Consider the following 57,748-nt stretch of genomic DNA (forward strand, 5'->3'; position numbering starts at 1 on the left):
ACACACACACACACACACACACACACACATATAATATACACATATATATATATACATATATTTTGCTTTTCTTTCCTCTGGTTCATATCATCATTTTTTAAGGCATGCTTTTCTTTCTTCTGGTTCTGATATTTTTTGGTTCTGATACACACACACACACACACACATATAATATACACATATATATATACATATATTTTGCTTTTCTTTCCTCTGGTTCTGATACATATACATATATTTTGTTGGTTTAGTTATCATTGGTACGAATTTCTTAAACTGGACTTTTGGTTGGAAATTTATATTTGATCATCAATGGATATTGGACATTCAAGTCATAATTTCACATACAATACAATAGTACTAGTTGTAGTGAAAGCGTACCATTAAAACATAGAAGAAGCAAGAAATTAAAAGGAAACGCTAAAGCTTCCCACTATCACCCTGGCCAGCTTTTATATACGTACCATACTATATGACTATTTTTCTTCTTATGCACACCTCCTCTTGATTTTGGTCTTCGCTGTATATATATATATATTTTTTTTTGTGATTACTAAAAGAGTGTGCCAAAAATAAAAAATAATGTGCATAAATCGTTTTCAAATTAATTTATTTATTATTGAGAAGGTGGGCATCAATATTGTTCGTCAGAAGGACCAAAAAGTCCATGTACTTATGAGGAACCGGAACACCCTCCGTCAGCTTCTCATACTCGACGGTCCATTTCACGGATGAGCTGCTGCATCCCCCACTAACCTTTGGTGTGACTTGAACCGTAGCCTTGAAACTCTTGTAGTATTTCGCCAACTCTCCTCCTACTGTTCGGAAAGTCACTGATTTGTTTTTCTCATCTATGGCTTCAACTGTCTCTCTTGAAACCTCAGAAACATTGTCTATCATGCAGGTATATAATTAATTAAGAAAATATCAAATCATTGGGTCCAGGTTAGGTTATATAGTCGATCGAGTCTAGTATATGTATAAAATATTTTAAGTTGGCATGCATAAATTTTTTTCCATGAATTGTTATTGTTACCTGCAGCAAAGTAAGTCCATTGCTTGACTGAGCCCACAGAGCCCCAATCACCTTGGATGACCTGAAGGTCCTTTATGACGTTAGGGCACATCTTGGGCAACAGGTACCCTTTGCTACGAAAGATTTCGTAGAACTTGTCGGCACTGGCTTTAATCTCAGCCTGGACCTCCATCTTTGCTATTTGAGCCATAGCGTTCGATCTTTTTGCCTTTGTAATTTGTATGAAATTAGCTAGCTAGAGTCTGGTGAAAAAATGACTCCCCCTTGTTCTTTATATAGAAGAAATAAAATAGCTAGATAAAGTATAATATGCCTTCACTTCGAGCCAATTGCAATTGCGGATCGGAATTGGGGTGGTTTTTCTGACAAATTTAATTTAGGTTTGGAGTTCTGTTTGGTCCCTCGCTAGCTAGGGCAACTGGGCAAGTAGATTTCTGTTTTAGCACTGTCTTGTTAATTTGATGCTCATGGCCACTATGTTATGGTGGATCAGATGCGGATTCTATTCCATCTTTTTCATAAAGAGATTATATACTTTCCTAAATTATACTGTTCTTTTCCTTTTTGTTGTTCCTGTGTTTCCATCAAAAAAGGAAAATACCGATAAGACACTTATTAGTACTATAGTTAAGTAATATTTCTCTTAAGTATCAATTTATTATTTTTATCCCTTAGTGTAAAATGTGTAAATATATCGTTGTATCAACAAAACAAAAAAATTTATTTGAAAAGGGCAAAAGCCGAAAGCATTTTGCCTTTGTTTTTTCTCCCACTAGCCTTTAATGCCGAAAATTTGAGTTTGTTTCTAATTTTATATAAATCAAACTCTTACAGTGAGCTGTAGACTTTGTGTTCTTTGAGAGTGGATCCAATTCTTGAGAGTTTAATATATGAAACTCATGAGTTAGAAAATTACAACAAAAATTCTCCACCACATCTGTCATTTTTCATGAATGAACGGTTGAGATGATATTTAGTTAAATATCAACCGTTCGCTTTTGACCTTTCATGAGCATTAGATCAAAGTTTGTATACAATAGGTGACCACTCATTTGGGAGTGAAAAAAGGGAATAACCCACCATAAAGTAGGAAAAATAAAAAATAGGTGAGTCCTTACAGCAGTAAACAGATAGAACTCAAGATAAACTCTGAAACTCACACAGTTGTAGTAATGGTATTCTAGGAATCAAACTGAAGATGTTTCTTATATAAGAAATTAAACAGATACAAATACAAATGTTGTTGCATACCAAATACATATTTGCACACGCTCTGTTAATGTACAAGATAATGATTAAGACGAAATCATCCCTTATACATGGAAGACACCCAACTGACTCAAGCTTTGTGTCTTTTTTTTTTTATGTACGTATAAATACAACGTTACTCAAATCCCACAATTAAAAAAAAAAAAAAGGCCTTAGTTATAATTCGAACCATTTATTACTAATAATAGCTGTGTCTCATTCAGTGAGAAGATGAGCTTCAAGGTCTTTGGTGACCTTCACTGCAAAGTCCTGATATGATTCTGGATCTGGGATTTCCTCCTTCACCTTCTCATAGTCAATTATCCATTTCACCAAACTGCCCCCTCCAGTAGTCTTTTCTGTTACTTTTAGTGTCACCCTAAAGCTCTTATAATGCTTCAAGATTTCTCCATCCAGAACGTTGAACTTCACTGTTTTGTTTTCCTCATCTATCGCTTCAACCGTCTCCTTTACACTTAACGAACTCCCATCTGTACATATCCATCGTCACTTTCACATTATAAAAGAGTAATTATATATGAGCAATAATTTCTTCACACTTAGATCCAGTTTTCTTTTTGCATACCCTTGTTAATTTTTCTTCTTCATATTCTTTTAATATATTTAACCTAAAGATCATAAATAAACATAGATGCGGACAAAAAGTTGTATGCATAAATCACTTCCTGATTATATATATGTGCACATAAATAAATTATAAATAAGGGAATCACCCTAGCTAATTAATAGTTAGGGCTTCAACTAAGTCAGTTCTATTGCCTCCGGTGTGACTTACCCAACGTATAATCCCAATGCTTGACAGAACCCGCAGTCTCCCAATCACCTTCGTGCAGCTCAACCCCTTGTATTTTGTCAGAGCAGATGTTAGGAAGCAGGTGCATTTGGCCCGAGAAAATTTTGTAGAACTTATCAGCAGCTGTACTTATCTCTACCTCCGTCTCAAGCTTACCAACTAAAGCCATATCTTAATTAATTAGAAGATCGATCGGTTAAGGATATAAACCAAGGATAATTTATGATCAACAATTGATGAACTAATAACAAAACAGGTTAGAGGTAGAATTGGGAGATAACACTTAATCCTAGGATTGACTTAAATAGGAGAAATTATCATTCATGAAAAGCTACAACTTGCCTATAATAAATATTAAAAGGGAACTTATTGGTGGTCCTGAACGTTTAAAATTGACACCAAAATTTACTTCCATCACCTTTGCTACTTTAATCGTTTTTACCTATATTTTGTTCAATTTTTTTTTACACCTATATATACATATGGGATGGATCCGTGATATCACTTTTTTTTATACAATTTTTTACACAAGTTTTGTGGGACCCACTCAGTAATGTATTTCAACAATCCAACTGTTTATTTTTTAGAACATCATTAATAAATCATCCTTACAAAAAATTAGACAAATTCAAAACCATGACATTCATTTATAGCGAAGAAAGTGGACAAATATGTTTCTATAAAGAAACCCTACATGATTTATGATGAAATATCTAAAAATAGATTGTTTGGATCGTTAAAATACATTACTTACAAGTTACAAGTGAGCCTACAAAAATTTGTGTAAAAGGAGTATATAAGTACACCGATGGTGAATATATAATAATTTTTGTGTTTGGTAGATTTGGAGTGGTTAAAGGAATTGGAAATAATAGGCACATTTCTTTCAGGTGGGACACGACTAGATAGTCATTCCTAATTAGGATTTACCAAATCTTAGTGACGTTCTTGTTTATTGTAAACAAAAGATAAAAGAATTCAAATGAATCAGACAGTTATGTCAATTGTTAATCACCAGTCACCACATCACATTAACATTATTTCGAATTCTATATCTATAATTGACGAGTTTACGACTTGGAGCGTCAAAAAAATATGGCAAAGCATTCAAGATACTTGGGAAATAAATTAGAAGTTTCAGTAGTCCACATAACTGTAACAAACACACAAACAAATGATAGATTCACTTTATTTTTCATTTTCCCCAAAATTACATCCAATGATTATCCTATATACGATTGCGTAAAGAAATTATTGGTCTTTTTGACAAGAGCTGCAAACTAAAGCTGAAGGTGTTAGTCTGGATCACCGCCACATAGCTTTTCCTTTTCCTGTTAAAGGACCGCATCACCACGCTGCCCTCATCATAATCTCATAATTTTGAAGAAACTTGAAGAATAATCTTGTAGCATCTGCAGCGATCTAGAGGGTTCCTTCAAGCACCCTTAAAGTACGGACTGATTTTCATCATCTATGGTTTCAGTTAACTCCTTACGAAATGTAGGTTTCTCATATGTTCAACATTCCACAAGCAAAAATTATATCATGTTCCGATGTATAAGATACTCTGAGCATGTTAACTGTTGAATCTTGATTTTTGTATATTTGACCAAATTTAAAAAAAAAGTATAAAATATCCGATACTTGGGAGCACCATAGAACTCTTCACTAGCTTACTTCATCCAACATACATATCAACATTCATGGTAAAAAGACACTTGGAGCCGAACTTACGTTCAAGATTATTCAACCCAATTTACCACCTTCTACTAATTTATAACTCTGAACTTTGTTGGGGGCGATGTTGTTAACTTTGTTGGGGGCGATGTTGATATCTCGTACGGTATTGTTCGTGTGACTGTTAGCAAGGAGGGGAAATTTGTTTGATTTCAGCGCTCGTCCTCGCCTTATTGTTACAATGATCTCAAATCACCATATTGGCTTCTGTCCACCACATGCATTAAGCGTCTATGACTAGATCTAGTCTTCCACAACAAGAAACCCTTTCAGCGACGAATTCTTCCTCTGAAAGTAGGAAAGTTGTCCCAGAAACAGTTGGCGACTATAATGTTTTCCTTTTTAGATCATCCCAGTACGTAGGGCCTTTAGTGAACTTATATGGCGAGAAATATGCTTGATCGTTGTTGATAAATTAGAATCATCAAAATATTTCCTCGCTGAAAGTTCGTCATTTTGTCGGTAAAAGTTGTTCCTCGCTGTTAGACAGGGGAAAATAGAAAAAATTCTGAAAACATTGCGAGAAAATTAGGATCTATTTATTGATTTGCAAAAACTCCCTCCAAACTTGTATAAAGCTAGCAATTTTTTTCTTTAAATTTAATATTAACCGATTAACTCTCTGAATTATTATAAAGGGTAAAAGACTGTTTACTACCCTCATGTTTCATGGTTTTCAACATTTAGTATATCAAGTTTTTTTCGTCCCAGAGTCATACCTAAAGTGTTAATTTTGGGACAGTCTCATACATCCGTTAGTCAAACTGTTAAGTATGCCGTTAACTGATGATGTGATGCCTATGTGGACAATGACTGGGTGCCACGTGTCATTAAGGGATCCACGTGGAAATTAAAAATTAATTATTAAAAAAATTCAAAAAAAAAAAAAAAAAACAAACAAACAAAATAAAACCCAGAAGCCCTTCGTCTTCCTCACCCCCACCCGACATCCCTCAATTCCCAGAACCCCATTGTCTTCCCCACCCGACACCCTTTATCCATGCTTCCTCAATTTCCTTGTTATGGCTGTCGTCTGCAAATCACCATCTACATCTTCCTCCAGCAGCTGAAGACCTCGCCTCCTTGTCGTTGCTCGAAGAGCAGGTGAAGCAGGATGAGCTTGACCGTGACATGGCACTGAATGACGACGCATCTTTAATAGAAGGGACGCATAAGGAGAGGAACGAGGCCATTTTCGATTACTACTTTGATTTGCAGGAATGCTACTCTGAGGTGGAAGAATCTGAAACAATGAAGCGGAGAAAATCGAGAAGCGCCGCCTGTGTGGCGATGTCGGCGGTAGCTGATGGAGTCGAAATAGGTAAGCCGGGAGTCGAATCGGGTCACCATCGGCGGCTATGGGTCAAGGACAGGTCGAAAGCATGGTGGGACGAGTGCAACCAGTCGGATTTTTTGAAATCAGAATTCAAACCGTCTTACCAGATCTAGTCGATGACGCATCCTGTCTGTCCGTCCCTCACTCCATCATTTCTTTTCCCTCCCTTCTCTCCTCTGCACGAACCAAACCGTCCTACCAGATCCGGTCGATGACGCAGTCTGTCTTGGGCTGCTGCTACGAGCTATCTCGTCCTCTACGTCCATATCCTGGACCCACCGCCTATTCTCTGCCTTTCCGTCTTTTCTTTTTCCCTTATTCTTCCTTTTTCCTTTTGATTTTCCTTTTCTATTTCCGTTTTATTTTCATCTCGAAAGAGACCCCAATTTTTCTGGGTTCACAAAAGAAACCCAATATTAGTTGATCTGAATATTTTTTTTCTTTTAACTTTATAGTTTTCTGGAAAATTGGGAGGATTTGAGTCTCCTCCACCCGTTTTGATTTTGCATTTTCTGGTCCAATTCGAAATGGCCTAGAGGAGGAAGAATTTGATTTAATGGTTTATGCCCCAGATCTCGTCAAGATTATTGAAACTTCAATCCACACTTTTCAGCTTTTCCTGAAGATGGAAGTCACTTGTTTCTTAATTTGCTTTAATTAAACTTCTTGTTTCGTTATTTAAGAATTGTGATAGATGTAGAGAAATTGAGTAGCGAGAGAGAGGTGGGTAAGACGGATTGAAGAACGATTCTAATTTAACTTCTTCTCTTTTCGTGGAATAGGGGTCACGAGAGAGGCTTTTTCTGGCTTTTTCTTCTGGGTTCACAAAGAGAAGATCCATACTTGAAAATACCAAATTCTTGTTGAAATAGAATTTCTTTGGGAGGGATTTTGTTGGGTTGGGTGTGCGGAGATGATGGGTACGGGTTGTAGAGGAGAGAAGGGAGGGTGGTGCAGGTGCAGAAAAGAGAATGGAGGGAAGGGGTACGGGTTGCAGAAGAGAGAAGGGAGGGAGAGGGTGCGAGGGATGAGGGAGGAGACAAATGTTTGTTTTTTTTTTTTTTTTTTTGTATTTTTAATTTTTTAATTTTTTTAATATTGAAGTGGGCCTAAATTGACATGTGGTGCCCAGTAATTGTCCACGTGGGCGCCACGTCATCAGTTAACAGAAGTTCTAACAGAAAACTTAACGGATGTATGAGACTCTCTCAAAATTAATACTTTAGGTATGACTCTGGGATGAAAAAAAATTGATGTACTAAATGTTGAAAACCATGAAACTTGAGGGTAGTAAACAGCCTTTTACCCTATTATAAATAACCAATTTCTCCACTGCGTTTAGATTTTGAATTTTTTTCATTCAAGTTTTCATCATCGTGGTCATGCGGACATACAAGGCAAATGTATAAGGGCAAAAAAGTGATTTTCGTTTTGGTAAATTGGGCACAAAGCCACTATTTTACAGCTGCTAATTGGACTTTCAGGACTAATTCAAACAAAAGTACGAAGTCAACTACACTACTACAAATTTTTACATACATAATGCAGTTTATGGGTCATGTTAAAAGTTTAATGACGCAAGGGTTTAGCGTCATCTTTGTGGTGTCATTAAATATATTTTTTATGACGTTGAAAAAGTGTCATGTATTACTTTTAAAGACGCCTAACAAGTGTCATTGAATTAAGAACTTGTGTTATCTACTACCATTTAAGACGCGGAATAAGTGTCATAAACAGAGGAATGAGTTTCATGGTATACTAATTATGACATACGCACAGTGTCATGTATAGCTTTTAGAGACACTTAACAAGTGTCATTGAAATAAAAAAGCGTGTCATCTATTTCAGTTCGAGACGCGGAATATGTGTCATAAACAGAGGAATGAGCGTCATGATATACTAAACATGACATCTGTATAGCGTCATGTCTATAGCACTACAACGTCATTGAATATTAGCAACGACACACAAAGCTTGTCATAAACCATTCAATGCATGTCCTGAAATATGTTTGATGACATATGTAATGTATTTTTAATTTGAAAACAAGACTTACATAATTCATCCAAGAAGTAAGATATTTACCTCAAATAAAATAATATTGTTTCATAAATTTGTAATTCACCCACCACCAAAGTATTACAAAAGACAATATAATGTGTAGAGCTTTCCTTCTAAAATAAAACTATACGTTCACTTAATTTAAAATTTCACAAACTAGCTAATCTAGAGTTTCATCTATTGGGCTGTATTCATCAACATACTCAGCCCACTTTATTCTTAATGCATCAATTTCCTGTTGAGTGTATGTAGCTTTTATCCTTCAAACTGCTCCTGCAAAAAATAAATAAATTGAATGAGAGGATCCTTACCATAAGACAACAGAAAAACAAATAGGAAAACTCTTTGTTGATCACCGTGGATCTTCCCGTCTCCCTTGTCCTCGTTCTTCTTTATTTGTGCACAACTAAATAGCAACCGTAAATTAGTGGTTCAATTTGCAGTTTAAATTAGAGGTTAAATAAAAATAGAATAAACACATATTTATCCAAGACTTGAAAGCAAAGCCTAAACCTGATGCAATTTTTATGAGGTCTGGGTGGAGGGCAAGTCTGTAGCATACTAGCTGAGATCGAACTTGTGGTGCTACAACTTATCATCTCAATAATTGAACTAAAAAAAAATAAACATAAAATTTATAAGATTATATACTGAATGAGCAGGATACGAAATTATTCCTATGACCAAAATGAAGATGAGTGATAGAAAAAAGCAACACGCATGCAGAGAAAGGGAGGGAGAGTGTACCTTTGGAGTGATGTTTGTCATCATCACTGAACAAAATTTTGATTCTGAAAGACCTGTCATGATTCATATAAAAAAAATCCAAGAACAATTTTCAAAAGCATATAAAAATCCTTTAGACAAACCAACTCTCTTAAATACCAATCCATAAGATTGCCTCTGCTTGCTTTACGAATCTTGCAAATATCAGTCTATTAAATATGAATGATGAAGACAAACCTACTCTCTTAAGCATAAACCAGATGCGTCACCACCGCCTGTCCAGAACCCAATTCTAGGAGCGGACACTCGAGAATGAAGACATCAGACCATAATTGAAACAACTACAAACTAAACTGACCAAACCACTTAAAACCACACAACTAAGATAAGAGTTTGTATCATAAAAGCATAAGTTTGAGTGAGTGAAAATTTGAGTACTGACAATGGTTCACTTTTTCTTAGCAGCAGACTTGGTGACCTTGGCATCGATGGGATCCTTCTTCTCAACACTCTTGATAACACCAAAAGCAACAATCTGGCGCATGCCACAAACAACAAAGCAACCTAATGGATGGTACTCAGAAAATGTCACCACAACCATGGGCTTGGTAGGAAGCATCTTCACCATAACTGCATCTCCGTTCTTCAAGAACTTTGTCTCCATCTCAATCTCCTTGCCAGACCTCCTGTCAATCTTGGTAAGGATCTCACCGAACTTCCCAACCTTGCGCAGTTGATAAACAACGTGCTTTTCAAGCGTAGTGGCGTTAAAAAGAAATAATCTATAACTGCTTGAGAGATTTAAGGGATAAATCTTCCACTTTTCCTTTTAAAATCTTCCGCATATTTTATTGAACAACACATTTTTTTTAGTTGCATCATAATATTACTTTAATAACATTTTTAATAAAAGAATGTCATTAAAAATTTTACCAAGTGTCATGAAAGCCCTATTTTGTAGTAGTGCTAGCAAAAAAGAAGACGAGAAAAAACAATCCGTTGTACACATTAGGAATAAAAAAAAAGGAGAGGTTTGGGTGGGTGGTTGGGTCTGTGAATCTCTTTCTCACTAATTTATGGCTTGTTACAAGCGTTTAGATGGTGGTTGGACCCATTGATAAAATGTGGTTAGAATAAGTCTGGATGGCAAGGGCGGAGGCTTGAAACATGCTCTCCAACCCAAAAACCCTCCTCCAGCAGGCTAAGAAGAAGAGGGCAGCCTGAGCAACTTATGCTCAGCCCTTACGCTAGCGGGCAAGGCTTTTTTGTTTTTTTTTGTGTCTGGCGATTGCAATGAACGCATGAACTCAGCAAGTGAGCTAACAACTTCCAACTTCGATTGTCGTGGGGCCCACTGCATAATCTAACAGCCACCATCAACATCTCTATGACGTGACAATTTGTGAGTCGTTAAATTTTCAATGGCCTAATGTTCTGGACTATCGGATTTCCAATTCCAACAGTAAAAAATTGAAAAACTTATCATTTTGACATGTGTCACATTCTAATGCATATGATTTTAGATATGTTTGGAAATGAATGGCCATGATTAATCCAACAGTTAAAAATTATAAAAAAGGGGATTTTTTATTATTTATTATTCTATAAATATTGAATCATCTTCTGCATTTCTCTCAACACAATATTTATTTTTACTACAATCTTCTAAATTTGTTTTCAACTTTTCAAATCCTTTTATTACTAAAAAAAATGAATGAGAAGGTACTTTGGTCGGTCGAGGAAGATGTTGCTTTGCTTTGTTTTTCACTTTCCAAATCCTTCTATCACAAAGAATAATATTGTTTAAATATCGTAGTTGGTTATCTTAGGCCTCATTTGGCTGCTCGGACTGTACTGACTATTTCAGTCGGATAGGATAATCTGTCATCGGACTGTACTGACTAAATTAGTCAGGCGTCTGGTGCAGTATCGTATTAATAACCGTATTATTTATAATGTGTTTGGTACTGTACTGGATAAGAGATCGGATTATATTATTTTTACTAAAAAAATTTGATGACTAATGAAAAAAAAAATCACAACAACCAAATGCATCAAAATAAAAAATAAAATAAAAATAATATTGTTTGTGATTTTGAACTTTGATATTGTATTTTCTATTTGTCCTTTATTTAAACCAAATTATAAAAAATAAAAATAAAAAATCCTTTCTTCCCCAGATCTTCTCCATCGCATAGCCCCCAGACACCCTCACTCCCTTCTCCAGTTTTCCTTACCAGTTCAAGAAAATCTTCCCCCTCTATACAGAAGAAGCGGATTGTCGGTGTTGGCATCAATGGCTAGTGAGAACGGCAGTTACCCATATCAAACTGCAGATTATCAACATTTCCCAAATTTAACGTACTGGAGATTCCCAGTGAGAACGACATTTACTTGAAGTAATGATATGAACTGGAGATTCCCAGTGACTATATGATACCTGATTTCCTAAATTTAATCCATAATTTTATTTTCAATTTATCGAGAGGTTGCATTGGATTGTCGATATCGTTGAACGGTGTTGCAGCGATGTTGGGCAGTAGGTGAATGCAGGCAATTCTAGTGCTCCGACGACGTGGGTTTCGGTCAGATCTAGTTCAAATCCAGGGTCGATGGCACGTGAACCCGTGCGGGTCCCGCGATAAGGAACTAAAGAGGAGAGAGAGAGGCAAAAAAGAAGAAAAGAGAAAGGGAAGAAGAAAGGAGGAGGAAGAAGAACCTGAGATTGACGATTGAGCGATTTGGTGAATGGGTTTGAGGAGAGAGAGAAGAAGAAAGGAGAAGGAGGAAGAAGAACGATGGTAACAGAAGTGAGAAGAGAACGATGCGCCACACCGATGAAGCGAGGACACGAACCCAACTAAATAATACAGAGATTTCTGGAAGGATAAATAAGCGGGCAGACACCGGATAAAAGATGTGGGCCCAGTTTAAGTAATACGGGTACTATTTAGTACGTAGTTGCACCAAACACCCGGATCCATATTACTTATCCTATCCGATTCCTTATATGGACTACCAAACGAGGCCTTAGTATTGTAATACCCTGAAAATTTTAAATATATGAATATGTGGAGAAAATCGAAAATAAATCGATTTATGATTATGAAGAATTAAATCGAGCATATTACTGAGCTTTTATATGATTTTTCAAGAATTTATAATAATTTGTGTAAGTTTAGTTTTAAATTAAACTAGTTATGAGATTTAAAGTTTGGACCTTAATTATTTAAAATACGTAGACCTTTCGAGGTCAAAAATCATATTTTTGAATAGAGCTCGACCTCATGAATGCGTAGGCGCAAACTGTTCGTGAAACAGAGTTAGAACGAAGAATTTATTAACGTTTAAAGTTAGGGGCATTTTAGTAAAATAGTTAAGTTCAAGATAATTCCAGATTTTTGAGAAAAATCTGGAAGGCCACGTGTGTGGCCGAGATTTAAAGACAGAAATAATGGGCGGTGTAGATGGAAAATAAAGGAGAGAAAGGAGGGAGAGAGGAGCCAATCAGAAAAAGAGGGATGAAAGGTGACCAATGAGAGAAGAGAGAAATGGGGAGAAAGGAGAGAAGAGAGACACGGGGGATCGGGACCCGGGTCTTGGTGACCCGACCCGATCGGCATCATACACTTTTCCGGTGGATTTTCACCCCTTTTTTCCGGTGAAATGCATCAAACCACCCCTTGGAAACCCCCTCCACGATCTTCCCTCTTCCTATTGCATCCCAAAAATCATAAAATTTGGTCTTGAAATTTGGAGAAAGAACACTCGGTGCCGCGACTTTCCTTGCTTGAAATCCATCAAAATCTGAAATGTTTTGGTTCAATTACAACCACCATTAGACTCCCCTTAAGAGCTGGAATAAAGCCCATTCATTGGTTGGGGTGTCGGAGTTGCTATGGAGTCGAATTGAGGACACCCAAATCTTAGGGTTCCGACGGATTTTGATGAAATTGGAGCCTTTTCCAGGCCAAATTGGCCTTGGTTGCAGGTGTGAAAGTTTCTCTACTCATTGAGATCTTCATTTCTGTAATTTTTGAGAATTTTTAAAAATAATTGAATTTTTAAGCGAACCGGGACGGCCGACCGCCACCCGCGGTGGCGGGTGCAGTAGCGCACGGCCAGGGAGCCTACAAGTGTGTTTTATGCGAATTTCGTTATTTTAATTATGTTTTTGAGATTTAATTGATGTGGTTTGAATATTACTACGTTTTTGGTATATGTTGGATTAAAAGAATATTTTCAGGTTTGGTTTAAATTTTGAAGTTTTGAACTACGAAAGGCTTGATCCCTGTTGAGGGTACGTAGGCAGTCTAACGAGACGTTAGATGCAGCCATAAAATAAATGTGTTTAAATATTCAAGAATTAGTATATAGATGGAAATTGATCCAAGAGAAGAAAATAAATTAGCTATGTTTTTAGGTTGGGCCTAACATAATTATTTTCCCGAAATATACAAATATTTCGGGGCAGTGGCATTACAAATATGCTATACTTTTGCCTTGTATTTGAAATTAGATAATCGTTTTATTTTAAAAAAACAAACTTACTAAGTTCACACTTAAACATATTTAAACAAACTTACAAAGGTCAACACACTTGCAGATAACACAATTAAAATTAAACATACCAACAAACATGGATCACACTTACAAGGCCAAACAAAGCATATATATATATATATATGTATGTATGTATGTATGTATATGTATATTATATTGATGAACAGTATTGCCCTTGCTCTTGTCTTTGCCCAACTGGTAGTAGAGTTGCACAGAGACAAAGTATTGTTCATAGTAAAAAGTACGGGCAAGCCAACTGCCTTGTTCTTACACTTGCATTCTCCAAACGGGTGAAACTGCTATTATGATCGGTCTGAAGTAGACGCGCTTATTCTTGGGTGAGGAAATTGTCAGTCTCCTTAACAAGAACAACAGCTAACTGGAGCTGAAGTTGGGGATCCGGAACCCCATCATGTAGCTTTTCATATTGTAAGACCAAATTCACCACGCTGCCCTCATCATGAACGCCTAATTTTGGAGTAACTTGTAAAGTGATCTTAAAGCTCTTGTATCGATCTAGAGGGTTTCCTTCAAGCACTGTGAAAGTCACCGAATGATTTACATCGTCTATGGCTTCAGTTAACTCCTTGGAAAAAGTTGGTTTCCCATCTGCTAACATTTCATCACAAAATCAATTACTTGCTTCATCCACAAAAAAACATGTAGACATATACAGTAAGAGAACAATCTTTGAGCCACACTTACCTTCAATATAATCCCACAAGAAGACACAACCCACTTTACCCCATTCACCTTCAAGTAATTTATGACTCGGAACTTTGTCGGGGCTGATGTTGCATATTTCGTATGGTGTTCGTGCGAAGAATTCATGGAACCTGTTTGCTTCAGACTTGATTTCAACACTCGTCTCCACCTTGCTAGAATTTGACATTTTCCACTAGTACCAGAGTTGAAGGAAAAACGACTTTGGCCCTTACACTTATATAGAAGAAAAGAGGGAAACAAAAACTTTACAAGAACCTAATTTGCCCATCAGACATGGATGTATTTATTCACTAAAAAAAATGCGTTAGTTGTATTATTTTACTAGAACCGAACAATTTGCCCAGTAGAGATGGATGGTGGAATGTCTTGATCAATATTATTCCTCGTTTGCTCTCGTCGTTTCTAAGAAAACAATGTTTTGTGGTTTTATTAAATAGCTGGAGACAAAATGTTTCGATCTTGTTCGTTTCTCTGTTTGTATGCTTTTATACATGTTATTTCTAAACAATTTGTTTGTTTTATGGTGGGCATCTTTAAAAGTAAGATACCCATTTGTTTTTAGAGAAATGTTATTGTCACCTAAAAATTTAAGTGTGTATTTATAATTATTTATATTTAAAAAGAAAAATATTCTTACAATAAATGTACAATTAGATTTTTGTAGTGTAAATTTTCTGTCTTCAATTTCGACTACTCGAAATATATGATCCGATTGACCCCCAACCATTGAGGTTTAAATATTTATGGCTGGGGAAGACGAATTCACCCAAACCTCGAACTCCTTTTCTTAGGAAATAAATTGAAAGTTATAATCTAAGGCCAAATTCAAACCGAAACAACAACATTCTATTCTATAATTTCTCCTAGTCCTGATCGGTTAGGGATTCTAGTTAGTTCGTTTACAAACTACGTTGGCTAATATATTTCAGTTACAGCTTCATATATAAATGCATTCTTCGTCGAATTAACAAATAATCAGTTTGTATAATTAATTAAGAACAAGAGGACTCGAAACAGAAGCAGCAAAACATGACCATGACCAACAACGACAACGTTTTGGAGCCGCCCATCAATTTCTCGATGGTGGATGAGGGCGTATTCCGATCAGGCTTCCCGCAGCTGTCAAACTTCCCATTCCTCCAATCCCTTCAACTCCGTTCCATTATCTATCTCTGCCCTGAGCCCTGTTAGGGCTTAAAAAGACTTTACTACTTTGGAGATGTTTATCTCACAAAGAAGAATGTAATGCAGCGGAATTGATAGGCAAGAGAAAGAAAGAACACTCAAAGTTTTTACACAAGATTTTTTATTCACTCACAAACTAGTACAAGAGGAAACACTTAAACACTCTTAGAAGCTTTGTTGCCTCTTCTTACTTCTCACTACTTGCTCTCTTGGTTGTTTCAAATGGTGTGGATGCCTTCTCCTTTTATAGGCATGGATGGAACCTTGGAGAAACATGGAAACATCATGCTAGATATATGACAATTCCACTACCTTCCTATGCTAGAATTATCTACACTAATCTTGTATGTTGGTGGAATCCTCACCATTCTTCTAGACTCTTCCACCAACTTGAACTTTGCTAGAATTCTCTAGCATGTGCATGGATCTTTCTTTGTGCATGGGCTAGATCCATTATCTTTGCGCCAAGACAAGATTACAATTCAACATCCCCCCTTAATCTTGTCTTGTGACGCCGATTGTGTTCCTTAATCTGACAAAGTCTTTTTGCCTGAGTGGTTTGGTGAATATGTCGGCGACTTGGTCTTGTGACTTCACGTATTCCACTTGCACATCCTTTCTTGCAATACACTCTCTTATGTAATGATAGCGGGTATCTATGTGTTTGCTCATGTCATGGAATATTGGATTCTTTGCTAGAGCTATTGCAGACTTGTTGTCGACATAGATCTCTATTGGCTATTCTTGTGGCATGTTTAATTCTTTTAGCAAGTTTCTCAGCCAGATTGCATGATAGACACATGAGGTAGCAGCTATGTATTCAGCTTCGCAGGTAGAGAGAGTGACAATCGATTGCTTCTTCGACATCCATGTGAATGCAGTGTTTCCCATAAAGAACACAAATCCAGTAGTGCTTTTTCTATCGTCGGAATCTCCTGCCCAATCACTGTCGCTATATCCAACAAGTTTGTAGTTATCAGAACTTGAATAGAACAAGCCAAAGTTAATAGTACCTTTAAGGTATTGAAGAATTCTTTTGGCGGTCTTCAAGTGTGTAGTTGTGAGATTCTCCATGTAGCGACTGACTAATCCGACGGCATAGAGAATGTCTGGTCTTGTGCATGTCAAGTAGCGCAAGCTTCCAACTAAACTCTTGAAAAATGTTGGATTTACACTTTCTCATTCGTCATGCTTGGTTAGTTTGACTCCGCACCCCACTGTCGTGCTTATGGGCTTGCAGTCTTTCATTTTGAACTTTTTCAGTATCTCATATGTGTAGCTTTCTTGGGAGATGAAAATGCTTTCTTCGTTCTGCTTGACTTCAATGCCTAGGTAGTATGCCATCAGCCCGATGTCGGTCATCTCAAATTCTTTGGTCATCACTCTTTTGAACTCTTCATACATGCTTGGATTACTTCCGGTGAAGATTATATCATCCACATATAAGCACACAATCAGAATATCTTCATCTTTGACTTTAACGTAGAGAGCATGTTCATGATGGCACTTGATGAAGTTGTTTTCTTGGAAGTACTTGTCGATGCAACTATTCCATGCTTGTGGCGCTTGTTTTAACCCATAAAGGGCTTTCTTCAGCTTCAGAACTTTGTCTTCATGCCCTTTGATTTCATAGCCAAACGGTTGCTGAATGTAGACTTCTTTTTCAAGGACTCCATTTAAGAAAGCAGACTTCACATCCATTTGTTGAATCTTCCATTTGTTTTGAGCTGCCAAAGAAATTAGTAATCGTATAGTTTCCAACCGAGCAACGGGTGCAAATACCTCATCATAGTCGATTCCGGCTCTTTGACTATAGCCCTTTGCCATTAATCTCGCCTTGTATCTTTCGACCTCTCCGTTGGCATTCTTCTTTGTCTTATACACCCATTTGACTCCGATGGCTTTGTGTCATTTCGGAAGAATAGTGAGTTCCCATGTATTGTTCTTATGGATTGCTTCAATTTCTTCATCCATTGCTTTCCTCCACTTAGTATCTTGCATTGCTTCTTGGAAGTCAACTGGTTCACAATCAGCAAAGAGACAGAAAAGTGTAGGATTATCAAGTCTTTCAGCTACCTCATAGAGATCTCGTAGACTTCTTATGTGTGGTACTTCTCTTTCATTTAGACTCCCACTTGATGATGCTGATGCTGGTGAATTGCCATGATTGGTTGATGTTTGTGAAGCAGGTGGAATAGTGGATTCTTGTTGAACCCCTCTTGCTTGCTCCATCATCCCTTGTTCATTCTCTTCTTCAAACTAAGGAAAAAAGTGAAGATCACCTGCATGAGAGCCAAAATCCCATTCTCATTCTTCATCGAACGTCACATCTCGACTGATTACCATCTTCCCATTGTTTGGATTATACAGCTTATAGCCTTTTGAATTTGAGTTATAGCCGATGAAGATGAACTTCTCACTTTTGTCGTCGAGTTTGGTTCTCCTCTCGTCTGGTACATGTACATGGGCTATGCTTCCAAAAATTCTTAGATGGGAGATACCTGGTTTTCTTCCACTCCACGCTTCTTGCGGAGTCTTTCCCCACACACTTCTTGTTGGAGACCGATTGGATTGGTAGACAACACATGATACAGCTTCTGCCTACAACTCCTTAGGCAATCTCTTACTTTTGAGCATGCTTCGAGCCATGTCGAGGATGGTTCGATTTTTCTTTCCGCCACACCATTTTGTTGAGGGGATCTTGGAACTGTCAAATGTCGACGAATTCCATTGGCTTCACAGAATTCTTGAAATTCCTTCGAAGTGAATTCTGCTCTTCGATCAGATCTCATGGCTTTAATCTTGCAACCACTTTCTTTTTCTATAGCAGCTTTGAACTTCTTGAATGCTCCAAATACCTATGATTTCTACTTTAAGAAATACACTCAGGTTTTCCTTGAAAAATCATCAATGAAGAGAAGGAAATAATTTATTTTTACCCAAAGAGCTTGGTTTTATTGGACCGCACACATCGGTGTGAATGAGTTCGAGTGGCTTCTGGGCTCTTGTGGTTGACTCTTTTGGAAAGCTTTTCCTGAACTGTTTCCCAAGTAAACATCCTTCGCAAGCTTGATCAGGACGACTGATGCACGGTAAGCCTCTCACCATCTCCTTCTTGGATAATAACTCCAGTCCCCCAAAGTTAAGATGCCTAAAACGAAGATGCCAAAGCCATGATGTGTCTTTGTAACATATCTTGAGACACTTTGCAACATTGTTTTGAATGTTCATGGGAAACATCCTATTCTTTGACATTTTCACCTTGGCAATTAATCTTCCTTTGTCATCTATAAGAAAAAGGCTATAATTTTTCATGTGAATATCATAACCTTTTTCTAAGAGTTGACCCAAGCTCAAAATGTTGCTTTTCATATTAGGCACGTAGTAGACATTTGAAATTAATTGGTGACCACCATTTTTTAAGGGAATAAGGATGTTACCTTTTCCTTTGATGGGTATTTTGGATTTGTTTCCAAAAGAAACGTTGCCACTCTCCGATTCATTGAGCTCTACGAACATGCTTTTTCTTCCGCACATGTGGTTGCTAGCGCCGGTGTCAAGATACCATGTATAGTCTTGGTCTCCATCATTGTTCTTGCATGCTAGTAGCACAATGCCATTATCTTCTTTCTTTTCTTTCACATAATTGACCTTCTCATCAGGCCTGTTGCTTGGAGCTTTACATTCCCAAGCATAATGCCCAAACTTTTGACAATTGTAGCATTGAACTTGAGATTTTTCATACCTCAAGTTTGAGTGTCCTCTTCCATGACCATTTGTTGAGCTTCCTCCTTTTTCGTAGTTGTTATGATTGTTGAAGTTCCAACCACGTCCACGTCCATGTCCGCGACCTCGACCGCGACTTCTTTCGTACTGGCTTCTCTCATTATCCAATCTTTCTTCTTTCTTCTTTGGCTGGACATGCGTCTTGAGGAGCTGCTCATCATTCCCTTGCCTCTTCTTATGTTTCTCTTCATATGCTTGTAGTGAACCCATTAATTGCTCTATACTAATTTCTTCCAAGTTTTTTGTTTCTTCAATCGTCACGACAATGTGCTCGAACTTGGGGTCCAACGAGCGTAGTATCTTCTCCATAATTCTAACATTTTCTAACTTTTCTCCGTTTCTTTTTAATTGATTGGAAACGGCTAAGACTCTTGAAAAATAATCAGAGATTGATTCAGACCCTTTCATTTGTAGAGATTCGAACTCACCTCTTAGTACTTGAAGACGAACCTTTTTCACTTGTTTGACTCCTTTGTAAGAGGTTTGAAGCTTCTCCCATGCTTGCTTGGCAGAGGTTGCACTCGAGACTTTCTCAAAGCCATTGTCATCTAATGCTTGGTAGATGAGGTAGAGAGCCTTCTTGTCTCTCTTTCTTGAATCTTTCAAACTCTCATTCTGGGGTTGGGACAGAGTAGCTTCATCTTCTGGCTCAGTGTAGCCTTTCTCCACGACTTCCCATACATCATGTGCTCCCAAAAGGGCCTTCATTTTGATACTCCAATTATTGAAGTTGTTGTTGTCGAGCACTGGAACTTGGAAGGCTGTCATAGCGTTGCTAGCCATAGCTCTGGTACCACTTTGTTAGGGCTTAAAAAGACTTCACTACTTTGGAGATGTTTATCTCACAAAGAAGAATGTAATGCAGCGGAATTGATAGGCAAGAGAAAGAAAGAACACTCAAAGTTTTTACACAAGATTTTTTATTCACTCACAAACTAGTACAAGAGGAAACACTCAAACACTCTTAGAAGCTTTGTTGCTTCTTCTCACTTCGCACTACTTGCTCTCTTGGTTGTTTCAAATGGTGTGGATGCCTTCTCCTTTTATAGGCATGGATGGAACCTTGGAGAAACATGGAAACATCATGCTAGATATATCTAGACAATTCCACTACCTTCCTATGCTAGAATTATCTACACTAATCTTGTATGTTGGTGGAATCCTCACCATTCTTCTAGACTCTTCCACCAATTTGAACTTTGCTAGAATTTTCTAGCATGTGCATGGATCTTTCTTTGTGCATGGGCTAGATCCATTATCTTTGGGCCAAGACAAGATTACAATTCAACAAGCCCTACCCGGAGGAGAGTTTGGAGTTTCTTCCGTCGCAAGGCATTCGGCTCTTCCAGTTCGGAATCGAGGGCAAGAAGGAGCGGTCTACGTCTCCGCTGATTCCAGCAGAGACTATCTCCGAGGCACTGAAAGTTTTGGTTGAAATTGAGAATCATCCGGTGTTGATCCACTGCAAATGCGGCAAGCATCGGACTGGTTGTCTGGTGGGTTGCCTGAGGAAATTTCAGAATTGGTGTTTGTCTTCGGCGTTAGAGGAGTACCAGCGGTTTGCCGGCGAAAAATCTAGGGGGACGGATTTGAGATTTATCGAGACGTTTGACGTATTGGGCCCCAGGGGGGATGCCTTCACGGCATTGTCCGCCATTATTATTAAGCTTATGCTTCCGGAAAGAGGCGGTTGTTGTACAAACAAGAGTTGCAAACCCATAAACCCTAGGTGATGTTTTAGTTTTTACGTGTTGAAATTTTATGCCCTTTTAGTTGTACCATAATGAAAATTCCTTCATTCGCTTAGTGACGGGTCCCACGTATGGGAGTGATTTTTTTGTTGTTGTTGATTTAGCATAATCACGAAATTTAGACATGCTTATAAATTTAGTCCTCAATTTAGGAGTAGGAAATTTTTATGAATATATGACGTGCATGTTTACTTAAAAAATTAGAATGAAAAATTATGAATCCAGAAAGTCAAAAATACAATGAAAGAAATTTAGGAGTAGGAAATCTTTTGACATATTTTTTTCTATTTTTATTTTATTTTTTAGTTGTTGAATTATCAATGTAAAGTAGAACTCAAATACTTTTTGACTCCACATAACCACATAAAAATCAAGAATTGAAACAGAGTAATTCTAATACTAGTTCGTACTCTAACCTAGTGCAAAAAGTTAGAATTGTAAAAATTTAGAGCTGATCTTGGTGAAATATAGAACGTCATAGGACCATGATTCTGGAACTCCTTTCCCTCCTTCAACTGTGGTCGGCCTGGGTCAGATTTCTTCGTTCAGGGATTTACCTCTTCTGAATAGTCCGCCCTTGATGGGTCAACTCTAGTTAGTTAATCCAAGCATAGGAAGATGAGACAAAATACACACAAAGTTGTTAGGATATCTTTTCTTTTTATATTTGAGCGATATTCTAATCTAATCCAAATTCATGGGAGGATTCAAATTTGGCTACACTCGGATTCACATATTCGGATTGATTTTAAATTAAATCCAGGTTGAAACAGAAGATATTGAAGTTGGGATTGAAATAGAAGATAAAGCGTAATATAAAGTTACATTACAATAACATGTTCTATTAAATGAAAGTGACTAAAGATTGAAAAAAATGCTACACTGCGTGATCAACTCCGGCAACGAGCATTAGCACTGCATCCACGGTTGTAGGGGTTACTCTGATTCTGAGCACCCGGCTTGCAGTTGTTGGAGGAAGCACCTCTCTGAGAGCAAGGCACAGTGTTTCTCTGCAGAGCTTCATAGCTTATGTTTCGTGAGGTGGCTAAGATGTGTTGAATTATAAGTCTCTAGCTGATTAGAAATAAGTTGTGATGTTAATATGTGTATGCACTTATGTTAAAATACTAAGTGAGAAGATATATAGATGTAAAGGCCATGAGTGCCATGTGTGATGATCTTATAGATTAGCTAAATGTGTGGCTGAGATCTGTTATTTTGAATGTCCATGATCCAGCTCAGGTTTTGTAAAGCTATATATCCTCTCTTGCACGTTGAGTGCAAGCTAGAGAGACATTTAATGAAAACATTATTCTTCTGAGTAATTGCAGAAGAAAGAACCACCACCTTCTCTCTCTGTTTTCTTTTTCTCTTTCGAATTTGCTCTCTTTAAAATACTAACATGGCCTCAGAGCCTATGTTCGATTAGATCTGGGCGTGTTCTGTGCACTCAAACATCACCGGTTTTGGGTTCGGTGAAGTTTGCCGGAGTTTATTTGTGATCTAAGAACTACGTGTTCCTGGATTCACACAAGCTCACGATGGCTGAATCTGGGAGTACTGAAGTAAGGACCCCGATCTTCTCCGGTGAGAACTACGAGTTCTGGAGAATCAAAATGGTTACCATTTTCAAGTCACATGGACTATGGAGTCTGGTGGAAAAAGGAATTTCAACTCCCGATTCGAAGAAGAAGAAAGCTAAGACTGATGAAGATACAGATGTTGATACTGACGATGATGAGAAAATGGCTGCAATCTTCATGAAAGATGCAAAAGCTCTCGGAATCATTCAAGGCGCAGTCTCCGATCAGATCTTCCCTCGAATCGCAAACGCAGATTCAGCAAAAATGGCATGGGATCTGTTATATGGCGAATATCACGGTGGGGATCAGGTAAGATCGGTGAAACTTCAAAATCTTAGACGAGAATTTGAATACACTAGAATGCGTGATGATGAATCTTTGACTGTGTATCTTACTCGTTTAAATGATCTGATTAATCAAATGAAGACGTTTGGTGAAACTCTGTCAAATGAGAGATTAGTTCAGAAGGTGTTAATCAGTCTCACTAAGATGTATGATCCTATATGCTTAGTGATAGAAAATACCAAATGTCTAGAATCTGTTGAACTGCAAGAGGTACTAGCTATATTGAAGAGTCAAGAGCAGAGGTTTGATTTGCATTCCACCGATGTAACTGAGAGAGCATTTTCTTCTCTTACTGTTAATTCAAAATGGCAGAATCGAGGTTATGCTCAGTCTAGTATTTTTAAATCACAGAAAAATTGGAATAAAAAGGGTAAGAAGTGGGATTCAAAACCAAAGTTTCAGCAAAAATCATTCACAAATGTTGCACAGAATAGTACTTCTTCACAAGTTATGGGTCAAGAGAGTGTAAAACCTCAATGTAAAGTGTGTTCAAAGTTTCATTATGGTGAATGTAGATACAATGGGAAATCGAAGTGCCATAATTGTGATAGATTTGGACATTGGGCCAAAGAGTGTACTGTTGGAAAGTCTGTTCAAAAGGCAAACTGTGCAAATCAAATGGAGGTGACAGGAAATCTATTTTATGCAAATTGTGCAGTTGCTGAGACTAAGGTCAATGGAGATTGGTACATAGATAGTGGTTGCAGTAACCACATGACAGGAAATGTGGATTTGCTGGTTGATGTGAGAACCAACATAGCTGGCAAAGTTCAAATGCCAACTGGAGATCTTGTGAATGTAGCTGGAATGGGATCACTGGTGATAGACACAAATAAGGGCAGAAAATATGTGAGAAAGGTAATGTATTTGCCTGGTTTAAAAAAGAATCTGCTAAGTGTAGGTCAAATGGATGAGCACGGATATTTTCTTGTGTTTGGTGGTGGAGTGTGCAGTGTGTATGATGGTCCATCACTGGAATGTTTAATCATGAAAGTGAAGAAGAAAGTGAACATGTGTTATCCACTGGTTTTATTATCTGAGAATCAAGTAGTCTTAAAGGCTAGTGTCACTCACTCCACTGAGATTTGGCATAAGAGATTTGGACACCTGCATCTTGATGGTCTCAAACAGTTGAGAGACAAGGATATGGTACACGGCTTACCTCAGCTTGAAGACTACAATGGAGTCTGTGCAGGTTGTCAATTTGGAAAACAACACAGAGAAGAGTTTCCAAGAAGTCAAGTACAGAGAGCAACTTCTCCACTTGAACTTATACATGTTGATCTGTGTGGACCCATGAAAAATGAGTCAATTGCAGGAAATAAATATTTCATGCTTTTGGTAGATGATATGACCAGGATGATATGAATCTATTTTCTGCGATACAAATCTGATGCATTCAACTGTTTTAAAAAATTCAAAGCCATGGTAGAACTACAAAGTGGTTTCAAGATCAAGTATCTGAGAAGTGATAGAGGAGGGGACTTCAAATCATTCGAATTTGACTCGTTCTGTGAAAAAGCTGGAATTCAAAGGCAGTTTACCCTTGCATATACTCTACAGCAAAATGGAGTAGTAGAAAGGAAAAACAAGACTGTGGTTGAGATGGCTAAATCTATGTTGCATGAGAAGAGTTTACCATATTTTCTCTGGGCAGAGGCAGTTCACACATCTGTGTATGTTTTAAACAGATGTCCCACAAGGGCTTTGAAAAACATCACACCTTTTGAAGCCTACTCGGGAAGGAAACCAGGAATAGCTCATCTGAGAGTATTTGGTTCAGCATGTTATGTTCATGTTCCAAGTGAGCACAGACATAAACTTGAGCCTAAAAGTTTCAAAGGGGTGTTTGTGGGATATGCAACTTGTGAAAAGGGATATAGGGTGTTTGATCCCATATCAAAGAAGTTGATATTATCAAGGGATATTGTTTTTGATGAAGAAGCTGTATGGAATTGGGAAGTGAACTCTGAGCAGCCTATCTCTACTACTGAAAACCTTGTTTATGATGAATTAAGAACAGGAAGAAATGAAGGAATGATGCAGACTCCTACCTCATCAACAGCATGCTCACCTAGGAATGTTCTTAGTATTGGAGATTCTGTCCAATCTAAGGGACTTACATCAGGTGAATCTGTAAACAACTCAAACTTGAGTGAAAAGGATACTCAAGCATTTGATCATACACCATTGAAGTGGAGAAAACTGGATGACGTCTTAGCACAATGTAATCTCTGTATTATGGATCCAGAGAAATATGAAGATGCCAAACAAGATGTGTCTTGGTTAAAAGCCATGGAGGATGAGATGTTCATGATTGAAAAGAATGGCACCTGGATGCTTGTTGATAGACCAACTGAGAAACCTGTCATTGGGGTTAAATGGGTGTACAAAACCAAATTAAACCTTGATGGTTCAGTGTTGAAGAATAAAGCAAGGTTAGTTGCAAAGGGCTATGCTCAAAAGCCTGGCTTGGACTACAATGAGACCTATGCACCAGTTGCTAGGTTAGATACTATTAGAACTTTGATTGCCTTAGCTGCACACAAGAGCTGGAAGTTGTATCAGTTAGATGTGAAATCGGCTTTTTTGAATGGAGTTTTACAAGAAGAGGTCTATGTTGAACAGCCCGAAGGTTTTGTTGTTAAAGGCAAGGAAGAAAAAGTGTACAAACTTCCTAAGGCTCTCTATGGTCTAAAACAAGCTCCACGAGCTTGGTATGGTGAAATTGATAACTATTTCACACAGTGTGATTTTGAGAAGAGCCTAAGTGAACCAACTCTATACATAAAGGCAAGGGGAGAAGATGTCTTGATTGTTTCCATCTATGTAGATGACATAGTCTACACTGGAAACTGTAAAACAATGCTAGAAAAATTCAAGGAAGATATGAAGATGAAATATGAGATGACAGATTTGGGATTGTTACATCACTTTCTTGGAATGGGGGTGATCCAAACCGACTCTAGCATCTTCATTCATCAGAAGAAGTATGCAAGTTCTTTACTAAGCAAGTTCGGTCTGAATGAGTGCAAATCTGTGATCACACCACTTGTGGCAACTGAGAAATTAACTAAAGATGATGGAAGTGGAGCAGTAAGTGAAGAGTTATACAGAAGCATTGTGGGAAGTCTTCTATATCTCACTGCTACTAGGCTAGACATCATGTATGCATCTAGTTTACTTGCTAGATTTATACACTGTCCTACTAGCAAGCATTTTGGAACTGCCAAACGTGTGCTCAGGTACATCAAAGGGACTATAGACTATGGTTTGGAGTATACAAAGGGCAAGAAAGCAATGTTGATTGGCTATTGCGACAGTGACTGGGGTGGATCATCAGATGATAGCAAAAGTACATCTGGATATGCATTTTCTTTTGGAAGTGGAGTTTTTTCTTGGGCTTCAGTTAAACAAAGTTATGTGACATTATCCACTGCAGAAGCAGAGTACATAAGTGCATCAGAGGCTACTACTCAAGCTATATGGCTGAGATTTGTCTTGGAAGATTTCGGAGAACTACAGACTGAAGCCACTTCTCTTCACTGTGACAACACTTCTGCCATTGCAATCACTAGGAATTCTGTCTTTCATCAAAAGACCAAACACATAGACAGAAGGTATCACTTCATTAAAGATGCACTGCAAGAAGGAATCATTGATTTGATTTATTGTCCCACTGAAGAGCAGATAGCAGATATTTTCACAAAACCTTTAGCCAATGATCGGTTCAACTATCTCAGAAATTTGCTTGGAGTGAAATCAGCTCAAGACTTAAAGGGGAGTGTTGAATTATAAGTCTCTAGCTGATTAGAAATAAGTTGTGAAGTTAATATGTGTATGCACTTATGTTAAAATACTAAGTGAGAAGATATATAGATGTAAAGACCATGAGTGCCATGTGTGATGATCTTATAGATTAGCTAAATGTGTGGCTGAGATCTATTATTTTGAATGTCCTTGATCCAGCTCAGGTTTTGTAAAGCTATATATCCTCTCTTGCACGTTGAGTGCAAGCTAGAGAGACATTTAATGAAAACATTATTCTTCTGAGTAATTGCAGAAGAAAGAACCACCACATTCTCTCTCTGTTTTCTTCTTCTCTTTCGAATTTGCTCTCTCTAAAATACTAACATCGCCTGCTAATCTCCGAGTCCATGCCAAACTCATCATCACGATCATCCATACACTCTGCTACAGAACCCTCGCAGCGAGGTCTCACTGGAACCCAGCTCACCCCATGATCGCCGCCTGCATCAACGGAGATGATCAGAGCGGCCACGAAGGCCAAGGAAAAGATAATCGCTGAGGAATTGGCCATAGGTTTTGGTATGGTCTGTGTTTTTAGCTGCCAACTTGTATTTTGTTGTACGCCTGTTTAATTACAGAGGGAGACAGATGAGGCGGCAAGAGAGAGAAGATAAAGTTGGTGAATTCTTATGTGTATATTATTGCACTCCATTGTGTTATTTATAGTAGTAAAAAGTATAAAAAAGGGAAAGTCCTTGTTCTTTAATTAATCCATAGTAGTAAGAAGGGAAAATCCTTATCTTTCAGGTAATCCATCTTAGATAAGACACAATCTACAAGATATTCTGCAGTCCCATAAGGATTTTTTACACACATTCCTAGTAAGTTTGGACTTTGATATATTTAAATTTGATTAAATGAAAAATTGGATGCTGATTTCTTCAAGGAGGTGATTGTGGATGCAAATTTCTCCCTTATTGATCTTGGACAAAATTGCACCTACAAAACAATTAACACCTTAGGATCAAGGCCAAGAGCCTCACGCGCCCACGATGAACGCCGGGGGGGGGGGAGCTTTGGCCGAAGAACCTCTGATGCCAAAGTTAGAATTTAGAGAGAAAAGTGTTTAGAGAGTATTGAGAATTTTGCAAGTGTGTTGGACCTAGGTTTTGGTGAAAATGGGAGTCAATACATAGGGCATAGGGTGTAACTTATGGTTTAATGTGTGATTTAATGGATTAATTAGGCAATTAATCCATTGATTGGTTAATCAACACATTTTTGGAATAAATATTTTGGGGGTTATGTAATTTATACCTTGTGGAAAATATAGAATGAGGATGGATGAAATAACTTTGAATTTGTTACTTATTTTGGGCACGTTTGATTTGGTTGAAGGATAATTAACCGCTGCTCGCACGTAGGAATGCCGTTGTAACTCAAGAGTATTTTTGTCTTCTTTTGTCCAAAAATCCATGTGTTGCCTTGTGATTATTTTTGGCTCCATAGTGATTACTTAAATGACTTGCACTAATTAGCCTTAGGGCTAGTTTGGTATTCCTGTGCTTTGAAAAAAAAACTGCTTCTGCTGTGAAATAAAGCGGTAGAGTGTTTGGTAAACTTTTTTGTAAAAGTGCTTTTAGCAAAAAAATCAGTGTTAAAGTGCTTGGTAAATTTTTATATAAAACTGCTATGATTATGTTAAATGACTAAAAATGATATAATGTTAAATTTAATATATAATTTTTTATTTTTTAATCTCTATAATTGTCGAGTCATCCAAACTCTTCCATTTTCCAAATCCCATTTATAATTCTAGAGTCATCCTTTTCGCCTAATTTTTTTTTTCATTTGACTTTCAGATCCGATATGTTAGCGTTCCGTTGGTCATCAGACAGGATCACACTAAGCGTAGGCTGTTTCCGGATCAGATCTAGCCGAAGAGCTCTCCCCCTATAACTTGAATATGGCAGTTTCCCACTAGCCGCTTAAAGGAGTACTCAAGGATTACCCTATTACCAATCTCGAATTGGCCTCCTACTGTCCTCGCTAAGAAAGAGTCTGCCCGCTTAATTCAATGAAGGAGTTGATATTTATCTATTAAAGTAATTTATCAATTACGGAATTCAAGGTCGGATGATATCAGTTCTCTGTACCCAAGAAGTTCGGGGAAAGGAAATAGAAGCAATGCAGACTGAATTTGACGAACTCCCCACCCATACTAAAAAGCAAATAAAGACCCATGTTTAGCGTCCTCCACTCTAAGGACCACATTATTGAATATGATAGTAGACAGATGGCATTATCCTGTATTGACAAATGTCATAATCGTGTGAGATCATTGTTGAGATGTTAGCTTAGTCAATAAGCTACTATGTTTACTATAAATAGGAGATTGCACCACCATGTAACTAAGTCTTTTGTAATTCATTACAATCAATATACAAAGATATTTTCTCTCTATCTCTCTTTTTCTCTATTTCTTTCTTCTTCCTTGTCGATGGGTTTCTTGATTTCTACTTCCGCAACTCTGTTATCATGGTATCCAAAGCCAAGTTCTCAATTCGATCTTCAGAATTAATGCTGGAATTCAAAGCGGGGGATGGTCTTGTGAAGGGAGTTAGAATTTTTTTTGAGGTGGTGGAGATTTCTGTTCGTCGGTGCCGTGTCGGTGTACTTCAATCTCATCTTCATGCTGATTTCTTTGAAGATTTGATGGTATCTGTTCTTATTCCTCTATAATTCATACTTTGTTGATTTCAATTCAAGGCACGAAGCCATTCTTGAGCACGAAGCTGATTGTCTTTTCCGGTGAAATTGATCATGCAAAATTGGTGTTCTCTTGAGTGTATATTGGACAATTGTTGATTGTATAAGCAAGAAATGTTAGGGCACAATGCCATACTCTTGAAAATTGTTTCCAATTGTTGATATTTGTTGAGTTCTGAGATAATTGAAAAGTTAGGGCACGAAGCCAGATTGTTGAGAAAACTTTGGGGCACGAAGCCAGGTTCATTTTGTAAATCTTGAAGGTTATTGTTGAATTGGTGTGTATTGATTCTGTGGTTCATGATGGCGTCTTCGTTTAAGATTGATGGTTTGTTAGGCATGTTTACCATTCGTTTGCAAGAAGACAATTTTGCCAAATGGTCATTTCAATTCTGTTTTGTGCTTGAAGGGTATGATCTGTTCGATCATTTTGATGGTACTAATGTTTGTCCGCCTAAGTATCTGATTTCTTTGGATGGTGGTGTTACTAAAGAACTCACACAAGCTTATAAGGAATGGATTAAAACTGATAAAGCTTTGTTGAGTTTACTCATCGCCATACTTGGTGACGAGGCTATTGAATATGTTGTTGGTAGTAAGACTACATTTGAAGCCTGGACTAATCTTACTGATAGATATGCTACAGTTTCTAGGGCTCGCATTAATCATCTCAAGACTGAATTCTATACAATCAAGAAAGGGTCCGATTATATTGAGAAATATTTGCTTCGGCTGAAGAATTTGAAAGATCAATTGCTTTCTGCAGGGGAAGTGATTTCTGATAATGATTTGATAGTGGTTGCTCTAGCTGGTTTACCTTCTGAGTATAATATCATTCGTACTGTAATTGTTGCCAGAGAAACACCACTTACTCTTAAAGAATTTCGAGCACAGTTGCTCAGTGCTGAGAGGACTGCTGAAGATTTACCAAGTTCTCTTCATTATCCAATAGCTGGAATGTACTGTCAAGGAGAGTCTTCGAATTCTGGTGGCTATAATGGTTTTCATGATCACAATACAAGTAATGGGAGGCAGTTTTATCATGGAGAGTCTTCGAACTCAGGTGGTCAAGTTAGTTCTCATTCTACTGAAAACTATGGTTTTGTGGGGCAATACAACATCTCTAATCCAAGGGGTCATTCGAGTGGGAGCTTCTCTCAAGCACATATTCCTCAGCAATATAAGTCTCATAGACCTAATAGTAATAATGGTGGTTCCAATGGTTCTCGGTATAATTCCAGATCAAGATTCAATGGGGGTTTTAATACCAGACACAATGGAAATAATGGTTTTTCTAGTAGCAGTGGTTCAAACAGTAAATGGGGCTCTTCATGGAACAATTGGAATGGCAATACTGGACAGAAATCTCATGTGATACCCGAATGTCAAATTTGCAGTAAGAGAGGGCACACTGCTCCCAACTGTTATTATAGAAATGAACAGCAGCCTATGGTTAATCAAGGTATTCCTGAGTGTCAAATTTGTGGCAAGAGAGGTCATGTTGCTCTTAATTGTTTCCATCGAAGCAACTATGCATATCAATGAGCAAATCCACCTGCAACATTGACTGCTATGACTGCTCAATCTTCCTCTGATTTTAATGCAAACCAAGCCTGGATTATGGATACTGGTGCTACCCACCACATGACTGAGGACCTTCATGATCTGAATGTTGTCACACCATTTGAAGGAGATCAACAAATCACAGTTGGAAGTGGAGAATGTCTTCCAGTGAAACATACTGGTTCCAATTCTCTTCACACTTCTTCTAAAACTTTGAATCTTCTTACTGTGTTACATGTTCCTAATCTTGCAGCTAGTTTATTATCCATTTATACCTTGTGTAAGGATAACAAATGCTATGTAATCATGGATGAATTTGGTTTTTGGGTGCAGGACAAGGCAATAAGGGCAATTCTAATGAGAGGAATGAGTAGTGGCGGTCTGTATTACATACCAAAGAGTTTGTTCTTCAAGCACAATCAATTGCGACAGTCTGAATCTTTTCCAAAAGCTTATCTTGGGAAATTGGTGCAAGCTTCCTTATGGCATCATAGACTAGGTCATCCTAGTAATGCAGTGTTACATAGTATGCTTTCTCATTCTCAGATTGTGTATAGGTCTGATAAAAATCAACATGTATACAGTGATTGTTTGAGTGGCAAGATGTCTAGACAAAGTTTTTCTTCTAGTTCTCATATCTCTGTAAGACTTTTTGAAAGGGTTTGTAGTGATGTATGGGGACCATCTCCGGTTGTATCAATTGAAGGCTATAAATACTATGTGATTTTTGTTGATGACTTTACTAAGTTTACTTGGTTCTTTCCTTTGACTTATAAATCTCAAGTTGCATCAGTCTTTGAGCAGTTTTATGCCTTTATTCAGAACCATTTTAAAACCTCAGTACAATACTTTCAATCTGATGGAGGAAGTGAATACATGAGTTCAAATTTTCAGAAGTTTTTGAAAGCTAGAGGTATTATACATTTAGTTTCTTATCCTTATACCCCTCAACAAAATAGGATGGCTGAGAGGAAACATAGGCACATAATTGAGACTGCAATCACACTGTTGAATTCAGCTAAGTTACCTCATAATTTCTGGACACATGCATGTATTCATGCTATCTTTCTCATAAATCGAATGTCATGTTCTTCTCTGGACATGAATTCTCCTTATTTTAAACTCTTTGGAAGTCATCCTGTGTTACATTCTGTTAAAGTGTTTGGGACTGCAGTTTATCCTTATCTTAGACCCTATGTAAAGAATAAATTGGAACCAAGAACTGAACAGTGTGTTTTTCTGGGATATATGTTGGGTTACAAAGGTGTGGTCTGCTATCACAGGTCCAGAAAGAGGTTGTTTATCTCTAGGCATGTTTTTTCCTTTTCACAAACCATGCATAGTTCAAAGCAGACATGATGTTTCATCTTCTTCTACGATCCATCCTATCATTGTTCCTTCTGTATTTTCTGTTCAATTTGCAAATTCAGCTAGTATGGTAGAATTGGGTGATCATCACGATTTTGGTCTACTTAGATCTTCTGCAGTACATACTTCTCATTGTGCACATAACAATGGCTCCTCTTCCAGAGTAACATCTGCTAGTTCATTTTCTTTACAGGCTTCATCAAATTCCACTACTCCACTCTCTTCATCAGCATCTTCACATGCCCTGTTGCCTGTCCCAAGTTTGCCTCACCCTGAGGTACATTCCCATCCTGTTACTTATGCTAATGTACCAGTTAATGATGACAATATTGTTGCTTCTCCTCTATCCTTGTCAACTCATCCAATGCAAACAAGATTGAAGACGGGAACCATTTCTCGAAAAGATTACACTGCATGTTCAGCTAGTACATCTCTTGAATCTTCTGACAATTCATTTGGTTCGAGTGTTTTTCCTTGTCTTGGTTTCACTGATGTCTTTGATATTAAGGAACCTACAGAACCATCATCATATAAACAGGCTGTTACTTGTGAACAATGGAGAGAAGCTATGAAAGAGGAATTCAATGCTCTTCATAAACAAGGAACATGGGAACTTGTTCCAATGCCTACTAACAAGAATGTCATTGGCAGTAAATGGGTATATAAGATCAAACGAGATCAGAATGGCAAGATATCAAGGTATAAGGCGAGATTAGTAGCTCAAGGTTTCAGTCAAGAACATAGTTTGGATTATGAAGAAACTTTTAGTCTAGTGGTCAGACACAGTACTGTTCGGATTGTTCTTGCTTTAGCTGCTACAAATAAATGGCCTTTAAGGCAATTTGATGTTAAAAATGCATTTCTCCATGAAGATTTGCAGGAAGAGGTTTTCATGAAGCATCCTCAAGGTTTTACAGATTCATCTCATCCTGATTATGTCTGTAAATTGATTAAGTCCCTTTATGGCCTTAAACAGGCACCTCGGGCATGGAATTCTAAATTTACAACATACTTGCCTTTTCTTGGTTTTGTGGTTTCCGAATCAGATACAAGTTTATTTGTCAAGACCCAAGGTGATGCAGTTGTTATTCTTCTTCTCTATGTTGATGATATAATCATCATTGGATCTGATTCAGTATTGGTTCAACAAGTTATTTCCAATCTTAGAGAGGTATTTGATATGAAGGATATGGGGGCTCTCACATTTTTTCTTGGATTACATATTACTTACCAAGTGAATGGCGATTTGTTTCTTTCTCAATCGAAATATGCCAAAGACTTGATAAAAAAGGCGGGTATGACTACTTGTAAGCTTTCTCCTACTCCTTGTAAACCTCATACACAACTATTGCGAAATGAAGGAACTCCACTCATTGATCCTACTATTTTTCGAAGTTTAGTGGGTGCACTGCAGTATCTGACTTTTACCAGGCCTGATATTGCGTTTGCTGTCAATTATGCATGTCAATTCATGTCCAATCCTACTGATGTACATTTTGAGTTAGTCAAACGCATTCTGAGGTATTTACAAGGGACTGTTGAGTGTGGTGTTACTTATTCATCTGCTGATACTATGGATCTCACTGCATTTAGTGATGCTGATTGGGCATCGGATATCAATACCAGAAGGCCCACAACAGGATATATGGTGTTCTTGGGACAAAATCCAGTGTCTTGGCAGTCTAGAAAACAAGGTAGTGTTTCAAGAAGTTCGACAGAGGCCGAATATAAAGCTCTAGCCAATGCTACTGCAGAAATAGCTTGGATTCGATTGATTCTTAAAGATTTGAAAGTGTTTCTGCCTTCTCCCCCACTTTTGCATTGTGATAATGTTTCCACTATTGCTCTGTGCTCTAATCCTGTTTTTCATACCAAAATTAAACATCTCGATACGGACTTTCATTTTGTTCTTGAACGGGTTCAAAAAGGAGATTTACAAGTGGAGTACATTTCTTCTACAGATCAGGTTGCTGATATTCTTACAAAATGACTTCATGGACCTGTTTTCTTACATCATTGTCTTAATCTCAAACTGGGTTCCCCAGTTGCGATTGAGGATGGGGTATTGAATATGATAATAGACATATGGCATTATCCTGTATTGACAAATGTCATAATCGTGTGAGATCATTGTTGAGATGTTAGCTTAGTCAATAAGCTACTATGTTTACTATAAATAGGAGATTGCACCACCATGTAACTAAGTCTTCTGTATTCATTACAATCAATATACAAAAATATTTTCTCTCTATCTCTCTTTTTCTCTATTTCTTTCTTCTTCCTTGTCGATGGGTTTCTTGATTTCTACTTCCGCAACTCTGTTATCACACATTATCCAGAAGTTCATTCTCATTTACCTCAAGATCATCGACAAGATCGATCTTCCAATTTCTGAGACTGAGATTTCTACCTTTTTTCCCCCTAGTTATATAACTTCCACTACCACTAGTTTCCCAATTTCATCTCCCCTACCATCCATGGCGTCTGCAAGCTCTCACAAACACCCATCTCCTCTGTCATCCACTACTTTCCCCATCACTTTCCCACCTTCCTCTTGGAGTTGTAGAAGGAGCTTGCTATGAAGATCTGTTGTGTGAAATTGTGCATCTTGGATTGAAAACTTTTTTAACAACTGGGTTTTGGATTTGTTTCCTGGTCTGCAATGCGACGACGAGTTGAAAAATACTCTGATCAGATTTCGATTTCGAAAATTAAAATCTGGTAAAACAAGAATATCAACGATGAAGATTCGATCTCAACCCAATGAGAAGGAGAAACGGAGGAGCGTATTTTTGAGATTGTGAAAGTTTCATTAAAATCTACTGTTCACCCGCCTTCTTGAAAAAATAAAAGCTGGTTTTGAGAAGCAGCAAAAATGCAACTTCTGATTTTTGCCACTTTTCAGCTTATAATGACCTGTGATTTTTAAAATAAGCAGAGTTACCAAACACAAATTGTACTCCAATTTTTTTTCATCCCAGCTTTTAAAATAATTTAAGCAGTACCAAACCTTACCTTATTCTAATTGCAACAAAGAAAGCTGAAACTGGAATAATTCGTGATTTGTTCAAACCAAGAATACGAAATCAACAACCTACTAGAAAATATGCTCGTAGAGATTTACGGGTTGTTTCAGCAAGTAATTTTGCTAAAAGCGCTTTTATTAAAACAACGTTGATAAATCACTTTTATAATGATATAAGCATGCCAAAAGATTAAACTAGTTTACAACATCAATATTATAATGATAGTACTCTCAGTTCATTCTTGCTCATAGAATTAAAGAGAGAAACCGAACTAAACAACAATGCGGACTAGCTTGGTCAACTCTCAGGCCTTTATTCTTGAAGATAGCAAAATTACTCAAAGTTCCATATCATATGTATGCATAAATCTTGTGCTTGGCACTTATTCCTTGAGAAGATGTGCATCAATATCTTTAATGACATTGACCATAAAGCTGAGGTACTTCTGTGGAGGCGGATCGTTCTCGTTGAGTTTTTCATATTCTAAAGTAATTTTCACAAAACCTCCTTCACTCTTTGGAGTGACCTGGAAAATGATCTTGTAGCTTTTGTAATTGTCCAGCACATGTGATCCTTCCAGAGCTGTAAGACTCACCCACTTGTTTACTTCATCTATTTCCACCTTTTCCTTGAATGTCTCGACATTTCCATCTACACGTCACATGGAAAATTACAATGATACATCTATTCATGGAGAGATTTTTCAATGCTCAGAACACTAGGTGGTACGACACATTATTATACAAACGAATGAAAATTATTTTCAAGTGTCTTTTCACTTATATAATGAAATATAATTTATGTATCCATGTTCCGAGCACACTAAAAATTCTCTCATGTCCATGATCCGATTCTTTATATATTCATCGTCAGGTAATGCAAACCTAATGGCGCATGGATGGCCTGGTCAATATATTTCAGTTTTAATTCTAGAAGAATCTTATACGTACATATACATATCACGTTAGCATGTTTATTTCATAGCAGGTTAGTTTGTGTTATTAAAAAAAAAAAAAAATAATAATAATAGTAATAATGTTACAGTATTAACTATAAACGTAACATTATTATTATACAACTTTTTTTAACAAACAATATTATCTACATTAAGGGAAAGAGGTGAGCTTAGCCTCACAATGTTTGAACGATGGAAATAAATTTGGACTTTTGACAAAATTTAGAATTTATAAATTAACATGCACCAATTCTCTTGTCTAGATTCATAAACATAGAAATTTAGAATTTCCGCGTGAAAAAAGGGAGAATTTGAGACCTCCAATTCCCAAGTTTAAATTTCATGTAAATAAGTCACTCAGTATTACAGTCTTATAGTATTTCTCTTCACTTGAAAGTGAGAGGTTATAGGTTCGAATCTTGTTAATGACGAATTTGATACCAAATTAGGCTACCCATTGTGTGGCTTTGCCGAACTCCCCCTCCCCTTAGTGTAAAAATATCGATGTACTAAAAAAAATCATGTAAATAGGTGTTATTCCAAATTTTTATGAGTGAGAGTTTAAAGATAACAAATTCTATATTGAATTTATATTATTCTTTTAAGTTAGTCAAACAAGAAAATTTACAAATTCTAGAAATAAAATTTCATAGTAATTTTAAATTTTCTCATTCAAACATAATGTTAGAGTCATGATGTAACACCCGTCGCTTTTTATTTAACAAAATTAATTATTAGTTTAACTAGGTTAGGAGGAGAGAGGAGGGTGATTAATTTCATATTACCTAGGGTGTATTTCCAGAGCTTGACAGAGCCAGAAGTTTCCCAGTCACCTTCATGTACTGCAACATCGTGTATTTTATCAGAGGCTGCTTTGGGGACGTCGTGGTGCTGGTTGCTGATGACTTTGTACAACTTATCAGCGTTGGCTTTGATCTCTACCTCAACCTCCACAGTCAGCTTGCAAGCACCAGCTCTGTTGAATATATCAGTCCACCTCATCATTCCAGCTCAGCAATAGTTAGTTAGGCTGTTATCAAATTAGTTAGTTAAATAGCTTAGGCTGTAAACTAGTCATGATGGCTATATAAACTGTATTCTCATAGTTGTAAAGATTAATTCAGTATCAATGTAACCAATTACTGTCTCTCTCTCTTATTCCCTTTTCTCTCTTCTTCTTCGGTACATGCTCTTTCTGCAACTCTTCATTTCTGTTAACATGGTATCATCGCCATGGATGATCTTTTGACTTCCGTTGTAGTACCTCTGATGGGTAGCTGATCTCTGTGTAAGGTTGATGACGTTTTGCTGTTCTTGGGAGGCTTCGATACTTGTCTATGGAGTTTTCGTTGGTGATGAAGATCTGTGCGCTCCAGGTGTTTGATAATTTGTGTCAGCCAATTGTCGGAGTTTGCGAGGATTCTGGTATAGGTGTGTCATCGCCGGAGGTCGGTTCTTGGTGATTTGTTGCTCTTCCGCTGTGGGTGAACAAGCTTGGATGTTCGAGTGCGTTTTCTGGGTTTCAAGATTCAAGTTCTCAGGTTTTGTTTCTGATTACTAGTTTTCTTTCCAGCATATCAACTATTGTGACTCAGTGAGAATTTTGTTGGGAATTTCGGAAGTGTCAAGGCCAATAGCCGTATACTTCAGATTTGTGAAGAGTTCAAGGTCGAATGTCATATTTGAGAATCTTTAAGGCAAATTGCCATTTCTCAGTTGCTATAAAATTGTTGATTGTATTTCCCTAAGGCCGATTGCCGGGATTTTATGTTGTCTAAAAGATTGTCTGTTAATTGGGTTCTCTGTGATTGTATGCTGTACTCCCTTAAGGCCGATTGCCGGAGTATAAAGCTGTCTGAAAGTTGTTTTCTTGATGCAAAGTGTTTGTTGGGATAGAGAGGCCGATAGCCATTTCCCTTTTATGTTTCACTTCAGAAAGGCCGATAGCCAGAAGTGTGTGTAGAACATTAACTGATTTAGAAGAATATGAAGGCCGATTGCCATTTCTTCTAAGAGAAAGATTGTTTAGTAGGATTTGAAGGTCGATTGCCATTGTTGAAAGATTGCTGAAAGATTGAATCTTTGATTCATTATTGGGTATTGTTTGATTGTTTGTTGGGTATTGTACACTCAAGAAGGCCGATTGCCAAGAGTGTCTTAGTTCAAGATTCTGCAAAGTTGTTCATATTCTATCTGCAAAAGTGATGTGTGATGATAATGGGATGAGCAACCTGTTTTAGTTTTGGCAAGTTTGAAAGGATGATAACTATATGTGGTTGTACCTTATCGCAAAAGAAAATAGTAGCTACAGAGGTGTAGAAATCAGTTTGAGGGGCTGAAATTCTTTGGGCAGTTGATGGATGAGTATGAAATTGCATCGTTCTTAAGTAATTTTCAATGCTTGCAGCCATGGAGGATTAATTGGTGAGGAGCAGCAGAGCTAGGAGTATATGGACAAGAAGGACTTCCTAAGTTCTACATTTCTCAAAGCACTCATTCAATCTCCAACTAGGAAACTCAGTTGAGATTGAGGGGGGATGTTGAATATATCAGTCCACCTCATCATTCCAGCTCAGCAATAGTTAGTTAGGCTGTTATCAAATTAGTTAGTTAAATAGCTTAGGCTGTAAACTAGTCATGATGGCTATATAAACTGTATTCTCATAGTTGTAAAGATTAATTCAGTATCAATGTAACCAATTACTGTCTCTCTCTCTTATTCCCTTTTCTCTCTTCTTCTTCGGTACATGCTCTTTCTGCAACTCTTCATTTCTGTTAACAAGCTCCACTCACTGCCATTTTCTTTTATTTGTTATTAGTAATATGTGATTAGTCTGGGGAAATTGTAGGAGACGTATACTAACCTACAGGTTTCAACTTCTTATATAGAGTCGCAAAGTTGTAAATTAACATGTTATAAACTGATAGTTATGGAGGCAGCGTGTGGATATGATCCGATCACTTAATTAAATAGTTATATAATAATATTGTGTCTGTGGATCTTCCACGCAGAGTTTTATTATTACACCTACCAAACTTAAGAGCACCCGCAAACTTGATGAGACATATATCAACACGTGAGAACAATGATTGATCAACATTACCTCCATAGTATTATTAGAGTGAATGATTGTATGATATTAATTAAGCATTAAGATCTTGGGAACTTTAATGAAAAATTTCTGGTATTATTCATTTTAATAAAAAATTATATTTTTACATTAAAAAGTCAATCTTAATACTATTCACTTTATTCTTTATTTTGTCCTTATTGTTAAAACTCAAAATTTTCAAGCCATTTTCATTAATTTTCTTTAAGATCTTTTGATTTGGCATGCGGAAGTGTGTGTTTGTATATTATATAGGGATAATACTAAGTTAGGTTCATATTATCTTAACTAGTGATAAATTAAGGGTTCTTTCGAGTTATTCGAAACAGTGGTTTATATTATCTTGACATACGTGCAACCAAACACAAAAAAGAGAGGCTGTATTGGCTTCCAAAATAAAACTAGATGCAAACAATAATGTGGAGTTCCGGTTACTCTTTTGGAATCAACCAAAGCTGAATCATTGATGCCTACTTTCAGAAAGTTTTCCTTTTCTGCATGCAGATCTTTTCAATGGATGTAGCTCGTTTTGGGAGGTAACCACTTACTTCTTCGAGTTCATTAATTTTAGTCAATCTAAAGTAATTTAATTAAGTTTATTAACCTTACAATTTTGAGCGTTAATACTCAATTTTGGAGGAATTGCATCACGTTTACGTAAAGGCAATCGAAATAATAGAGTGGAATTAAATTTCAATTACGGAATACTCCAGTATTTACTAAATATTGGAGAATAAAAAATTTGATAGCACCCACTCAATTTTTTTAATCCAATACTAATTCATACTCAAATTTTGGAATAAAAAATCTAATACTAATTCGTACTCATCAAATGAAAGTAAAATCTAATTCTTCATTTTTTAAGTACTTAATTATTGTAATGTGAGTAAACGCATGAAAATCATGATTTAGAATATTTTCTAATGCAGACTCTAAGTCTGAAATTGAAATATAAAGATAGCCCTTGAAGGGTCGATTCTGGTTAATCTAGGCATGAGAATACGAAAAAATACACACAAAGTTATTAAGATAGCTTTCCTTTTTTATATTTTAGCGATAGTCTAGTCTAATCCAACATTAGACCACATTCAGTAATTCAAACTAAGAGAAGGGGGATTCAAACTTGGCTACACTCGGATTCTCATATTAGGATTGATTCTGAAGTAAAAGAATATAACCAAGTTGATCAAGAAATTTCAAAATTTCTAATGGAAACTTATTAGAATTTTTTTGTGAATGTGTTGAAGTTGGGATTTTTTTGTTTTCGTATTGAAGTTGGGATTGAAACAGAAGATAAAGCATAATATAAAGTTTCATTACAATTAACAACATGTTCTATTAAATGAAAGTGACTAAATATTGAAAAACATGCTACGCCGCGTTGATCAACTCCGGCAACGAGCATTAGCACTGCATCCACGGTTGTAGGGGTTGCTCTGATTCTGAGCACCCGGCTTGCAGTTGTTGGAGGAAGCACCTCTCTGAGAGCAAGGAACAGTGTTTCTCTGCAGCGCTTCATAGCTTATGTTTCGTGAGGTGGCCAAGATGCGCCTGCTAATCTCCGAGTCCATGCCAAACTCATCATCACGATCATCCATGCACTCTGCTACAGAACCCTCGCAGCGAGGTCTCACTGGAGCCCAGCTCACCCCATGATCGCCGCCTGCATCAACGGAGATGACCAGAGCGGCCGCGAAAATCAACGAAAAGATAATCGCAGAGGAATTAGCCATAGGTTTTGGTACGGTCTGTGTTTTTAGCTGCCAACTTGTATTTTGTTGTACGCCTGTTTAATTACAGAGGTAGAGAGAGGGGGCGGCAAGAAAGAGAAGAGATAATCGGTGAAATTTTGATGTGTATATTCTTTCACCCTATTGTGCTAATTATAGTAGTAAAAAGGGAAAATTTTTGTCTTTCAAGTAATTCATAGGAGTTAGGGAAAATCCTTGTCTCTCAAGTAATCCATCTAAAATAGGACATTATGTAAAAGATATTATACAATTCCATAAGGATTTACACAATCATATTCCTAATTAAATTAAGACTGTGACATATTTAAATTTGGTTAAATAAAAATTGGATGTTGATTTCTTTAAGGAGGTAATTACTTAATTGACATGCTTTAATTCAACCTTATTCCAATTGCAACAAAGACAGCTGAAATTGAAATAATTCGTGATTTATTCAAAACCTAACAAGAAAACAAAATCAACAACTACTACAAAATATGCTCGTAGAGATTTCCGGGATGTTTCTGCTCTTAAGTGTTTTTGCTAAAAGCTCTTTTATCAGTACAAGGTTGAGACTTTAGTTAAAAAACTAAGTTGTTCTCGAAAAAATATAAGCATGCCAATAGATTGAACTTGTTTACAACATCAGCATTATAATAATATCACACTCAATTCATTCTTGCTCATAGAATTAAAGACAAACCAAATCAGAAACCGAAATAAGCAACAGTGCTAACTAGCTTGCTCAGCTCTCAGGTCTTTATTCTTGAAGATAGTAATATTACTCAATGTTCCATATCGTATGTATGCATAAATCTTGTGCTTGGCGCTTATTCCTTGATAAGATGTGCATCAACATCTTTAATGACATTGACCAGAAAGCTGAGGTACTTCTGTGGAGGCGGATCGTTCTCGTTGAGTTTTTTATATTCTAAAGTAATTTTCACAGAACCTCCTTCACTATTTGGAGTGACCTGGAAAATGATCTTGTAGCTTTTGTAATTGTCCAGCACATGTGATCCTTCCAACCCTGTAAGACTCACCCGCTTGTTTGCTTCATCTATTTCCACCTTTTCCTTGTAAGTCTCGACATTTCCATCTACACGTCACATGGAAGAGTATAATTATACAGCTATCCATGGTCCGATCCTTTAAATATTCATCGTGTGGTAATGTAAACCCTATGCATGGAGGTCTTGTCATTTTTAATTCTAAAAGTACATATATATGAGGTAACGCAAACCCCTAGCTTGCTAGGTTTCAAGTTAGCATGCCTAATTATTTTGCAGCAGGTTAGTCTGTGGTATTAAAAAAAAAATGTTAGTCATAAGTATAACCTTAACAATGTTTGGTTGTAATTTGCTTGCTCCTTCATGCAATCTCACAGTCTCACTACCACCTCCACAAGTTTGCGGAGTAAGCATCTTCATTCGCCCCAAAAGGGCTTCGTTTCACTATCTTTTACACAGCGGAGGCTGTATAAAGCTACGACAGAACAAAATTCGGCACCCGGGAGAGGGACGATCTCCAGAGATTCTTTAACATTTTTTGTATTTCTTTTTTTGTTGAATCATTTCTTGTAATTTAAACATTTAGCGTCATCTTGTAATTTAAATATTACCTATGGTGTATTTCCAGAGTTTGACAGAGCCAGAAGTTTCCCAGTCACCTTCATGTACCGCAACATCGTGTATTTTATCAGAGGCTGCTTTGGGGAAGTCATAGTGCTGGTTGCTGATGAATTTGTACAGCTTATCAGCGTTGGCTTTGATCTCTACCTCAGCCTCCATAGTCTCCAGCTTGCAAGTACCAGCTCCACTCACAGCCATTTTATTTTATTTGTTCTTTATAATATGTGAATAACGATAGTGTAAGTCTGGGGAATTGTAGGAGACGTATACAAACCTATAGGTTTCCACTTCTTATATATAAAGCCATGTTATAGTTACGGAGGCAGTATGTGGATATTATCCGATCACTTAAACAGTTAAATGATAACAATGTGAGAGTGGATCTTCCACGTAAAATTTTATCACCACTACACACCTACCAGAATAAAACTTTTTTCTTTTTTTTTTAATTAAAAGAAGAAATGTCAATTTCATTCCGCATTATTATCATGGAACAAGACATTATTTTGAATACATTGAAGAAGAAAAAAAAATATATATAATAAGTTAGAGGGGACATGAAGCCTAGCCCTAACAAGAAGTAGAAAACTATTTGAAACAACAATCAATTAAGACAACTCCTAAGAGAAACAAGAATTTGGAAACACCGAAAGATTATGAGCAAAAGTCATAACTGCACATGACGGATAAGAATCACACAAATAATGAAAACTAACATGATCAACATAATAGTTTGCTAAACAATTTGTTACATGATTTCCTTCCCGATTAACGTGAGAAAACTGAACATGCATGGAAGAGAGAATGGTATAGTAATTTGTCAAATCAACCGATAAACTATGGTGCATTGCCAAACAAGAATTACACTCATTTCAAAGAGAATGCTGCTAACCCCTTTCGAAAGCAATATAAATAACATGAATAATAGCTTTAAGTTTCACTTCCAAAGCAGTAACAATGCCAAAAAAATCTTGTATTAAAGCATCAAAGAGACCCAAGTGATCACGAAAAATACCACAAAAACCAGCAAACTTGATGAGACATTTCAACACGTATATATATAAGAGGATCAATGATTGATCAACTTTACCTCCATAGCATTATTGGAGTGAATGATTGTACGATATTGAGGCGTTTGTTTGGATTTGGCACGAGGAAATGTGTGTATATATTGTATATATAGTGATAAAACTAATTTAGGTTTATATTACCTTAACTAGTGATAAAATTAAGGGTTCTTTAGAGCTAATAGAAATCAATGGTTTATATTATGTTGACATAACCTAGAGAGAGAAAAAAAAGAGGTTGTATTGTCATCAAAATAAAATTATGACACAAACAAATAATGTGGAGTTCATGTTACTTATTTGGAATCAATCAAAGCTGAATCATTGATGCCTAATTTCAGAAAAGTTTTTCTTTTCTGGATGCAGCATCTTTTCACAGGATTTTTTTTTCGGTTGTTGTATTGTGAAGGAACTTCTTGGATAGTTTTTTTTCCCTTTTACACTAGCTTAGTGTCTTCCTGCCAAAATAATGACACAGAAATTTTCATCAAAAGGGTTGGCGATGTCGGGCAGCAAATGTAGTTTCCCGTGAAATTGCAAAACTTGCTCACAATCTGATGATTTTGTCTCTTGGGTTGGCTCTCCCTTCTCCTAACTGCTGAAGACTGATGAAGCAGAAATTTAATCATCAATGAATTTCCTTGACTAATCCATTATCTTTCCGTTGCCCGTTCTCTTTGATTTGTTCATAATCCGATTATTGTTCATTCCAATTCCAAGCGCGTAAACGTGCCCTCATAGTTATGGACTTGTTCGCATCGTTTAATTTTCCTTGAATACCTGACTTTGTCGCCTATGGTTTCACAAGAAAATAATCTCTTTGTTAAACCAGAAAATTTAACGGTTCATTAATTAGCAACTATTTCATTTTTTAACAATATTTGGCTACTCAAAGGATGAGTAAGAGTTCCTACTCAAACCTATTTGTTGCCGATCCATAGAACTTCATGTTTATAATAGAGCAGTTCATATTAGAAATCACTTTATAAAAATTGTCTCTACAAAAAATCAATTAGACTAAGGTCGTTTAGTAGTCGAACTGTGAAAAAACAAAGGAAAGAAATTGGTGAAAACATTACAAACCATTTATGTATTTACTAGAATAAATTGACTAAATGACCTTAATTTTAATTCAATTTTTGCAGAAATGATCTCCACAGTGTGATTCATAATATGAACAGTTCTGTTCATAAGCACAAACTTCAGTGATTCGAACATGAAAAATTTTGAGTGGGAGTTCTTACTCATCTTTGAGTAGCCAAGCATTGTTCTTCATTTTTTTTTATGTCAGTAATAGTCTGACAAAGAACAATAATAAGTAAACTGTGAAAAAAAAAATATTTTACAAATGGAAAAACAAACAAAATGAAAAAGAAAATAAATTAATATTTTAAGTTGTTTTCACTTTGAAAATTTTGTTTTATTCATTCCCTCTTTATCTAATTCTTAGCCTTCATGTATTGAATTATGCATTGTATTGTAGAATCCAAAAAAAAAAAAAAAAAAACTTTTTTGGAATCCATATGTGTATAAGCATGAAATTATAGCCCACCCATATGAAAATTTTGACTCCGCGGTTGCATGTAAGGATAAACATGCCAATAGATTAAACTTATTCACACTATAACATAAAAATGCTATTACACTCAATTATAGAAGTTGCTCAAAAGACTAAAGACAGTCCAAGTCGGAACTAAACAACAAGGCTATAGCTTGCTCTTCTTCCAGCCTTTATTCTTGAAGATATAAGATTATCTCCCCTCTTAATCTCTCTTTCCATTCCTCCTCTCCTATTTAAATGTTTACCGCGTCAACATCTTGTTTTAAATTTATTATATAGAGAAAAAGACAAAAAGAAAAGTGTAAGATGAGGAGGGAGAATGAAATGGTATTGGAAGGTAGAGAATCCTACTCCAAGTGTTCGTTAGGGGAGAGGGGGACCCTGAGAGCAGAAGACTCTTCATCTTCAGGTTTGAGAGTAAACGCTTTACTGTTGAAGATATATAGTGATTGACACATCATCATAAGTGCTACATCAGCTATTGGAGTTAGTTAGTTTTTTAAGAATCAGTTACACAAGTGGCTTAGCTGATAAGCTACATGTGCAGACTATATAAAGGAATCAGGGGTCTTTTGTATCTCTCTTCATCCTTATGAAATAACAAAACTTTTACTCATTTCTTTCTCTAGTTCTCTCTCTATTCCTTTTGATCTTTCTCTCTCTATTCCTTTGATATTGCTTGCATACATTCATCTGTTAGTTGTTAGATGAATGTTATCATGGTATCTTCGCCGAGGGTTCGATCTCGTGGTGTGTATTTCCGCTGTGTTGTGCCAAAAGATTGTCTTGATTGCTGTGCTGTGCTTTAGTGGGTTAATGAGCTTTTGGCGTTTGGGAAGTCAGACTTCGAGTTTATCAGGTGTTATTTTTCTTTTTGCACTCCAAGTGTGTGTGTAATTGTCGCAATGATGAATCTTTTGTGAAAGACTAAAAGTTGAAGGCCGATAGCCATTTCTTGATGTTTGGAATATGATATTGAATGTCAATAGCCATTTCTTGATGTTTGGAGTATGATATTGAAGGCCGATAGCCATTTTTCTGATTGAATAATTGTTGAAGCGTTTTCTGTCAAAGCATAAAGGCCGATAGCCATTGCTTTTGTTTGAGTGTTTGTTGGGTTTTTTCACAAGAACAAGGCCGATAGCCAGTAATGTGTGTTCTTGGAGTTATTATACTTCTTGAAGATTGTTTGAGTACTTGATTTCTTGATTCAGTTTCTATCAACAATATGGCGTTTAGTTCTATCAAAATTGAAAGTCTTTTGGGCATGATCACTGTTAAGTTGAAAGAAGATAATTTTGTCAAATGGGATTATCAGTTTCAATAGGTGCTTAAGGGGTATGATTACTTTGATTTCTTTAGTGGGGAGTCTCAGTGTCCTCCAAAGTTTGTAATTAATACTGAGACTGGGGTCACTAAAGAAATTACTACTGCATATAAAGACTGGGTTAAAACAGATGTCTCTCTATTGAGTTTGTTGATTGCTACACTTTCGGATGAAGCTATAGACTATGTCATTGGGTGTAAAACTTCTCAAGAAGCTTGGAAATCTTTTCAGGAACGATATGCATCTGTATCTGTTGTCCGGGTTAATCAACTCAAGACTGAGTTTCATACTGTACATAAAGGTGCAGATTATGTTGACAAGTATTTGCTTCGATTGAAGGTTATCAAGGATCAACTGGTTGCTGCAAGGGAGAGAATCACTGAGAATGATTTGGTCATTGCTGCTTTGTCTGGTTTACCTCCAGAGTTTGAAATGATCAGGACAGTAATCTTAGCAAGAGACACTCTGATTTCAATGAAAGATTTTCGAGCTCAACTAATTGGGGCTGAAGGCAGTATTGAGTCTCGACTGACAACTTTATCAAGTTCTATGGCTGCCATGTATGTTCAGGGCAATGGCTCGAATACACAGGGATCTCAGGGAAATACTCCAAGTTATGAACAATGGGAGAGTTCAAATGCACAAAGGTCTCAAGGGAGGAATAATTACAATAGTGGTAATAACAACAGGAGGTATAATGGGAATAATTTCAACAATCGAAAATTCTCTGGTGGTTATAATGGTGGGAATAATAATTACAGGCCATATTCTACTTTTGGGAATAATGGGAAAGGTGTTCAAAATGGAGGTTCTCAAAGTTATTTTTCTGGTAATGGAAGCAAACAAGGAAACACTTGGAATGGTGATACAAATTACAGAAATGCTATATCTCCTGAATGTCAAATCTGCTATAGAAGAGGTCATACAGCACCAAATTGTTACTTTGGAGCTGATAACAATCAATCATCTGGAGGGATCTTGGTATGTCAGATATGTGGGAAAATAGGTCATCGGGATTTGGAATGCTTTCATAGAAATAACTTCTCATATCAAGGCAGTGCACCACCCACATCTCTTGTTAGGATGGCTGCTCAAGGCTCAAATGTTGCAACTGAAGACTCAAATATCCATGGTTTTTCAGCTGCTGATACATAGGTAGTTGACACAAGTGCAACTCAACCACATGACATCACATGTCGAAGTTTTAAATCATATCACTCCTTATAATGGTGATGCCACGATCACTGTTGGTAATGGAGAAGGTTTGGTGGTTAAAAATATTGGTTCTTCTGTTCTTAACACTCAACAAAAGTCACTCATTTTGCAAAATGTGCTACATGTTCCACACATTACAATGAATTTGTTGTCTGTTAAGAAATTATGCAGAGATAATAATTGCTGGTTTGTATGTGATGATCTGATCTTCTTGATACAGGACAAAGCAACTCGAAGGATTGTGTACCAAGGCCAGAGTGATGATGGGGAGCTCTTCAAGATACCAATAACAGTGCTGTCGAGATCCAGAGTACCAAGTATTGAAAGATGTGCTGCTTTTGTTAGAAAGAAGCTAAAGACTGCAGTTTGGCATAAAAGGTTGGGTCATCCATTTGAAGAAGTGCTTACTGCAATGTTGAATAAGTCTAAAGTATTAGCTAGTATAGATTTGTCTCCATCTATATGTACTGCTTGTATTCAAGGCAAAATGACTAAGTTGCCTTTCTCTGTAAGTCCCGATAGGTCAAAAGTTGTATTTGAAAGGATACATTCAAATATATGGGGTCATTCACCGCATAGGTCAATAGAGGGTTATAGGTATTACATAAGCTTTGTAGATGACTGCTCTCAATTTGTATGGATTTTTCAGATGGTTAATAAATCCGATGCTTTTCCAATCTTTACCAAGTTTCTTACATTTCTTGAGAATCAGTTTAATGCTTTTGTTAAAGTTCTTCAATCAGATGGTGGAGGTGAGTATATGAGTAATGTGTTTAGACAGTTGTTGGAGATAAAAGGAATTATACACCAAGTTTCATGTCATCATACACCACAACAAAATGGTCTTGCTGAACGAAAACATAGACATTTGGTTGAGATTGCTATTAGTTTGCTATCAGATGCTCAATTACCTTCAGCATTCTGGTATCATGCTTGTTTTCATGCTGCATTCTTAATCAATAGGATGCCATCTAGAACTTTGAAGATGTAGTCTCCCTATCAAGTTGTGTTTGGTTGTGTTCCTGAAGTGCAGCATCTTAAAGTCTTTGGTACTGCAGTTTATCCTCTATTGAGACCATTTAATAAAAATAAATTGGAGCCATGGTTAGCTCAATGTGTATTTCTTGGTTTTGCTCATGGATATAAAGGAGTTATTTGTAATGATATCAAGACTAGAAAGTTCATTCTGTCAAGGCATGTAGTACATGATGAAGATGTATATTCGTTTAAACAAGTTTTGCCATCTAAGGATTCTACACCTACAAATAGGTGTTCTCAGACACTTGTTTTGATTCAGTTACAAGTTCCAAGTGAAAAAGTCCTGCCTCATACACACATACAACATGATTCACAAGCAGCTAGTTCTATACATATATCAGCAAGTGATACTGGTTCACATCACAGTATTCCTGTAAATGGTGACAGTATAAATATGGTTGGTGAATTGAATGTTTCTAGTTCGGACAATACACAGGTGATTCAACCTAGTGATCAGGATACAAATTCGACTGATACCACTACTCTACATGCATCTCCAAGCTCTTCCCATCATCACTCTGGTACACAATCCTTGTTGCATGTCCACTCCGAGTCACAACTTGAGGTAATCCTTCCTGATTTATCTCCATTTGATCTCATTTTACATACTGCACCATCGACTTACTCAATGGTCACTAGATTGAAGAGTGGAACAATTGAGAGACAAAATTATGCTGCTTTAATAGCACAATGTCCTGAGCTTTGTTCTCTCCAAATCACTAATGAAGAACCTTTCACGGGTGGCTATTCCTTTCTTTCTGAGATCACTGATGCTTCAGAACCGAAGACATTTCGGAAAGCGGCTACTAATCCACAGTGGCAAAAGGCAATGCAGGAGGAATATGATTCACTTCGAGCACAAGGAACTTGGCTATTGGTTCCTGCACCTGAAGATAGAACAATTGTAGGAAGCAGATGGGTATACGAAGTGAAGAAAAACCCCGATGGCAGTGTCTCTGATGTGAAAATTACTTGACACACAAATTAAACCCTATTGATGACAATTGTAGCAAAGATGTTAGTAGGGATCGTTCTAAACCGGGAATTAACTAGGGCTGCTAATCTACTCAAATTAAACTCTAAAACACTAAACTAGACTTAAAAACACAAGAATAGACTCTATAGACTCTAAACTGACCTAAGACACTCAAATCTGCAAAACTAAGTGAAATTGACTCAATTCTAAACCTAACAAGTGAATTGGACGAAATTAAAACTTACTTTGACTCAAAAGATTAAAAGAAAACAGATTGTAACTTAACTAACTTAGAAAACACTTAAAAGACTCAAAACAGCACAATACTAACAATTAGACTCAAAACAGATTCTAGAGATGAAATTGGACGAATTTAAGACTAAACTAAGACCCAAACAATGGTTATGGACTAAACCTAACCTATATTGACTCAAAACACTCTAAAGAACCTAATTAGGACAGATTCTGACCTAATAACATAAAACAGAAAAGGGTGTTTGATTTCTGACGAAATTGAATTAAAACTAAACAAATTGCAAATCAAAGTAAACTAAAACGAAATTAAGATGAATTCAAGGGTGAAAAGCTAGTTAGAGGATCCTTCTCCACACATGAACATATGCAACATAAATCGATTTCCAGTATTGTTTCTTTAAACCATGAACGACAATGCCCCAAATTAATCGTGAATGCACAAATTAACTCTCAGATTTCCCTAAATTCATTGAATTGGATGAATGCATGCAACAACCCAAATTATTCTTCTCAAGTTCCCTATATGAACATCATGATAGAGATACATTCAAAGATCATTAAATTCCATGGAAATCATAAGCATTGACAAGGCAATTATAACTATGAACTGCATGATACTTTTGCCAAGAATCTACTTAACACGATTGTGACTAACAATCTCCACTACTTGTAATTATAAGTTTCTAACGATTAGGTGAAAGTCCCTTATAATTTAGCATCAGATTCAAGCATGCAAACTAAGTAGGCCTCCTTAATCAACACACAAGAATAAGTTATCAATCAAATAGATAAGTAAATCGCATTCATGTTTTACGAAACAATAACTGAAAGGAATCAATTCATATTAACATATGTCCATGGCTTCAAATTCACCACTAACTAATAAGAGTTTAGTTCCACATGTTCATAACAATTGAAACGCAAATTAAAATAAACATCGAAACTGAAACGAGGGAAGAAAAAACTATGAAAACTCCCAAGGATGCAGATGGCTTGCGCACAAGGCCCTCCTTCATCAATGGAATGCACGACAAGGTTCTCCTTCTTCTCCAAAAGGTGCGGCAGAGATGTATATGGATGTAGGATGGTGTTTTGTGATGTAGAATGGTGATTAGGGTTGCGGCAAGGTGTTTCTGAATGGTGTGAAGGGTGGTGACAAATTTAGGCCTTAAAAACACATATATATAGGCATGGCAAAGCTAGGGTTTTCACAAAATTTGATGGGAAAAGGTTAGGGTTTTGGAGATAAAAGGCTTGGCCCATTCAAAGGAGAAAAGAATTAGGGTTTTATGCAGATTCCTAGGCTTCTAGAACACTAGGTGCGGCACAACCCTAGGGTGGATGGACTAGGGTTTAAATTTAGCAGAAAATAAAGGATTAGGGCCCTAGGGTGCGGCATGGGCTTAGAACAAAGCTGAAAAAGGATTAGGAAACTTCAAATTCAAGAGTAGAAACTTTCAAGAATGGAAACCTCCAAGAATAGCAACTTCCAACTTTAGAAACTTTGGTTTCCAATTCTGAACTCTTTGCTCTTCATGTTCATTTCTTCATTTCTTCCCTCCTTTGATCTTCAATTTCGTTCATCCCTTTGGCTCCAAGCATGTGATATCCATTTTATGCTCAAAACTGCTTCAAAAGGCTCCAAATTGCACTTTCTCGCCAACTTTGTCATTTGGACCTAAAAACACACGAAAATAGCTTAAAACACTATAATAACCACAAACTAACTATAAAAGTGCAAGAAAACAAGCTAACTAAGTTGCATAAATATGCTCCTATCAGTCTCCCAGTATAAAGCAAGGCTTGTAGCTCAAGGGTTCTCCCAAGAACATGGTATTGACTACTTGGACACATTTAGTCCTGTTGTTCGACATACTACTGTAAGGATTATTCTTTCTTTAGCTGCCATGAATCATTGGACTCTTCGACAATTAGATATCAAGAATGTTTTTCTACATGGAGATTTACAAGAAGAAGTTTATATGCAGCAACCACAAGGGTTTATTGATCCATCATATCCTTCTCATGTTTGCAAATTGGTCAAGTCATTATATGGCTTGAAACAGGCTCCACGCGCGTGGAATTCAAAGTTTACAAGTTATTTGACAGTTATGGAGTTTCATGCCTCAGCTTCTGATACAAGTTTGTTTGTCAAGAAGGATGACTCTGATATCATCATCTTATAACTTTATGTTGATGATATCATCTTAACTGGTTCTAATCCTTTGAAGATCCAAAAAGTGATTCAAGAATTATCTGAGGTATTCGAGTTGAAGGATATGGGACAGCTTACATATTTTTTGGGTTTACAAGTTCAATATAAAGCGGATGGCAGTGTTTTTGTTAATCAGTCTAAGTATATCAAAGATCTTGTCCATAAAGCAGATATGGAATCGTGTAAACCAGCAACCACTCCGTGTAAACCTCATCATCAAATGTTACACTCTGAGGGACAATTGTTGACATATCCAACTTCCTATAGAAGCATTGTGGGATCTTTACAATATCTGACCTTTACTAGGCCTGATATTGCCTTTGCTGTAAACACAGTATGTCAGTTTATGTCCTCACCAACTGATGTTCATTTTGGCGTTGTTAAACGCATCATTCGTTATCTTCAAGGAACCATGAATATTGGTATTACTTTTTCTGCAAACACAGTTTCAAAGCTTACTGTGTTTTCTGATTCTGATTGGGCTGCAGACTTGAATACTTGTCGGTCTATCACTGGTTATGTTGTGTACTTAGGCAATAATCCAATTTCTTGGCAATCGAAGAAACAAAACTCGGTATCCAGGAGTTCTACTGAGGCTGAATATAAAGCCTTAGCACATACTGCTGCAGACATAGCTTGGATTCGCAATATATTGAAGGATTTGGATGTACTTTTGGATGCTCCACCAACAATTCACTGTGACAATATGTCCGCTATTGCCTTAAGTGCCAATCCGGTGTTTCATTCAAGAATCAAACACCTTGATACAGACTACCATTTTGTACGCGAACGAGTGCAGCAAGGCGATCTGGAGGTGTTGTATATCCCAACTGAGGAGCAAACTACCGATGTTCTTACCAAAGGTCTTCACAGTCCTTCACTTGTCAAACATTTTTACAATCTCAAGCTGGAAAATCCCGGTTGAGATTGCGGGGGGATGTTGAAGATATATAGTGATTGACACATCATCATAAGTGCCACATCAGCTATTGGAGTTAGTTAGTTTGTTAAGAATCAGTTACACAGGTGGCTTAGCTGATAAGCTACATGTGCAGACTATATAAAGGAATCAGGGGTCTTTTGTATCTCTCTTCATCCTTAATGAAATAACAAAACTTTTACTCATTTCTTTCTCTAGTTCTCTCTCTATTCCTTTCGATCTTTCTCTCTGTATTTCTTTGATATTGCTTGCATACATTCATCTGTTAATTCTTAGATGAATGTTATCATTTACATCCTACACCATGCTAATAATATCCACCAATTCTCTATTTTATTTAAAAATAAATAAAAAATATATATGAGGTAACGCAAGCTCTAGCTAGGTTTCAAGTCTACCATGTTTATTTTGTAGCAAGCAAGTGGAATTAATTAAGAAAAATTTCAGTTTGGGTTAGGAGGATAGAGGAGGGTGATTAATATTACCTTTGGTGTATTTCCAGACTTCACAGAGCCCGAAGTTTCCCAGTCCCCTTCATTTACTGCAACATGGTGGTACAGTATCAGAGGCTCGGGAATGTACACGTGGTGCTGGTTGCTAATGACTTTGTACAAACGATTTATCAGCGTTCGCTTTGAACCCCCCAGTCTCCAGCTTGTAATCACCAGCTCCACTCACAGCCATTTTTTATAAAGGAAATTAATGAAAATGATTCGAAAATTTTGAATTTTAACTATAATAATAAATAAATGGTAAAGTAAATAGTACCATGATTGATTTTTAGTGTAAATATATTATTTTTCCTTAAAATAAACAATATCAGAAGTTTTTCGTTCAAATTCTCTTTTTTTTAATTAGTAATTAATATTAAAGTTCATCTAAGATTATTTTTTAAAGGAGATATATATTAAAAGTATCAAATAGAAAAACAAGACAGCATCATTTAAAAAAAGGAAAACTAATGAAAATTGCTTGAAAACTTTGAGTTTTAACGATAAAGACAAAATAAAAAGTAAAGTAAATAGTACCAGGTTTGACTTTTTAATGTAAAAATGTGGTTTTTCGTTAAAGTGAACAATATCGCTGGTTTTTCGTTAAAACTCCCTTCAAAAAAAGGGAAAGGGATCATTTTCGGATTTGTTCTACCTAATCATCCTCATCAAATAATCCGAGCTTTTAAAATTTGATCTAACGGCTAAAGTTATTATAACTTTTAGAATTAGCCCGTATTTTTAACCGTTTAATCAAATTTTAATGATCTGAATTATTTGATGATGAGAATTAGATAAAAAAGATTGAATGATCGCTTTTCCAAAAAAGGAAAAAGAAAAACAAGACAGCAAGTTTCTTTTAACAGATGAATTTTATTAGAGGTGGAACTGGTGTCCAACATCCCAGGTGTTTTCTGATAGCATAACCCAATAACGTCAAATCCATTAATTTGATTATTTAATAAATGGCTCCCACAATAGGATTTGGATCCTCTCCGAGGCAATTGGTCGGATCCTTCTGATCAATGTTTGTGGACTGTTAGATTTTTATTCAACGACTATAAATAAGGGGACATTCTAAAGTTATAATAATTGTAGTCGTTGGATAAAAATTCAACGGTCCATATACATCGATCTGGAGGATCCCGACTCGAAGAGGATCCAAATCCCCCACAATACACCAATCACGTACCCCACCCAACCAATTTACACAATTTTTGTAACAGTAGGTCCCACAATATATAAGAAAAAAGAAATTTGACTCATCATTTGAAAAAATAAAAAAAAATTAACATTTAACTTCAAATACTCATTTTAGTCATTAAATAAAATTTAACAATTTATAAATGAGTAATGTTAGAGAAGCTAATTTTTTAGACTAAATTTTATAAATTATATGTATTTGTTAACGATTAAATTATTATTTAAGTGTTGCTTAATGTTTATATAGAGCCACAACCCACAAAGTCCTAGACAAATAGCATGTTTTAGTTATGGAGGCAGTTGTGGTGGATATGATCTGATCACTTGAAGAAAATGACGAGTCTGCGGATCCTTGTGCATCTTCATCTTTGACATGGGAGGTTTTATGACTAGACCTACCAAATTTAATCACAACAGCGAACTTGATAATGAGACATCAATAATTCAACGATTCAGAAAACTTCAATTAAATTGGGACCCATAAATAAATATGCTATTACTTCTTTTGTAATCAATCAAAGCTGGATCATTGATGCCTAATTCAGAAAGAGAAGTGTTATTGGCACTTCAAAAGTCTCATTGTACACTCTTTACAAGTGTATTTTTCTTTCTTAATATAGAAAATTTGGAGTGTAGAATAAGATTTTTGAAATGCTACTAACAATTCCCTTAAAAAAAAAAAAGGTTTTTATGTTTTGCATGCAACATTTGGACACAGGAATATTCTTTGGGATTCTAATTGCGCATACGTATTATCTTTCAAATATATAAAATTTGAAGTGCAATTAAATTTTTAGAATGTAAATAAAAGGGGAAACTTGATATAACTTCAATTTTTTGAGCCAATAGTAAGAATAGTCCAATTTATTAAAATAAGTCCAATTCTTTAAATTTAATTATTTTATTATCAATAATTATCTCTTAAAAGAAAAAACTTATTGTAAAAATCAAATTTCTTCCTAATTATCTCTTTGATTATTTCTTTTTATTTATTTATTTGTTATTTCTTGTTCTTCCTCCTGCTTTAACCCATTTATAGATTTTTTTAAATTTTTATAATCAACCTATATCATAGGTTAATTGTATTTATCTACCTATATGACATATTCTCTTTCATAGTCAACATGTCACATATTAATGTGTCTTGCTTGTAGGTATATTATATTTTTTTCTACTTTTTAGTTAGGTTTCATATCTCACTTATAGGTATAATATACATTCATATATTTGCTACTTGAGTTAGGGTTTACTGTTTTGCAGATAGATTTATGTTAGTATATTAATTTTTTTTTGTTTATAAGATATTAGTTAGATATTTTGGAGTTGAAAAATGCATAATATTAAAATATTTTAATTGATTTTTAATATTTTTAGAAAATATAAAAGGAGTATAAAAGAAATAAAAACATATAATTAGATAACTGGAGTCACTTCTAAAAACACTCTATGTTTTTTGACCTGGATCTAAAAGCCCCTAAATAAAATTACCTTCTTTTATTGGTTTTTTTTTAAGGCTCGCAAAAATGGTTGTCTTTGTTGTTTGGCGAAGGAACTTCATGGATATCATCATATTGTGGTCTTCTTTTTCACTTGTATTGCTAAAAAATAACTAATTACAAATCAATTTTCATCAAAAGGGTTGTTAAATAAGATATTAATTAATGCTATTTTTTTTCTTGATACTGTTTGGGTCTCTCAACCTCGATCTATTATTTTGCATTTTATTTCTTCCATGATCATATGTGTCTCCATTGTTTAACAACAACTAAAAATACTATTGTTTCTTTAAAAAAAGTACTATGTATTTGACTAAGGCGATTTTATATGACGATGAGCAACAAAGTGGAGATGGTGCACTACACCTTTTATTTTGCATACCATAGTTCATACATTACAATCTCACATATGATATCCCTTCACGTACATTTGTTACAAGGCAACTTACAAAGCAAAGCATTTTAATTACTTGTAATCAAGCAAAAGGCACGCATTATTAACACAAATATTATATACTAACGATGGACGTCACACTGTTTCACCATTGCATTCTTTTCCTTTCCTTAATTTATCATGCCTTGATAAAGTGAGCATCAAGATCCTTGACGATGTTAACCATCAAACCGACGTATTTGTCCGGACTGCAACATCCTCAGTCAGTTTCTCATATTCAGTCGACAATTTTGCAATGTTGTCTTCATTCTTTTGAGTGAATTGATAGACTGGCTTGAAGCTCTTGTAATACTGGAAGACATCTCCTTTCAGTCCATTCAGTGTTATGGATTTGTTCTCGTTGTTTGACTACACTTTTTCCTTGAATACTCGAACTTCGTCCCCTATGTATTCACAAGAAAGTGGTCTCTATATTGACCAAGGAACAATATAAAGGGAGCGTTTGATAAATAATTTGTTTTAAGTTTTCACAAAAATGAAAATTGAAGTTATTTTTGTCAGTTTTCTAAATTTATATTAGTAATTTTTATTTTTTGAAGACTGAAATAACATGAGATGGTTGAATTATTGCGGCACACCTCGATTCTTTACCAACATATTTTGTTCTAATTATCCATTATATCAATATATATTTTTCACGTATGGGTTAAAAGTTGTTCGCTTGTGAATCAGGGTTTAGTTATTGCGATCCTTCTAGTATTGCTGGATTAT

General features: G+C 36.3%; 7 protein-coding genes and 1 pseudogene across 7 annotated transcripts; 1 reads left to right on the forward strand and 7 right to left on the reverse strand.

Moving 5' to 3' along the window:
* Window positions 1-282: 282 nt before the first annotated feature.
* On the reverse strand, window positions 283-1,436 carry LOC103402575 (MLP-like protein 31). The gene is made up of 2 exons (XM_008341312.4): window positions 1,037-1,436; window positions 283-893 (listed from the first exon to the last, which is right to left on the reverse strand). The coding sequence occupies exons 1-2, from the start codon at window positions 1,224-1,226 to the stop codon at window positions 610-612; spliced, it is 474 nt and encodes a 157-aa protein (XP_008339534.1). The 5' UTR covers window positions 1,227-1,436; the 3' UTR covers window positions 283-609.
* Window positions 1,437-2,214: 778 nt separating this feature from the next.
* On the reverse strand, window positions 2,215-3,370 carry LOC103403209 (MLP-like protein 31). Its single transcript, XM_017323610.3, has 2 exons — window positions 3,081-3,370; window positions 2,215-2,775 (listed from the first exon to the last, which is right to left on the reverse strand). The coding sequence occupies exons 1-2, from the start codon at window positions 3,265-3,267 to the stop codon at window positions 2,501-2,503; spliced, it is 462 nt and encodes a 153-aa protein (XP_017179099.1). The 5' UTR covers window positions 3,268-3,370; the 3' UTR covers window positions 2,215-2,500.
* Window positions 3,371-13,505: 10,135 nt separating this feature from the next.
* Window positions 13,506-14,468, reverse strand: LOC103402574 (MLP-like protein 43). The gene is made up of 2 exons (XM_008341311.4): window positions 14,227-14,468; window positions 13,506-14,130 (listed from the first exon to the last, which is right to left on the reverse strand). The coding sequence occupies exons 1-2, from the start codon at window positions 14,411-14,413 to the stop codon at window positions 13,850-13,852; spliced, it is 468 nt and encodes a 155-aa protein (XP_008339533.1). The 5' UTR covers window positions 14,414-14,468; the 3' UTR covers window positions 13,506-13,849.
* An 814-nt stretch (window positions 14,469-15,282) lies between these two features.
* LOC103403208 (inositol diphosphatase DSP3-like) lies at window positions 15,283-20,951 on the forward strand. Its single transcript, XM_029095911.2, has 2 exons — window positions 15,283-15,427; window positions 20,509-20,951. The coding sequence occupies exons 1-2, from the start codon at window positions 15,283-15,285 to the stop codon at window positions 20,949-20,951; spliced, it is 588 nt and encodes a 195-aa protein (XP_028951744.2).
* An 822-nt stretch (window positions 20,952-21,773) lies between these two features.
* Window positions 21,774-27,320, reverse strand: LOC114822209 (protein RALF-like 33; annotated as a pseudogene).
* An 8,248-nt stretch (window positions 27,321-35,568) lies between these two features.
* LOC103403210 (MLP-like protein 329) lies at window positions 35,569-37,345 on the reverse strand. The gene is made up of 2 exons (XM_008342039.4): window positions 37,114-37,345; window positions 35,569-36,024 (listed from the first exon to the last, which is right to left on the reverse strand). The coding sequence occupies exons 1-2, from the start codon at window positions 37,331-37,333 to the stop codon at window positions 35,756-35,758; spliced, it is 489 nt and encodes a 162-aa protein (XP_008340261.2). The 5' UTR covers window positions 37,334-37,345; the 3' UTR covers window positions 35,569-35,755.
* A 3,374-nt stretch (window positions 37,346-40,719) lies between these two features.
* On the reverse strand, window positions 40,720-41,305 carry LOC114819262 (rapid alkalinization factor-like). The gene has a single exon (XM_029095876.2). It carries the CDS (start codon window positions 41,169-41,171, stop codon window positions 40,824-40,826), a length of 348 nt encoding a protein of 115 aa, XP_028951709.1. The 5' UTR covers window positions 41,172-41,305; the 3' UTR covers window positions 40,720-40,823.
* Window positions 41,306-41,762: 457 nt separating this feature from the next.
* On the reverse strand, window positions 41,763-43,125 carry LOC103402577 (MLP-like protein 329). Its single transcript, XM_008341314.4, has 2 exons — window positions 42,790-43,125; window positions 41,763-42,267 (listed from the first exon to the last, which is right to left on the reverse strand). Exons 1-2 carry the CDS (start codon window positions 42,995-42,997, stop codon window positions 41,999-42,001), a joined length of 477 nt encoding a protein of 158 aa, XP_008339536.2. The 5' UTR covers window positions 42,998-43,125; the 3' UTR covers window positions 41,763-41,998.
* Between the last annotated feature and the right edge of the window lie 14,623 nt (window positions 43,126-57,748).

Source organism: Malus domestica, chromosome 16, assembly GCF_042453785.1.
Source record: "Malus domestica chromosome 16, GDT2T_hap1".
In the NCBI taxonomy this organism is placed as follows: Eukaryota; Viridiplantae; Streptophyta; class Magnoliopsida; order Rosales; family Rosaceae; genus Malus; species Malus domestica.

Bases quoted from the DNA above. Each gene is read 5' to 3' on its own strand.
- LOC103402575 (XM_008341312.4), bottom strand. From the start codon at position 1,226: ATGGCTCAAATAGCAAAGATGGAGGTCCAGGCTGAGATTAAAGCCAGT. The intron at 894-1,036 runs GTAACAATAACA...CCTGCATGATAG, and splicing joins ATGGACTTACTTTGCTGCAG to ACAATGTTTCTGAGGTTTCA.
- LOC103403209 (XM_017323610.3), bottom strand. From the start codon at position 3,267: ATGGCTTTAGTTGGTAAGCTTGAGACGGAGGTAGAGATAAGTACAGCT. The intron at 2,776-3,080 runs GTAAGTCACACC...GGATATGTACAG, and splicing joins GCATTGGGATTATACGTTGG to ATGGGAGTTCGTTAAGTGTA.
- LOC103402574 (XM_008341311.4), bottom strand. From the start codon at position 14,413: ATGTCAAATTCTAGCAAGGTGGAGACGAGTGTTGAAATCAAGTCTGAA. The intron at 14,131-14,226 runs GTAAGTGTGGCT...AAATGTTAGCAG, and splicing joins CTTGTGGGATTATATTGAAG to ATGGGAAACCAACTTTTTCC.
- LOC103403208 (XM_029095911.2), top strand. From the start codon at position 15,283: ATGACCAACAACGACAACGTTTTGGAGCCGCCCATCAATTTCTCGATG. The intron at 15,428-20,508 runs AGCCCTGTTAGG...TACAATTCAACA, and splicing joins CATTATCTATCTCTGCCCTG to AGCCCTACCCGGAGGAGAGT.
- LOC103403210 (XM_008342039.4), bottom strand. From the start codon at position 37,333: ATGATGAGGTGGACTGATATATTCAACAGAGCTGGTGCTTGCAAGCTG. The intron at 36,025-37,113 runs GTAATATGAAAT...TGTGACGTGTAG, and splicing joins GCTCTGGAAATACACCCTAG to ATGGAAATGTCGAGACATTC.
- LOC114819262 (XM_029095876.2), bottom strand. From the start codon at position 41,171: ATGGCTAATTCCTCTGCGATTATCTTTTCGTTGATTTTCGCGGCCGCT.
- LOC103402577 (XM_008341314.4), bottom strand. From the start codon at position 42,997: ATGGCTGTGAGTGGAGCTGGTACTTGCAAGCTGGAGACTATGGAGGCT. The intron at 42,268-42,789 runs GTAATATTTAAA...TGTGACGTGTAG, and splicing joins ACTCTGGAAATACACCATAG to ATGGAAATGTCGAGACTTAC.